General features: G+C 41.5%; 1 protein-coding gene across 2 annotated transcripts; it reads left to right on the top strand.

Annotated features, from left to right (window-relative positions):
* Positions 1-26,714: 26,714 nt before the first annotated feature.
* Positions 26,715-66,317, top strand: FSHB (follicle stimulating hormone subunit beta). 2 transcript variants are annotated; one of them, XM_073604528.1, is made up of 4 exons: positions 26,715-26,830; positions 52,558-52,667; positions 53,568-53,727; positions 60,964-66,317. In XM_073604528.1, the coding sequence occupies exons 3-4, from the start codon at positions 53,569-53,571 to the stop codon at positions 61,186-61,188; spliced, it is 384 nt and encodes a 127-aa protein (XP_073460629.1). In that variant the 5' UTR covers positions 26,715-26,830; positions 52,558-52,667; position 53,568; the 3' UTR covers positions 61,189-66,317. The 2 variants fall into 2 exon arrangements, with proteins under 2 accessions (XP_073460629.1, XP_073460630.1); XM_073604529.1 differs by lacking the exon at positions 52,558-52,667.
* Positions 66,318-72,089: the final 5,772 nt, after the last annotated feature.

Genomic DNA, 72,089 nt, shown 5'->3' with positions numbered 1-72,089 from the left:
GTGAGTTCACAGTTCACACTGTGATCTGAGAACCGTTCTGGGGGTGTCATTAACATTGTGTCAGGGCAACAGGCTATACATATAGTTTTATGGTTTACGAAAAAATAGTCACGAGGAGCCCCACAACTGCCTAGACTACATAGGGAGCAGTTTGGGACTTGGTGTCACCCTTATTCGGAAAGGGGTACCACTTGTATATGGACAATTATTACACAAGCGTACCCCTTATTAATCACCTTTTTTATTGTGGAATTGGCGCATGTGGCATTGTGCGATCTAATCGCCGGGGCTTCCCCCAACGGCTTAATATGGGAGGGGTGGACTTCAACGACCAGTTGATGGCGCTGTACTTAATTGCTCGTAGAGTCAGGCGCTGGTACAAAAAAGTAAAAAAGTGTCTGTATACCTATTTCAATTGGCTCTGCTGAACGCTTACAGTTGTGCTCATAAGTTTACATACCCTGGCAGAATTTATGATTTCTTGGCCATTTTTCAGAGAATATGACTGATAACACAAAAACTTTTCTTTCACTCATGGTTAGTGTTTGACTGAAGTCATTTATTATCAAGCCACTGTGTTTAATCTCTTTAAATCATAATGGCAACAGAAACTACCCAAATGACCCTGATCAAAAGTTTACATACCCCAGTTCTTATTGCCGTGTATTGCCCCCTTTAACATCAGTGACAGCTTGGAGTCTTTTGTGGTATTTGTGAATGAGGCTCTTTATCTTCTCAGATGTTAAAGCTGCCAATTCCTCTTGGCAAAAAGCCTCCAGTTCCTGTAAATTCTTGGGCTGTCTTGCATGAACTACACATTTGAGATCTCCCCAGAGTGGCTCAATGATATTCAGGTCAGGAGACTGAGATGGCCACTCCAGTACCTTCACTTTATTCTGATGTAGCCAATAACAGGTCGACTTGGCCTTGCGTTTTGGATCATTGTCATGTTGTAAAGTACGTCCCATGCACAGCTTCCTGGCTGATGAATGCAAATGTTCCTCCAGTATTTTTTTGATAACATATTGCATTCATCTTGCCATCAATTTTGACCACATTTCCTGTCCTTATGAAGCTCACACATCCCTAAAACATCAGCGATCCACCTCCGTGTGTCACAGTAGGAATGGTGTACCTTTCACCATAGGCCTTGTTGACTCCTCTCTAAATGTAGTGTTTATGGTTGTGGCCAAAAAGCTAAATGTTGGTCTCATCACTCCAAATGACTTTGTGCCAGAAGGTTTGAGGCTTGTCTCTGTGTTGTTTGGCGTATTGTAAGCGGGATACTTGGGGCATTTGCGTAGTAATGGCTTTCTTCTGGCGACTCGATCATGCAGCCCATCTTTCTTCAAGTGCCTCCTTATTGTGCATCTTGAAACAGCCACACCACATGTTTTCAGAAAGTCCTGTATTTCACCTGAAGTTATTTGTGGGTTTTTCTTTGCATCCCGAACAATTGTCCTGGCAGTTGTGGCTAAAATTTTAGTTGGTCTACCTGACCGTGGTTTGGTTTCAACAGAACCCCTCATTTTCCACTTCTTGATTAGAGTTTGAACACTGCTGATTGGTATTATCAATTCCTTGGAAATCTTTTTATATCCCTTTCCTGTTTTATACAGTTGAACTACATTTTCCCGCAGATCCTTTGACAATTCTTTTGCTTTCCCCATGACTCAAAATCCATAAACGTCAGTGCAGCACTGGATGAAAGATGCAAGGGTCTATCAGGAGTCCAGAAACTCATTGACCTTTTATACACACACACACACTAATTACAAGCAAACAGATCACAGGTGAGGATGGTTACCTTTAATAGCCATTCAAGCCCCTTTGTGTCAACTTGTGTGCATGTTATCAGGCCAAAATCACCAGGGTATGTAAACTTTTGATCAGGGTCATTTGGGTATTTTCTGTTGTGATTATGATTTAAAAAGAGTAAACAATTGATTGATAATAAATGGCTTCACCCAAACACTAACCATGAGTGAAAGAAAAGTTTTTGTGTTATCATTCATATTCTCTGAAAAGTGGCCAAGAAATCATAAATTCTGCCAAGGTATGTAAAATTATGAGCACAACTGTATGTGCTATACAAAGCATCAGGACAAACTGGATCCTTCCTTAAATTCCAAAGAGGAGGTTGTGTCTGTAAGTAACGTGGATACAGGCGTGACACCTGCTTTTATTGTCCCTCCTGTCCTGGCCAACCTGGTCTCTGCATCAGTGAGTGTTTCCAACACTACCACACACTAGTAGAGTATTAGTGTAGGGTACAGAACTGCCCAGTCCTAGGGCACGCTTTCACAGGGTCCCCAAAGATGCCATCACATTTTTAGAGACCCGAACCTGGAACTTTTACAGTTATAAAAAAAAAAATATATAAGAAAAGAAAGTCAAAAATAGTTGTCATTTTCTTGTTCTCTCTCTATTGTTTTCTGTTTTACTGTATTTTATGGTTAACTGCAATGTTTTATTGTTACTATGTTTTATCATGTTTGCTTTGCAGGTATGTAATTCTTTTATAGTTTACTGTTTACTGTGTTTTATTGTTAATCATTATTTTCTTTGTAGGTACGCCATTTAGCTGCAGCACTGATTTATTTATCTTGACAGCAAAAGTGTTTGCTCTCACGATACTGTCATGATCACTTAGTGCCCATGTTCCTCATTCTAGCACCCGGGTGTTGACTGTTGCTTTTCCCCTGTCTGTGTTCACCTGGAAGATGATTAATCTGATCAGTCACCTGATTTAAGCAAACTGAACACTCTATCCCTTGCTTGTGATAGAGACAGACTTACCTGCATTTTTCTGATCAAGCCTCCCGTTATTTCTGCCCTGCTTGCTGTTAGATTTCCTTGTATATGACCCAGATCAGATATCAGACTATTCCCTGAACTCAGCCTGCCTTATTACCTGGACCGTTTTAGAACCACGTTGTCTGCTAAACTGCAAGTACCCGTTTGCTTTGCTCAGTTCACATCAACCTTGGCGTGGTGGCCAGACACTATAGCATTGTGTAAGTCCTGGGGGCAACCAAGTAACGGTAGGCCTGCTTGTCTTAAGGGAAAGGGGGCTGCTATAGGTGAAGCACACAGTAGCTAGCTATAGTGTCTGACCACCTGCATTGAGGTAGACGTGAAATTTGTGACAGATGTGTAAATCAGTGACTCCAGCGCTATAGGAAGTGATTTCACCACCACAGTTAAAAAAAAAGAGCATATATGCCGAAGCATGGGGGCAGGGGTGGAGGGGCGATTTGCCCCTATCATTAGAGGCGGCTTGCCCCCATGCTTCAGCATATATTTTTTACTCTTTTGTCACAGATTGCAATAAAAAAAAGTTGTTTTATTGAGTTAATGTTTTATTGTTACCATTGTTTGCTTTTCAGGTACGCCATTCAGCTGCAGCATGGATTTATTTATTTTGACAGCAACATTGTTTGCTCTCGCGATACGTAAATCAGCGCTGTAGGAGGTGATTTCACCACCACAGTTAAAAAAAAAACAGTGCATGTGTGCCCATCATTAGAAGTGGGTGGATGCAGGGAGGTTTTCTAATGGTGGGCATACCCATCGATCAGTCTCTTTTTTCGTTCAGCCCTGCAGGCTGCATGAAAAAAAAAGAACATTACAATATATGCCCAATAAGGACCAGCAACATACTGGTATGTTGCTGGATATTGAGTGGTTATACCAGAATGATGCCTGCAGGTTTATGTATCATCTTGGTATTGTTCTTTTCAGACAGCAGTTGGCTTTCATGTAAAAGCAATCCTAGTGGCTAGTTAGCCGCTAGACTGCTTTTACAGGTAGTGGGAGGGCATGTCCCCACCTCCCGCCATCTTTCATGGTTTTCTCTGGCTCTCCTGTCCCACCGGGGAACCTAAGAATGCAGCCGGTGGTTCCACCAGCTGACCATAGAGCTGATCAGAGACCAGAATGGCTCCAATAATCTCTATGGCCTAAGAAACCGGAAGCTACGAGCATTTCAGGTTTTGCCGGATATAAACAGCGCCATTGGGAAACCAATCTTGGTGTGGTCAGATGCTTTGAGGGCAGAGGAGAGATCTAGAGTCTAAAAGACCCCAATTTTTCAAAAAAGAGTACCTGCCACTACTACATTACATTCCATGTGATAACAATAAAAATGATAACAAAAAAAAAATTAAATTAAAGGAAATTAAAGGAACAGTGTAAAAATAAAATAAAAAAGCATGTCCCCTCGTGCTCGCGTGCAAAGGCGTACGCAAGCATCGGTCTTGTGTCGTATGTAAACAGCAGTTGCACCATGCATGTGAGGTATCACCGCGAATGTCAGCTGGAGGGCAGTAATTTTAGCAGTAGACCTCCTCTGTAAATCTAAAGTGATAACCTGTAAAGGCTTTTAAAAATGTAGGTAGTTTGTCGCTGCTGCACGGTTGTGCGCAATTTTAAAGCATGTCGTGTTTGGTATCTATGTACTCCGCATAAGATCATCTTTTATAATTTACAAAACATTTGGGCATAATAGTGTGTTTTAATCTGTAGGGCCTTTGCTTTAAAAAAAATATATAATTTTTGGGGGTTGAAAGTAATTTTCTAACAAAAAGTGTCAGAAAGGGCTTTGTCTTCAAGTGGATAGAATGGGTGATGTGTGGCATAAGCTTCTAATGTTGTACATAAAATGCCAGGACAGTTCAAAACCTCCCGAAATAACACCATTTTGGAAAGTAGACACCCCAAGTTATTTGCTGAGAGGCATGTTGAGTCCATGAAATATTTTATGTTTTGCCACAAGTTTTGGGAAAATTACAATGTGTTTATTTAATTTTTTTACACAAGATTGTCACTAAATGATATATTGCTCAAACATGCCATGGGAATATGTGAAATTACACCCCAAAATACATACTGCTGCTTCTCCTGAGTACGGGGATACCACATGTGTGGGACTTTTTGGGAGCCTAGCCGTGTACAGGACCCCGAAAACCAATCTCCGCCTTCAGGATTTCTAAGGACGTAAAATGGTGATTTCACTCCTCACCACCAAAAGAAAGCTCTATTTGTGGGAAAAAAAGGACGCAAATTTTGTTTGGGTACAGCATTGCATGACCTCATTGCATGACCTCGCAATTACCAGTTAAAGCAGCGCAGTGCCAAATTGTAAAAAATGTTCTGGTCATTAAGGGGGCAAATCCTTCCGGGGCTGAATTGGTTAAGCAATGCCTGTGTAAACATGAGGTCTATGGACCTCAAATCGCATCAAAGTCAGACCAAAGTACTGCAGGAACTACTTTGAAGTCGCTGAGACTTGAAGTCGCACAGATATGAATGGTACTCACTGGAAAACATGGGGAACGACTTGTCCTGGGACTTGGAGTCCCAAGTCCCAGGACAAGTCGCACAAGTGTGAAGAGAGCCTTATTCTTGTAGGGGGGGAGCCGCCAGCCTCTGCTCACACCATAAGGAGAACTGCCGGGGACACACTGGATTGTCAGAGGGAGTTGGAGGAGTTCTATAGAACTGTCTGTTGGATGGATGAGCCTCTGCCTCCTTGTCGGTCACTTTGTTCACCTCCCCCCTCCCTAACCTGCCCGCTAGGAATGCTCCGCGGTGGTCATGCTCAGGGCCGTCTTTAAGGCAGGGCAAAAGGGGCAGCTGCCCTGGGCCCTGTCATTGTTGTGGGGCCCAAAGCAGCTGCCTCATACTTGCCAACTATCCCTGTTTAAATTCCCTTGTCCCTTGAAGTTTTAGTCCCTTGCTGTGTCCTGATATCTCAGTGTGAAGTGCTAATGCTGCCCAGCTCTGCCCTATTGTTGTGTACAGATGACTCACCTGCAGATCCCATGTTTATATGGAAATAACTGGCATTCATATGTAAATAGAAGCAGCATTCATATGTAAATAGCTGCATCTGGCTGCATAGATATGTAAATAATGGTGGCATTCGTATGTATATCATGCCCCCTGCAGTGAGGAGATGATGTGCTGTAACCTCTAGCAACCAGTGAGAAGTATTACTGCACAGTAATCTCTAGCAACCAATCAACAAACAGAAATCATGTGCTGTAACATCTAGCAACTAATCAGTGAGCCGTAATGTGTGATGTAACCTCTAGTAACCAGTCAGCAAGGGTAATGATAGACTGTAACCTCTAGCAACCAATCGCAATCGCTTCCTGATCTGATTTTAAGTCTAGCTGCTATTTATTGTATGTCTCAGAGCAGGTGGAAAGCAAAACTGTATGGGGGGGGCCCAAGAAAACATTTGCCCAGGGTCCAATCAATATTAAAGACGGCCCTGGTCATGCTAGAAGAATCTTAAATCACTGTGAGGGGACCATGAAGGAGTGTACAGCTGTCAGTGTGTTTGTACATGTCCACTGCCTGTGTCTGCTACACTGAAACATGAGACAACACTGGCTGTGTGGAGAGAGACTGCTCACCCACTCACAAGTCAGCAAGTCACAGTACAGAGAGAGACAGTCCCTGACTTGGAGACTAGTCCCTCTCCATCACCCACTACTGTGTATGGCATCGTCCCTAAATAATAGGGAGAGTCCATAATTTATAAACCAACCCATCTGTCCTTTTATTGCCTTCTGTCCCCTACCAAGTGTAACTATCATAGTTCTAATCCCTGTTGGGTAAGGACAGTCCCTGATGTATAGAGAAAGTCCCTGTTATAGACAGTCCATTAACGAAACGGTCCTTATTATCCACTTACTCTCCGGAAGATTTATCCCCTTCATGACCAGGCCATTTTTTTTTCGATACAGGACTGCGTTATTTTAACTGACAATTGCGCGGTCGTGTGACGCTGTACCCAAATAAAATTGATGTGCTTTTTTTCGCACAAACAGAGCTTTCCTTATGGTGGTAGTTTTTTCCTCTATAAACAAAAAAGACCACCAATTTTGAGAGAAAAAAAAAAATTATTTTCTGCTATAAAACATCCAATAAAAAAATTGAAAAAAATTGAGTTTCTTCATCAATTTAAGCTATGGTTAAAACTATGGGATATTTTCATGGAATTTGTATTTATTTATTTTCTACTTGTAATGGTGGCGATCAGCGACTTATAGCGGGACTGCGATGTTGCAGTGGACAAATTGGACACGCTGCATCTGGTGGCAAGTAACAAGCTCCGGGTTCCCACTGATTCTGCATTATGGTGAGTTGAACTATTTCATTATGTAATAAAATTTAGTAATAGAAATAATGGTGTCAGGATGATTACAGTGCTAACACCAGCCATGTGCCCGACAAATCACCCGCTGCCAAATTCCCCGTCAACTCCTGAGACTACATTCCACCTCACACACCACCACCCATCTGCCAGTCGACTCCACCCCCCCCCCCCCCCTTGTCATTGGCAAAAGTTTGTTTCACGAAACCGGTCCTTAAAGAAGGGGGGTGTCCCTGAATGGCAGTTTGGAAATGTGGTTATCCTTCCTGGAATGTACATTTAAAGTCCCTTACACTTCTATGGTTTCTCCTAACTGAAGCATAGTAAACAGTGTTTACTATGTTTCAGTTTGTGAATGAACAAAAGCCTCTGTACAGATCCTTCTTGTTATAAACTGTCCAGTGCAGCTGAGGCTGTAGAGAAAGGGGCTAAGGAATCTCTGTGCTCTCTCCCTTTGTCTGCTTAAAATATGAGACTGTTTAGACCCCTGATATTTTACCAAAGCCCAGCATTAGTGCTGTTAACCACTTAAGGACCGAGCCTCTTTTTGAGATGTGTTGTTAAAAACATTTTTTTTTTTTTTTTTTTTGCTAGAAAATTACAAACATACATTTTTTTTTTCTAACACCCTAGAGAATAAAATAGCGGTCATTGCACTACTTTCTGTCACACCGTGTTTGCGCAGCCGTCTTACAAGCGCACTTTTTTTGGAAAAAATACACTTTTTGAATTAAAAAATAAGACAACAGTAAAGTTAGCCCAATTTTTTTTTTTATATTGTGAAAGATAATGTTACGCAGAGTAAATTGATACCCAACATGTCATGCTTCAAAATTGCGACCACAGGGGCAGGAGGCGGAGCCTAGCGGAGCAGACATGCATTGTTAGAGCTCCACACCGCTGAGGAGAGAAGAGAAGGACAAAGCGGAGCCTGCAGGCTCAAAAGGTATCCATTTGAACCTTTTTGCCCCAGGGAACAAACTGTGAAAGTTTGGGCAGGAAATATGGTACTGGGAGGAAACCGTGGCAGAAATAAAAATCACCTCACAAAGAGCTCACAGGCACTCACTGCAGCTGAAGCAGCTCCAGTCACCTCACAAGATACAGCATCAGGGCGCTCTCACAGACAGAAAATGTCACAGCAAGACTCCATTTGAGTCAGATACAGAACAAATCCTCTCACAAACTTCTCCACAAGCCTCCTCAGTATCCCCAGTAATATTATTACAATTTGAAAAGATGCTTCATAAGGCTTTAAAACAAACCTCAGACCAAATAACAAAAAGCCTAACCAAAGAAATAAGAGAGCTGGGAAACCGCACCGCAGCCTTAGAAATAAAAATGGATGAAATTGAAATTACAACCCAAGAAAATATAACAGAATTGGAACAATTAAAAAAAGAGAATTTAATACTTCAAACTAAGCTCGAAGATTACGAAAATAGAGCCAGACGTTCAAACTTGCGCATAAGGGGAATACCTGAAACTGTGACAGACCTGCAATCTACTATTACTGCTCTATTACAAGAACTAAAGCCAGATATCCCTATTGAACATTTAGAACTGGACAGAGTACACAGAGCCCTCACAGCCAAAAAGAAAGATGGACCCCCACGTGATATAATCACAAAATTTCATTATTACAGAACGAAAGAACAAATACTAATTGCTGCAAGAGAAAAAAAGGAACTTAATTTTCAAGGACACAATTATCAAATTTTTGCTGACCTATCCCAACTTACTATTACTAAAAGACGATCCATGAAACGCCAACTAATGGAACTGCAACGCCACAACATTATGTATCAATGGGGCTTCCCCTTTTCAGTCAGATTTAACTACCAAGGTGCAATTTACAGAAGCAGATCAGCAGACCCTTTTAAAATTAAATCTGACAGAACCCACAAGCAGCAACACTCCCACACGCAGAAGAATGGCGTCATCTTCACCTTCAGGCAGCACCCAGAAAATTTCAGAACAAAATGGGAATCATCATTCTCACAAAAGAGGCCGTTATGCCACATCATCCATGGACCAAGAAGATTCAATGGACTGACATCCTAATTCCTGATATCTCTTCATTTATTATACTAAGAGATGGTTCTCTATAAATAACCTATATTTATAACTGAATGTAACTGCATTCTGATAGTCACACACTGTGTGGGATCATGTTACATTCCAGTTATATTTCTTATTACTTCTGATTCATATAGCCTTAGAATATATAAGTGAAATAAGGAAATTCTTGTTCAGTTATATATTATCAGGTAATAACAATAGATTTATTACTTTTTAGGACAAATATGTTCAATAATCCAGAAGTAATGGAAGCTTTTTCTTTCTTTTCTTAAAACAAATATATTATTACCTAACTAGTTCCTAGAATTATGTTTTTGTTTATTCTAATCTGAAGCAATACAACCTCAATTTTATGAGTTAACATATCTAAACAGTTACATATGAATAAAATATGTAATTGTTTACTCTAAAAGGGTTAAAATCCCAAAATAATTCAAACTATCTTCATCAATACCAAAGTTATTAACAGTACCTTTCTAACTGAATTATTTAGCCTAGGGCAAGACTAACCATATACAACCACCCTGGAATAAATAATTTCAACAAAAACTATATTCTGCACTCCAATTAAACATCATTTTGATGTCTTTTGACATAGCACTTCTCTCCTGTAAGCGGAAGATCCGTGTACCCCCATTAGCCCTCCTCATTCTCCCAACCATATTATGTGGGAGTGTGACGAAGGCACTTATTCCCCTGAGAGAGATATTTATTCTCTTTCACGGGTAAATTGTGATTACTTGCAAAAAATAATTTATACAATGTATCATCTAATCTCATATGTTTTTTGTTTACTCTTTACTCCAGAATTCACTGGTTTCTTTTCTATCTATTCATCTCTTCAGTCCACACAGGTTGATCTGCGCAGTCAGCTCTGCATAACAAAAAGTAAGTCAAAACTATTTGATCTATTGCCATGGCACCACTGAATATACTTTCCCTGAATGTTCAGGGAATAAATGTCCCTCAAAAAAGGACCAAAGCCTTCCGTACTTTCCATAACAAGAAGGCTCACATAGTATGCCTCCAAGAAACACACTTCACCAAAGATTCTACTCCAAAATATATTTCTCCTTTTTATCAACAAATTTACACGGCTTCTGCCTGTACCAAGCAAAGGGGAACTCTAATTGCATTTCACCGATCCACACCATTCACCTTATCATCAGAAATTAAAGACCCAGAAGGTAGATACCTGATACTCATGGGTTATATAATGGATACAGCAATCACGGTGATTTCCTACTACGCTCCTAACAAACAACCTACACCATTCCTCTCACATATATTACAAGTGATTAATACACACAAAATAGGAACAGTGATAATGTGTGGGGATTCAAACCAGGTCCTCCTCCCATTTCTAGATAAATCACCTTTTACACCATCCAAAATAACCTCTAGATTACCTTTTTCTCAACTTCTTTCCAAATACAATCTGGTAGATTCGTGGAGAGAAAGTAACCCAATGAAAAAGAAATTCACTTATTTCTCGCACCCTCATCAAACCTTCACCAGAATAGATCATATTTTTCTAACAATAGGAATGATACCAGAAATTATTGCATCAGATATAATTCCGATTCCGTGGTCTGACCATAATGCAGTATACACTACTATAGCCTCAGCCATACCAAAAGCGCATGACCCAACGTGGTACTTACCGGACATAATGCTCAAACACCCACTACATCAGATGGCCATTGAACAAGCTTTAAAGGAATACATATCAATTAATAATACAACAGACATCTCCCCAATAACACTGTGGGAAGCTCATAAGCCTGTCTTGCGTGGTACAATACAAAGACAAATGGCACTATTTAAACGGGAACGCAAAAATCTAGCAAAAAAACTAGAACTCAATTTTAATGCAGCCTACATATCATTTCAAGATAATCCATCTCAGAGTACAAAATCTCATCTGGAAAAATCTAGATTGGAATACGATCTATTTCTCACTGAGTCAGTTGATAAATCCCTCAAACGCTCCAAACACAATTTCTACATGAATACAAACAAACCAGGTACATATTTGGCTCGGGCATTAAATTCAACTAACAAATCTTTCAAACCAATACGTTTGAAATTATCAAAAAATGTTTACACTTGTAATCCAGTTAAAATAGTCCATAAATTTCACTCACATCTCGCAACTTTATACAAGACAAACAATGAATTTAATCCTACAGAGGCTGAATCCTTCTTCTCAAAAATAACCTTACCTGAGTTATCTCAGAATCAAAAAAGCAGTTTGGATGAGCCTATAACTATAGATGAAGTTGCTAACGCAATAAAAGACCTAAAACTTAACAAAAGACCAGGCCCAGACGGCTACTCGGCTTTATACTATAAAACATTCTCAGAAATACTCTCTCCCATTCTCACTGAAACTTTTAACAAACTTCTAGATGGACATTCTTTTCGGCAAGAAACACTAATGGCAATTGTTTGTATGATCCCAAAACCCCTTTCTGATGATACTTCCTGTGTGAATTATCGGCCTATCTCTCTGTTAAACCTCGATATTAAATTATTAGCAAAAATAATAGCAAAACGCCTCAATAGCATTATAGGAAAATTAATACATAGAGATCAAGTAGGCTTCATGCCAAATAGACAGGCAGGCGATAATATACGCAGGGCAGTGTTATTGGCACATATTGCTAAAAAACGGAAAATCCCTTTATGTTTTCTATCTCTCGATATTAAGAGGGCATTTGACACAGTATCCTGGCAATATATGCAATATTCATTACAAAAATGGGGTTTTGGACCCCACTTTTTAACATGGATCAAGGCATTATATAATAAACCCAAAGCCTATATAAAATATGCTGGATACAAATCTGAAGCCTTTAATATCGAAAGAGGTACCCGACAGGGTTGCCCATTATCTCCCTTATTATTTGCCCTTATACTCGAACCCATGGCCCAATACATCAGAACAAACCAAACTATAACTGGCATTGAAGTAGGAGGTATTACACACAAATTATGTATATTTGCAGACGATATATTACTTTTTCTATCATCACCACAGGTCTCTGGTCCTAACTTAATACCAGCTCTTGATGGATTTGCAGCCCTATCCGGCCTTATGATTAATCCTAAGAAATGCCTAGTGCTTAATATTTCACTCACAAACATGGAATTGATCCCGGCTAGGGCTGCACTCCCATTCACATGGGCAGAAAAATCAATCCCATATCTTGGAATTCATTTAACAGCATCTCATTCTGACTTATTCTCAACCAATTATCCTCCTGTATTAAGACAGATCACAAATCTCATAAAACAATGGTCGCAACTTCCTTTATCCTGGATAGGGAAGATTAATGCAATCAAAATGACTATTCTACCCAAATTGCTTTATCTATTCAGAGTCCTCCCTATTCCAATTCCTTCCTATTTTTTGAGAATAGTACAAAAAAGAGCAACTTCGTTTATATGGGGCTCTTCTAAACCACGTATACCTATACACACACTACATCTTCCTAAAAATAAAGGAGGCCTGGGATACCCTAATTTTACTAACTACTACAGAGCAGCACATTTGGCCAGTCTGTCCAAATACCATGCAAAACAGGAAATCCCATTATGGGTATTTATAGAGGCTTCAGAAAATGACCCTCTATTAATATCAAATTTATTATGGCTTGATCCTAAAGACCGCTTTAAAATTCATAATCCCATAACTAAACACTTCTTATCTCTCTGGGATAAACTAAAAACCAAATATCAGTTACAATCTCCACACAATCCTCTCCTTTCTTTTATCAGAAATCCGGCCTTTTATCCGGCATGGATCTACCCAAATTCTTTTAAAGCTTGGACAACATCAGGCATTCAGACACTAAATGACTTCATAGCATCTAAATCATTCCTTTCATTCCCATCGCTTAGAGAAAAATATGATCTACCAAACTCTGAGATATTTAGATATCTCCAAATCAAAAATTTCTATACACCATTCCTAAAGGGGGATACACCATTATCCCAATTATCCATTTTTGAATCAATCTGTACAAAAGATCCATTTGCTAAAGGTACAATTTCATCATTTTATAATCAATTATATGGAGTAGCAAATCTTAATAGACCCTCTTACGTTCAGAGGTGGGAGGAGGACCTGGGACGAACTTTAGAAGACACGGACTGGTCTAACATATGGCTCACATCTAAGTCATCTTCACCCAACATCTTAGCACTGGAGACAAATTATAAAGTCCTAACTCGCTGGTACCTTGTACCCGCTAGAGTGGCAAAATATTCACCTAATACCTCAACTCTTTGTTTTCGAGGATGCCCAGAAATAGGCACATATTTACACATATGGTGGACATGCCCAGTAATCCAAACCTTCTGGAAGGAAGTCTTCGTGATTGCATCTAAAATATTTAAAAAAATAATACAACCAGATCCATATTTAACTTTACTTAATCTAAAACCGGAATGGTTAACACTCTCTCAATTCAAACTTATGATCCAACTAATAACGGCTGCAAAACAAACAGTGGCCAAGGCATGGAAATCTCCTACATTGGTACTAGCAGAAACAATTCACAGAATGAATAATACAATGTCCCATGCTAAGATGGTAGCCATCGATCAAAATCAAATTCCAAAATTTGAAAAACTTTGGCATCCTTGGATAAAACAACAGTTCCTGTCAAACTTCAATGACTCTGTCCTGCTGCCATGGTAACGGATTAAATGACTTACAGAGACACCCATTCTAAGGCTTCAAAGAGAACTAAAAAGAATAATAAAATGACGAGCGGGACAACCTTGTGGACCATACCTCTACCTTTCAACCCTTTTTCTTCTTTCTCTTTCCTTTTCTCCACCTTACGATTAAAGCTCATTATCAGAATTTATTTGACCTATATACACTCTACTTGTAAACAATATGTATAGTAGGTATAAATCATTTAAATACCTACAAAAGTAACTAAGGAAATGATATATATCTTTAATTTAGGTTTACGTGAACCCAATGTTTAATATTTGAAATTTCATGATATTTACCTATATAAACCCTACTGTAAAACAATGAGCTTACTTTATAGATCCTTGTAAACTTACTTTATGTATCTTTATAACATTGTATACTCAATAAACTTCTTTTGACAAAATTGCGACCACTCGTGGAATGGCGACAAACTTTTTACCCTTAAAAATCTCCATAGGCGACCTTTAAAAAATTCTACAGGTTGCATGTTTTGAGTTACAGAGGAGGTCTAGGGCTAGAATTATTGCTCTCGCTCTACCGATTGCGGCGATACCTCACATGTGTGGTTTGAACACTGTTCTCATATGTGGGCGATACTCATGTATAAATTTTCTTCTGCACGCGAGCTAGGCGGGACGGGGAGTGTTTAAATTTTTTTTTTTTTTTCTTATTTATTTTACCTTTTATTTTTTATTTTTACACTGTTTTTAAAAAAAAAAAAAAAAAATTGTGTCACTTTTATTCCTATTACAAGGAATGTAAACATCCCTTGTAATAGAAGAAAAGCATGACGGGACCTCTTAAATATGAGATCTGGGGTCAAAAAGACCTCAGATCTCATATTTACACTAAAATCAAATAAAAAAAAATATGTGTCATTTAAACATTTTAAAATGGCCCTTTAATAGCTATGGGCGGAAGTGACATTTTGACACCGCTTCCACCCTGCAATGTTATGGAGACGGGTGGGGGCCATCTTCCCCTCACTCATCTCCATACCCAGCAAGGGTGAAGATCTGATCGCCTCCGCCGCTGCCAATGGCTCCGGTAAGCAGCAGAGGGCACCGGAGCGAAGTGTTGTATTGACTCTTCACCACCTGTTTTAACGACTGCAGACCCACACAAGCATGCTGCAATTCACTTGAATGGGTCACGTTCAACAGAGGGTGAAGCTGGGAAGCAGAGCATTGCGGATGCTGTATGTTTAAAGCCCCTCCCAGTGCTGCCTCTATAGCTAAAGGGGGTAGTGGTAGAGGCACACAGGGGATGCCAGATTGTCCCCTCCCGGCCAACATAATTTAACCATGCTCACTTTTAAAACACATCCACTTTTCACCGTGGCATGCTATACACTCGCCACAGGTCAATCTCCCCCCTAAATGTCCCTCATTCTCAACTTCAAAAGTTGGGAGATATGACTGCATAAAGAGCCATAATGCAGCTATACATTCAGAGCAGCAATTCTACAAGTTTTACCCCGATCTAGAATAAAGATCTGGTATGGATTTGGAGGGGGGGCCTTTTTTTTGTTATGCATTTTGTGCTTTAGATTGGTAATCTCCAAACTGCCACCACCCAGGGGCTCGATGCAGCCCCTTGCCTGCTTTTATCTGGCCCCTGGGGCATTATTCTCCCCACTGTCAACAATGGTGAATAGTTCCTGCCACTGACACCGACAATGGGGAACTAATCCTCTCACTGACACCAACTATTCCTACAATTGATACCAATGATGGGGCACTATTCCTCCCACTGACACCAAAGATAGGGCTCTATTCCTCCCACTGACATCAGTGATGGGGAACTATTCCTCCCACTGGCACAATGTCAAACCAAAAAGCAGCCAGGTAGGTGTCAGGGCTGGCAAGAGAGCGGGAGCAGAGGTTAGTTTTGTTCCACTTTAAATATTAGTTTTTAGGGGAACTAACCTTTTAATAAACAAATTCATTCATCTGTATTATTCAGTGAATTTACACTGGAATGGAGAGCTGCATCAGCGCTTTACTGCTCTGCCAGCTCCCTGTTCCCGATTGTGGTGGGGGGCAGTCTCCCTTTTTTTTGTAGTAGTTTTTTACAAACTTTATTTGAAGTGTACAAATTGTATAATTAATTTGTGACAATGTAACGCTGTGCAGCATGTCTGCATTTTATCACAGCATGCCGCAGCACAGCCATATGCTGTGTTGAAGTGTTAATGGGACACATAGGAAAGACCGTCAGTGGACCGCAGTGTAGTGCTGAATGGACTCCAGTGAGCAGAAGACAGAAGCAGGCTGAGACCGTCAGTGGACCGCAGCGAAGTGCAGGATGGAGACCAGTAAGCATGAGACAGGAGCAGGCTGAGCTCATCAGTGGACTGCAGCAGAGCAGGAGTGCTGAATGGACACCAGTGAGTAGGAGACAGGAGCAGGCTGAGACCATCAGTGGACCGCAGTGAAGTGCCGGATGGACACCAGTGAGCAGGAGACAGAAGCAGCCTGAGATCGTCAGTGGGCTGCAGCAGAGCAGGAGTGCCAGATGGACACCAGTGAGCAGGAGACAGGAGCAGGCTGAGACCATCAGTAGATCGCAGTGGAGCAGAAAGGACACCAGTGGAATATAGGCAGGGGCTCACAGCAGGCGAAGCAGGTCATACACAGGCAGACGGATCAGGTGCAGAAGCATTGTCAGGATGGAGGCCGAGTCAGTAACAGATCGATGGAGCAGCAGCAAGGGGATTAGGCAGAAGCACGTGGTCAAAGGCAAGTCGTGATCAAGGCAGGCAGAGTTCAGGAGAAGTCATGACAAGCTGGGTCAGTAACAGTAGTCAGATGCAGAGTAACGGGATGCAGGTATGCACGGGAACGCTGTAGACAAGACCGCACTGAAGCAGTGCACAGGCTCAGTTTAAATAGCCTGCTTGGCGCCAATGCAAGCATCAGATGCATGGGCATGAGCAACAGATCACGAATATGCAGGTGCGTGAATTTCTATGAGCATTAACAGGAACACGAACTAGCCTGTGCCTGTGCACAGGAAGCTGTCTAGAAGAGCCATTCTGTCTGCTGGAATGTCCCTCCTGACAGTCCCTTAGTAACATCCTTAGCAACATCCTAGGAATTTTCCAGTCCAGCTTCATGAGGTTCATAAAGGGCCTTCACCTATAGCAAGGGCATATTTTAACTTTGGTCATAGCTGCCCAGTTTAATTTGATCTACAGACACCCCTTATCTGCATAGGCAGTTTATTGGTAAACATAACCCTTTAATGTCTATTGTTTGCCTTAGGCAAACCATAGATGGTGTGATTTTCTTTCCCACAACCACGAGCTGCAGGAAAGAAAATCGCTTGACTCCTAAATCAACACAGTCTGTGTTAATGGGGGAATCCCTCCCTTGAAGCTATTGTGTTCTCCTGGCGTAAGGAACCATCCCTGCCGGGAGAACACAGGGATTATTGTTCGTGGCTATACTGTAGCTGTTGGCAATATTCGCATGTAAAGATCTGGCATTCTAGTTGTACCCAAGTCAATCGATGGCTCCTGCCCATAGATGGTTCGAATCTCGGCCAGTCCCTGCTGAACCGGCCGAGATTTGAACCATTTGGGGCCGGCTTAACTTCCTGAAGGCAGCAGTAATCAACTCATCTAAGATTATGTACCATGTCCTCAATGAACTTCAGTACACAGATTTTACGATATTTTAAGGTAATTACAAAAATCTGATTATTTATTTCTAGTTTAAAGTAGAGTTCCGCCCGAAATATGACTTTTAAGATAAAAATACCCCTAGAATACTCATGCCTCGTGCAATGCAACAAAGGTATGCTGTAAACTATGCCCAGTTTTCTATCTGTGCAGCAGTGTTTTCTTATTTTCTGAAGTTTCTGCACAGTGCGGCCATCTCCATTGTGGGCATCTGAAGCAACAGTGTCCTCCTTCTTCCTGGATTCTGTGCATGCTGGCTACCCAGTATGCACCTGCCGATCTCGCGCATGTGCAGTGCGGTGCAGTTTTGGTCAGCATGCCAAGCTGACCAAGATTTTTCATAGATGCTACTGTTAAATGTTACTGGAGCTGTGCAATGCCAAGCTAGCCAAGATCTTCCAATGCAAAACTGGAAATGACGTCTGCGGCCGCGGCCACGGTGTTTCGTCACATATCACTTGTGACCCATCACACTTGGCTATCTGCTGGAGTGCGCCATATGCGTTCCAACACTTTTACGACAAAACAGCACACTAAAACCGTCAGATAGTGTGACGGAAGTGACGTCAAACACATTAAAATGTGTTCCACTTGTATTGTATTGTTGCATTGCGGGAGCGTGCCCAGCCTCAACCAATCATAGAACCTATGCCACAAACGTCAACCAATTATACAACAGCTCTAGTAAACAGCCCATCCCACCCCATGCTGCTGCAAACATTAACTGATGATACAGGTCCTCTAGTAAACAGCCCATCCCATTTCATGCCTATTAAAGAGACCATCCGATCGTCAAATTACACAAAACTTCTCAGTTTGTTGGATGTGCTGTTTCAGTGTGTTGGACTTGCTGCTCAGTTTGTTGTGTGTTTATAACGTGCTATGTAATCACATTATATGTGCAAGCAGGATTAAATAGCACCCCCCCCTCAACCTGAACGTATAAATTAGCATTCATTGTATGTGTTCTGTAGATGATATATATGATTTCGTCATTACTAATGTTGATTTGACATAATTTAATTCAGCTGTAGCTGTGTGCGCTCCCGCCACTTTTACACATGCCCAGTCTGTACCGTGCAAGATTGTTGTTAGGGAAGTATTAGTCTTGAAACACATAGTGCAGTGTTTGTATTGTCTGTAACGTCACTTCCGTGACATTATCTGACGGTTTCACTGCTCCGTATTGTCGCAAACTTTTGAAATGCATATCGGCAAGTTACGCATGCGCAGTGCGAAATTTCTCAGCGGGACGTCACTTCCGTAGCGAAATGGGATGGGTCCCCGAATGTGACGAAACACCGGCCCCCTAGAGGAAAAAGTGAAATTAGATATAGCCATAAATCAGGTAAGTGAACAAAAAAAAAAATAATAAATTGCCAATTCATTTTAAGGATGCACATTAGTGCTGCATGGTGAGGCGTGAAAAATGTGGGTGGAACTCTGCTTTAATACAAAAAAAATGACTAAATACTGCAATAATAACTCCAAATATGCACTTATTGACAATATCATATGCTTTCCCTTTAATTGATGGCATATATCAGTAGGACTAATAAGGAAAACAGCCATCAGGCACAACAAACACTTTAGTTAAATGTCACCATTTTGTATTTGGTTCAATGTAGAAAAACAAGAAATCATGCTTAATTTGTGTTTCGGGTCCTTGGCTACATTCTGTCTTCAGTGTGATTTGCGTGGGCTGCAAATGTCAGTAATTTTGTCAAGGCTGGAGTGTCTAGCCAGGTACTAATCCCAGCTACAGACCAAACTTGATACATTTTAATTCCTGATAAATCCTCAAGGTGAGAGTTGGGTATAAAAGGAACTGATTTACATTTTCTCAGTGTCTAGGATCCACCAACACCGAGATAAAGGTAATACTGCATGTTTGCTTAACTTACCATAGAGTTCAGTCTTTTGTAGTCAGTCTCTTGATTGAATGATAAAGTGTTTATTAAATAGCAGGTTTAGAAATGTACTCACTGACACTCCAAACTGGGAATGCATACTGGTTCCTTTTGTTCACCAATGCCAGAAAGGGCTCAGCTCTACATCTTTGGGTCTGTTGTCTTTAAAGCCCAATTAAATCTTTATATTTTAATAAGGGTATGCCGCTAGACTGCATAAAAAGTACAACATTTTTTTTTTTTTTGGTTTTGTTTGTATAACCGCTTCAGCCACGGAAGATTTTTTTCCCCCTTCCTGACCAGAGCACTTCTTTAGATTCGGCACTGCGTCGCTTTAACTGACAATTGCGTGGTCGTGCGACGTTGCACCCAAACAAAATTGTCATCCTTTTTTTCTCATAAATAGAGCTTTCTTTTGATGGTATTTGATCACCTCTGCGATTTTTATTTATTGTGCTATAAACAAAAAAAGAGCGACAATTTTGAAAAAAAAAAATGCAATATTTTTTACTTCATGCTATAATAAATATCCCCCAAAAATATATAAAAAGCCTATTTTTTTCCTCAGTTTATGTCGATATGTATTTTTTTACATATTTTTGGTAAAAAAAATCGCAATAAGCGTATATTGATTGGTTTGTGCATTATAGCGCAAACCAGTTATAGCGTCTACAAAATAGGGGATAGTTTTATGGCATTTTTATTATTAATTTTTTTTTTTTTATTAGTAATGGCGGCGATCTGTGGTTTTTATCGGGACTGCGACATTATTGGGGACACTTCGGACATTTTTGACACTATTTTGGGACCATTGTCATTTATACAGTGATCAGTGCTATAAAAATGCATTGATTACTGTGTAAATGACACTGGCAGTGAAGGGGTTAACCACTAGGGGACGATGAAGGGGTTAAGTGTGTCCTAGGGAGTGATTCTAACTGTGGGGGGATGGGCTTCAAGTCACATGACAGTGATCACTGCTCTCGATGACAGTGATCTCTGTCATGACACAAGCCAGAACAGGGAAATGCCTTGTTTACATAGGCACTTCCCCATTCTGAGACTCCATGACACGATCGCCGGAAGACCAGCGGACATCAAGTCCGTCGGTCCCACGGACTTGGTCACGCTGTACGTGGGGGGCACGCACGTGCGCCTGCTAGCCCCAGGCTCTTAAAGGGGACGTACAGGTACGGCCATTTGCCCACCGCTGCCATTGTGCTGATGTATATCAGTGTGCGGGAGTCGGCAAGTAGTTAATATATATTAGTTCTTTACTAAAATTGACCTGTGCCAGTAGCATGCTGGAAATCTGATGTAATCTGATGTAATCTGTGTGACAGCCGCAGTCTAAATCTCCAGGGGTCCGACACACCCCCTGCAGAGTGGTCCAATCAATACCACTGCTTGGATAGAGGGATTGTTGTTGATCAATCAATGTGCAGAAGGCGTGTCAGGCGGCTGCACTTTGGGGCGGATTTACTAAAACTGGTGCACACAGAATCTGGTGCAGCTGTGCTTACTGTGTTTCCCCAAAAATAAAACCTACTGTGATTTTCCAGGAGGGCTGCAAAATAAGCCCTAGTTTAATGTGGTTGTAAAATCCTATAATCCACTCAATTACAGTATTATATCATGTACAATGTGTGTGTTTCTGTAATATTATTGTGCCAAATACCTTTGTTACAACGGCGCTCAGCTGACCTCCCGCTGCTGTCCTCCTCTTCTCCCAGCTGTCAGCGGGGGGATCTTGGCCCCTCCCTCTGCAGTGGTCGGAGCAGGGAAGAGAGCTCCGGCGGGTCATGTAAGCGTTGAGCGGCGCTGTAATGAAGGTATTTGGCACAATTATACTACAGAAAAACACACATTGTACATTATATAATACTGTAATAGAGTGGATTATAGGATTTTTCAACCACTTTAGCTCATAATACTAATGACTCCTGAGCTGACAGGCAGGGAGGGAGAATGAGAGAGAAGATAGGGGGCACAGCAACTGGCAAATACACTTTACATGATAAGACCTACCCCGAAAATAAGCCCTACTGTTTCGTTTTTTTGCCAAAATTAATATAAGACTTATTTTTTGGGAAACACGGTAGTAACCAATTAGATTTTTCTGGGCCTAATCATATCAAACTAGGATTTCATAGGCTGACATGATGAGCCTCCAGGAAAGAAAAATTATGGTAGGTATGGGCAACAATTTTCCTTATTCCTGGGGCTAATCATGTCACCCTATGAAATCATAAGCTTAGTTGAACAAGCTGAAGTTAAAAGCTGATTGATTACTATGCACAGCTGCACCAGATTCCTATCACACCAGTGATCCGATCAGGTCCGCCTGTCGGTTTTTCAGGCGGACCTGATGGACCACCTATTGTTCTCTATGGTGCAGCAGATGTCACCAGACGTGTCTACTAACACCTGCCGGGCATCCAATCCGATAAAATCCGCTGAAAAACAATGTATGGCAATACGTTTGCCATTCTTTCACGGGTTGGATGACAATCGGATGGAAACAGACATGCAGTCTGTTTCCATCCGACCTCCCCATAGAAGAGAATGGGCTGTGTCATTCGCCTGCTCAGCGGGGATCAACGGAGAGATCACCCGCTAAGCAGGTGGATTCCGCTTGAACGGATTCGCTCCATGTGAAAGGGGCCTTAGGCAAGCCATAGATTACTCCATTTTCTTTCCTCTGCCATAGGTTGCAGGAAGGAAAACCGCTTCATTCCCACCATGGAGCTATCGTGTTCTCCTGGCGGGCGGGGGGCACGGGGAGCCTTCCCTGCCGGGAGAACACAGTGATTACTGCTAGTGGTTTTAGCCGCTGGAAATAATTACATGCTAAAAATCTGACATTCTGGTTGTACCCAAGTCAATTGATGGATCAACTTGGGTACAATCAGCCTGCCCATAGATGGATCAAATCTCGGCCAGTCCTTGCTGAACCAGCCGAGATTCGATCCATCTATGACTGGTTTTAGTGAATTTCCCCCTTTAAAGTGGGCAAGCAGCAGTCCGAAACTCCAGTGTGCTACTGACAAGGGACAATTTCAAATACTGGTTGAGAAAACTCATGTGTTTATTTATACAGACTGACTGCAAACTCTTATTAAAATATATAGTTTGAAGTAGACTTTTAGGCCGGGTTCACACTTATGCGAATTGGATGAGGGTTTCTCCGCATCCAATTTGCATGAAAGGAGAGTGTCATGCGAATTGGAAGGGTCCTGTGCATCTTTGGCTTTATTTCAGGTCCTAATTCAGGCAAAAATTCTGACCTGATTCGCACCTGAAATGGTGAACAGGGACGCACTGGACCCCTGTTGAGAGCCGCTCTGCGAATAGTGTGAGCCCAGCCTAAAGTTTTTTTTTTACAAAGGTAGGGAAAAGGTTGGAATTGGTTTATTTATTTCTGTATCCCCATTGGGGAGATTCAGTCTTATGCCCCGTACACACGGTCGGACATTGATCGGACATTCTGACAACAAAATCCATGGATTTTTTCCGACGGATGTTGGCTCAAACTTGTCTTGCATACACACGGTCACACAAAGTTGTCGGAAAATCCGATCATTCTGAACGCGGTGACGTAAAACACGTACATCAGGACTATAAACGGGGTAGTAGCCAATAGCTTTCATCTCTTTATTTATTCTGAGCATGCGTGGCACTTTGTGCGTCGGATTTGTGTACACACGATCGGAAATTCCGACAACGGATTTTGTTGTCGGAAAATTTTATAGCCTGCTCTCAAACTTTGTGTGTCGGAAAATCAGATGGAAAATGTGTGATGGAGCCTACACACGGTCGGAATTTCCGACAACAAGGTCCTATCACACATTTTCTGTCGGAAAATCCGAACGTGTGTACAGGGCATAACTCTCTTTCCAATGACAGGGTGTCACAAGGACAGGGAGTGATGGAATATCTCCTTGGTTGGAAATAGATAGCGCTATATCCCAAAGTCTAGTGAAAACATAGCAACCAATAATGAACTTTGTGATAATCGCTAATCCAAAGCAAAATATATATATTCACATAATAAACAGGCATGAAATATTAGTCCATGTATAGAAGTGCTTGCAGTTCATCAAATATGTAAGTAGCGTACCAAAAAAAGGAGAAATAAAAAAGAGTGTCTTCCGGAAAAAAGACCACTGTAAACATCCACCACGTGTTTTTATTTTTCTGGGAGACACTCTTTGTTTCAACTATATTTGGACATTTTCTTTCAGTTTTTTTGGAGCACTACTTACATATTTGATGAACTGCAAGCAATTCTATACATGGACTATTATTTCATGTCTGTTTATTATGCAAATATATATATTTTTTTGCTTTGGACCAGTGATTATCACAAAGTTCAATATTGGTTGATATGTTTTCACTAGATTTCGGAATGTAGCGCTGCCTATTTATATTTTTGTTTTATCATTGATGTCTGTTATACCTAATCATTTGGATAGCTGTTTACTCCCCCTTTTGTTTCTTTTTTTTTTCCTATTTTGTGGTGAGTTCAGTTTTTATTTCCTCTTTTTTTAAAAAAAATTAACTGGCTGGAGATGGGCTTTAACGACATGCTGAACAGTACACGACGATATACGTCAGCACAATGACACGGCTGGGCAAATGGCCGTACAGATACGTCACCCTTTAAATCGCGCCATTGTGTACGCCGCTCCTTGACCGTGGGGTCCAGCGGACTCAATGTCCACCGGGGGCCCCCGATCGTTTCACGGAGCGGCAGAACAGGGAGATGCCTATGTAAACAAGGCATTTCCCTGTTCTGCCTAGCAACATGAAAGAGATCTACTGCTTCCTGTCATCGGGAGCAGCGATCGCTGTCATGTTCTAGTGAGGCAATCCCCCCACAGTTAGAATCACTCCCTAGGACACACTTAACCGCTTGATCGCCCCCCCTAGTGTTTAACCTCTTCCCTGTCAGTGTCATTTACACAGTAATCAGTGCATTTTTATAGCACTGATCGCTGTATAAATGACAATGGTCCCAAAATAGTGTCAAATGTGTCTGATGTGTCCGCCATAAAGTCGCAGTCACGATAAAAACTGCAGATCTTCGCCATTACTAATAAAAAAAAATTAATAATAAAAATGCCATAAATATATCCCCTATTTTGTAGACGTTTTAACTTTTGTGCAAACCAATCAATATACGCTTATTGTGATTTTTTTACCAAAAATACGTAGAAGAATACATATTGGCCTAAACTGAAACAGAAATTGTTTTTTTATGTATTTTTTGGGGATATTTATTATAGCAAAAAGTAAAAAATATTACTTTTTTTTCAAAATTGTCGCTCTTTTTTTGTTTATAGCGCAAAAAATAAAAACCGCAGAGGTGACCAAATACCACCAAAAGAAAGCACTATTTGTGGGAAAAAAAGGACGTCGATTTTGTTTGGGTGCAATGTCGCATGACCGCGCAATTGTCAGTTAAAGCGTCGCAGTGCTGTATCGCAAAAAGTGCTCTGGTCAGGAAGGGGGTAAATCCTTCCGGGGCTGAAGTGGTTAAGGACAACAATTAATGTGGATATATGACAGCAGACAGGCGGTATAACTACCATATGGTAGATATGTAGAGTAATTATAGCAAAACACTCATGGAGATATTCCTTGTGCTGGCATGATCTTGCTGGGCACAAGAGCAATTGAGTAATTCTTTAGAGATCAGTCAACATGGGAGTGTCTGAGCAGGCCAGCAATGGCCTATAAGAATTGTCCTTTGGTCCAGTCGTTTTTGATCAGACCAGGTGGTGATCCTCTCCTGTCTGTAAGGTGGACCGTACATGCTTATAACATCATTTTGCCAGGAACAATAGAGAGCACAAAAAAGAATTGTGCCTGTCCTTGAGCAAAGTGTTACCTGCTGTAGTTCTCTACATGCAGCTTGGCTGTGTTTTGTAACAGCACAGTCAACACCTTTCTTCTAAATCATGAAAAAAAGTGATAAAAGGTGGCGCCAACAACATGCAAAATATAGTAAATAATTGGTGCGCTATTTTCAAAACCAACAAAGTAATATATAATTGTCGTACTGCAAACTTAAATGTAAAAATATAGTGCCAATGTGTATGCCAAAAAACTTCACATGCTAAAAATGAGTAAAAACGATACCTTCATATGTGTTGTAAAATACCAAAGAAAAGATGTCAAAGAAAAGATGCGTATATATATATATCTATATATATATAGATATATATATATATATCTATATATATATATATATATCTATATATATATATAGATATATATATATGTGAATCTCATGAATAAACTGGCTGGTAAAAAAATATATGCAAAATGCACTGCTGATGAATATTAAATAGATCTTGGTACACAGATTGCTATTATAAGAAAAAGATTGCTATTATAAGAAAAGGACTAGATAAAACTGCATATACATATAACGATCAGTTCTAGCAATCAGCGGTAAAGATAGGGAAAGAAACCTCCGCCTTTCAAAGTCCTCTTTCACTTTAGTAATATCCTTCTCTCACTCCCCACGATTATGTAGCTGCTACTGTTGTCATACGTGATTGATCTCAAATGAAAGAAAAGAGAAGAGAAACAAACTCATCGTGCAACACTGTGGCAAACAGACTGTTTGGATATATATCAACAGGTTCACTCACATGTATCCAGCTATTACTGAGCGTGTATAATCAGTCAGGCTTCGTAAGCGTATGTTATAGACCATACAATTTCCTACATGTGTGTTTAAATAAGTATTTTATTTGTTTTATATTCATTTGAATATTTTTAATATTCATTTTTAATTTTATTTTATTTTATTTTTATTTTGATTTATTTTTTGATTCTTTACATTAAAAATCTCTTTTTTAATTTAGTTATTATATATGTAATAATGTAAATGGTAATTTATAATCATATGTCACTTGTTTGGATTTGTATTTATATTATTAAATTATATCAGTAAGCTACACCGTGCTCAGCAACCTGAAGAATAACATGATGTCACAATAAATTCCATATCACTATGGCAACTTGGATGCTCTGCTGGGCTATTTAAAATCTTCCACGACTGTCACAAGGCCAGATTCCCTTAAGAAAGTCACGTGACCTTTGACACAACGCGTCGGGAGGAGGAGCCAGTGACGTCACTCCGATGCTCAGGATAGCACAGAGGTGAAGTGAGGAGAAGCACACCTGAGCTTACAAAGCTTGACTGATTATACACGCTTAGTAATAGCTGGATACATGTGAGTGAACCTGTTGGTATATATCCAGTCTGTTTGCCACAGTGTTGCGCGATGAGTTTGTTTCTCTTTTCTTTTGTTTGAGATCAATCACATATGACAACAGTAGCAGCTACATAATCGTGGGGCGTGAGAGAAGGATATTACTAAAGTGAAAGAGGACTTTGAAAGGCGGAGGTTTCTTTCCCTATCTTTACCGCTGATTGCTAGAACTGATCGTTATATGTATATGCAGTTTTATCTAGTCCTTTTCTTATAATAGCAATCTTTTTCTTATAATAGCAATCTGTGTACCAAGATCTATTTAATATTCATCAGCAGTGCATTTCGCATATATTTTTTTACCAGCCAGTTTATTCACGAGATTTACACACATATATATATATACATCTTTTCTTTGACATCTTTTCTTTGGTATTTTACAACACATATGAAGGTATTGTTTTTACTTATTTTTAGCATGTGGAGTTTTTTGGCATACACATTGGCACTATATTTTTACATTTAAATTTGCAGTACGACAATTATATATTACTTTGTTGGTTTCGAAAATAGCGCACCAATTATTTACTATATATTTTATAACTGGGAGCACTTTTATTGGTTGTAGCTGTTTGTTAAAAGGATCATTTAATCCTTTTGGAAAGGATAGTTTTGTTAAAAAGATAGTTCACATAGGTTTTAACTGTATCAGCGCTCAAGTAATTCACAATTTTATGCCAACAACATGCAGTTGCCCCTTTAAGTGATGTGACCACTCTCATAAACGTGAAATAATCAAAATCAGAAGGCGCTATTATTCATGTACTCATAACACAGTTAGGTCCATATATATTTGGACACATGCACAATTTTAGTTTTTTCAGGTATTTACCAAAACATATTCAAGCTCTAGTTGAAAGTGCATAATTTGAGAGTATGTACATCCAAATCTGAGGAAGGGTTTAGGAATTACAGCTCTTAACAATACCCACCCCCCCTTTCTCAAGGGACCAAAAGTAACTGGACAATTGAATCAAAAGCTGTTTCATGGCCAGGTGTGGGCTACTCCTTCGTTATTTCTTCATCATTTAAGCAGGTAAAAGGTCTGGAGTTGCTTCTAAAGCCTCGTATATGGTACGATTGTTGGCCAACTGAGCATCTGATTTCTGTCGTAAGGGCGTGTGCCAGGATCTTGTCTTGCATACTAACAGTACACAATTGTCGGTCAACAACATGAACGTAGTGACGTACTACAAGGAATTTCAGCTCTTGTGCGCCACCCTTTGGGCCCCTTCTGCTAATTTCATGTTTGGTGAGCATTGATTTTGAGCATGCATGTTTGTACTTTGGACTTTTGTGTGACAGATTTGTGTACTGAAATTAAAAAATGAATCCGCGCAATGAAAATTAGGTACAAGTGTAATGTAGAACTGCTGCCTCTACAAGTGCAATCTCCACCAAAGTGGAAAGTGCTGGAATAGAGAGAGGATTAGATGTAGGTGCGGCGCTGTTCTGGTGACTGATTAATGATAAACTGCTATTGATTAGCAGTGTGTTCAGATCTGAGTGGTGTTACAATCTTTTGCTATAAAAAGTGATATCAATATATACAAGGACTAAATTGCTAATATTTCATTTGTGATTTGTCCTCTTGTGGATAACAAGCCTTTAACCACTTCAGCCCCGGAAGGATTTACCCCCTTCCTGACCAGAGCACTTTTTCCAATTTGGCACTGCGTCGCTTTAACTGCTAATTGCGCGGTCATGCAATGCTGTACCCAAACGAAATTTGCGTCCTTTTCTTCCCACAAATAGAGCTTTCTTTTGATGGTATTTGATCACCTCTGCCGTTTTTATTTTTTGCGCTATACACGGAAAAAGACCGAAAATTTTGAAAAAAAATGATATTTTCTACTTTTTGTTCTAAAAAAAATCCAATAAACTCAATTTTAGTCATACATTTAGGCCAAAATGTATTTGGCCACATGTCTTTGGTAAAAAAAATGTCAATAAGTGTATATTTATTGGTTTGCGCAAAAGTTATAGCGCCTACAAACTAGGGTACATTTTCTGGAATTTACACAGCCTTTAATTTATGACTGCCTATGTCGTTTCTTGAGGTGCTAAAATGGCAGGGCAGTACAAAACCCCCCCAAATGACCCCATTTTGGAAAGTAGACACCCCAAGGAAATTGCTGAGAGGCATGTTGAGCCCATTGAATATTCATTTTTTTTGTCCCAAGTGATTGAATAATTAAAAAAAAAAAAAAAAAATTACAAAAAGTTGTCACTAAATGATATATTGCTCACACAGGCCATGGGCATATGTGGAATTGCACCCCAAAATACATTTAGCTGCTTCTCCTGAGTATGGGGATACCACATGTGTGGGACTTTTTGGGACCCTAGCCGCATACGGGGCCCCGAAAACCAATCACTGCCTTCAGGATTTCTAAGGGCGTACATTTTTGATTTTACTCCTCACTACCTATCACAGTTTTGAAGGCCATAAAATGCCCAGATGGCACACCCCCCCCCCCCAAATGACCCCATTTTGGAAAGTAGACACCCCAAGCTATTTGCTGAGAGGCATGTTGAGTCCATGGAATATTTTATATTTTGACACAAGTTGCGGGAAAGTGACAATTTATTTATTTATTTATTTTTTGCACAAAGTTGTCACTAAATGATATATTGCTCACACAGGTCATGGGCATATGTGGAATTGCACCCCAAAATAAATTCTGCTGCTTCTCTTAGGATTTCTAAGGGTGTACATTTTTGATTTCACTCTTCACTGCCTATCACAGTTTCGGAGGCCATGGAATGCCCAGGTGGCACAAACCCCCCCCAAATGACCCCATTTTGGAAAGTAGACACCCCAAGCTATTTGCTGAGAGGCATGGTGAGTATTTTGCAGCTCTCATTTGTTTTTGAAAATGAAGAAAGACAAAAAAAAAAATTTTTTTTTTCTTTTTTTAATTTTCAAAACTTTGTGACAAAAAGTGAGGTCTGCAAAATACTCACTATACCGCTCAGCAAATAGCTTGGGGTGTCTACTTTCCAAAATGGGGTCATTTGGGGGGGTTTTGTGCCACCTGGGCATTCCATGGCCTCCGAGACTGTGATAGGCAGTGAAGAGTGAAATCAAAAATTTACGCCCTTAGAAAGCCTGAAGGCGGTGCTTGGTTTTCGGGGTCCCATATGCGGCTAGGCTCCCAAAAAGTCTCACACATGTGGTATCCCCGTACTCAGGAGAAGCAACAGAATGTATTTTGGGGTGTAATTTCACATATTCCCATGGCATGTTTGAGCAATATATCATTTAGTGACAACTTTGTGCAAAAAAAAAAAAAAAAATTTGTCTCTTTCCCGCAACTTGTGTCACAATATAAAATATTCCATGGACTCGACATGCCTCTCAGCAAATAGCTTGGGGTGTCTACTTTCCAAAATGGGGTCATTTGGGGGGGGGTTTGAACTGTCCTGGCATTTTATGCACAACATTTAGAAGCTTATGTCACACATCACCCACTCTTCTAACCACTTGAAGACAAAGCCCTTTCTGACACTTTTTGATTACATGAAAAAATTATTTTTTTTTGCAAGAAAATTACTTTGAACCCCCACACATTATATATTTTTTTAAAGCAAATGCCCTACAGATTAAAATGGTGGGTGTTTCATTTTTTTTTTCACACAGTATTTGTGCAGCGATTTTTCAAACGCATTTTTGGGGGAAAAAACACACTTTTTTACATTTTAATGCACTAAAACACACTATATTGCCCAAATGTTTGATGAAATAAAAAAGATGATCTTAGGCCGAGTACATGGATACCAAACATGACATGCTTTACAATTGCGCACAAACGTGCAGTGGCAACAAAATAAATACATTTTTAAAAGCCTTTAAAAGCCTTTACAGGTTACCACTTTAGATTTACAGAGGAGGTCTACTGCTAAAATTACTGCCCGCGATCTGACCGTCGCGGTGATACCTCACATGCATGGTGCAATTGCTGTTTACATTTGACGCCAGACCGACGCTTGCGTTCGCCTTAGCGCGAGAGCAGGGGGGACAGGGGTGCTTTTTTTTTTTTTTTTTTTCTTTATTATTTTTTTGCTTTTTTATCTTACTTTAAAACTGTTCCTTTCATTTTTTTTTTTTTTTAATCATTTTTATTGTTATCTCAGGGAATGTAAATATCCCCTATGATAGCAATAGGTAGTGACAGGTACTCTTTTTTGAAAAAATTGGGAGTCTATTAGACCCTAGATTTCTCCTCTGCCCTCAAAGCATCTGACCACACCAAGATCGGTGTGATAAAATGCTTCCCCAATTTCCCAATGGCGCTATTTACATCCGGCGAAATCTAAGTCATAAAATGCTCGTAGCTTCCGGTTTCTTAGGCCATAGAGATGTTTGGAGCCACTCTGGTCTCTGATCAGCTCTATGGTCAGCTGGCTGAATCACCGGCTGCATTCTCAGGTTCCCTGTTGAGACAGGAGAGCCAGAGAAAAACACGGAAGACGGTGGGGGGGGGGGGGCATTCTCTCCCACTGCTTGTAAAAGCAGTCTAGAGGCTAATTAGCCACTAGGATTGCTTTTACATGAAAGCCGACCGCTGGCTGAAAAGAATGATACCAAGATGATACCTAAACCTGCAAGCATCATTCTGGTATAACCACTCAAAGTCGTGAATGGTGTACCTGAAGACAAAAAAATGGTTAACAATAAAGCACAGTAAACGGTAAAGTATAAAAAATTGCATACCTGAAAAGCAAACATGATAAAACATAATAACAATAAAACATTGCAGAATAGAATACAGTAAAAAAGAGCAGAACAATAGAGAGAATAGAGAGAGAGAGAATAGAGAGAGAACAATAAAACGACAACTATTATTTTTTATTTTATATTTTTGTTTGTGTTTTTTTTTACACTTTTTTTGTAACTGTAACTTTTATAACTGTAACCGGTTCCAGGTTCGGGTCTCTCAAAATGCGATGGCATCTTGGGAGACCCTGTGAAAGTGTGTCCTAGTCTGTGCAATGCTGTACCCTACGCTAATACTGAACTAGTGAATGGTAGCGTTCAAAACATTCACCAATGCAAAGACCAGGATTGACAGGACAGGAGGGACAATAATAGCGGGTGTCACGCCTATATCCGCGTTTGCTGCAGACACAACATCTTTTTTGGGGGGTTCGTTGGGTAGGGGTACTCGGGAGGACATAAAAATGCCTCTCATGCAGCCGACTGCATTTGGTTGGGGATGTGAATGGGGGAAGTATGGGCGCTGCAGAAGTGGTGGGTTCCCAATTAGTAGGATTGGCGAATGCAGCAGGAAGGGCATTATGGGCACGACGGGCCTGTGTTTGTCTTTTTGGTGGCAGCGGGACACTATTTGTGCTTGCCACCTCACCAGCTTGAACTGCCTGTGTGAGCTTGCCAGTTCACCAAAATGCTACCAAAAAAACTGTTAGCGATTGCAGGGATCAGGCCTGACTCTGCGAACGCTGCAGTTATGCGTCTAGTGTTTTGTAAGTGACAGTGATCGATCGATACTGCACTTGGGTGGGCTGGGCTGGGCCTGGCGGAGGGGCAAAACGCAGGTGCTAGCAGGTATCTGGGCTGATCCCACTAACACTGCGTTTTTGGGAACCCTAAACTGCTGGGGACGCCAGTATAGATCTGATCGGATCAGATATTGATCAGTTCAGATACTATACCACTAAGGGAGGTGTACGGTGCGTGCGTGGGTGTTAGCGCGACCGGCGCTAACCTGACGCTGCCTGGGGCTGGTGCTTGCCAGTTCACCAAAACGCTACCAAAAAAACTGTTAGCGATCGCAGGGATCAGGCCTGACTCTGCGAACGCTGCAGTTATGCGTTTAGTGTTTTGTAAGTGACAGTGATCGATCGATACTGCACTTGGGTGGGCTGGGCTGGGCCGGGCGGAGGGGCAAAACGCTGGTGCTAGCAGGTATCTGGGCTGATCCCGCTAACACTGCGTTTTTGGGAACCCTAAACTGCTGGGGACGCTAGTATAGATCTGAACGGATCAGATATTGATCCGATCAGATACTATACCACTAAGGGAGGATACGGTGCGTGCGTGGGTGTTAGCGCGACCGGCGCAAACCTGACGCTGCCTGGGGCTGGTGCTTGCCAGTTCACCAAAACGCTACCAAAAAAACTGTTAGCGATCGCAGGGATCAGGCCTGACTCTGCGAACGCTGCAGTTATGCGTTTATTGTTTTGTAAGTGACAGTGATCGATCGATACTGCACTTGGGTGGGCTGGGCTGGGCCGGGCGGAGGGGCAAAACGCAGGTGCTAGCAGGTATCTGGGCTGATCCCGCTAACACTGCGTTTTTGGGAACCCTTAACTGCTGGGGACGCTAGTATAGATCTGAACGGATCAGATATTGATCCGTACAGATACTATACCACTAAGGGAGGCGTATGCTGCGTGCGTGGGTGTTAGCGGTACTGACGCTAATCTGACGCTGCCTGGGGCGACGCATATCACCGCCGGGCAATCAGGGGGCTAAACCTTTATTCGGTAATAAACGGCGGGTGCCCTGACACTATAAAAAATAAACGAACTAACCAGCGTCACCCGTAACGGTTATACAGTGATCAGTGGTGAAAGGGTTAACTAGGGGGCAATCAAGGGGTTAAAACATTTATTAGATAGTATATGGGGGTCCATGTCGCTATAAAACGCTGACGGCGAACCTAAATATTTACGTCCCTAACTAGCGTCACCAGCGACACTAATACAGCGATCAGAAAAATGATCGCTCAGCGACACTGGTGACGGGGGGTGATCAAGGGGTTAAAACTTTATTAGGGGGGGGTTAGGGGGGTACCATAGACCTAAAGGGGGCCTAACACTCACTGCCCTAACACTGTAACTGTCACAAACTGACACCAATACAGTAATCAGAAAAAAAAAAAAAAAAAAACCTGCTTGGTGTCAGTTTGTGACAGGGGGGGGGTGATTGGGGGGGGATCGGGGGGGGGATCGGGGTGTTTTGTGTGCCTGGCATGTTCTACTGTGTGTGTGTGTGTTGGTGCACACACATACCTGTCTTCTCTCCTCGGGCCGGAATGGAAATTACCGAGCCGAGGAGAGATGACATCATTTCCTCTGCCTCTGTGTACAATACAAAGGCAGGGAAATGATCCCATTGGCTGGGAGCGATCGCGAGGGGGGGGCCACGAATGGATGGCCTCCCCCTCACCACCGATCGCCGGGGGAGATTTGCCGACCGCCGCAGGCACCGGGGGGGGGTCCGATCGGACCCCCCACCCGCGGGCAGGCAAGGACGTACCTGTAAGTCCTTTTGCCTGCCCGTGCCGCTCTGTCGACGTACATCGTCGTGTGGCGGTCGGCAAGTGGTTAAATAATACTGATATTTCAAAAACATGTAAATCATATAAAAAAAAATTCCCAATGTACCATGCCATACATAAATGGGCCTGATGAGTAAGTGTAGTGATAAAGAAAGTGCTTGGTGAAAGATGAGGCGGGGGGGGGGGTTGCTTTTTACAAAGTAATAAAGTGACTTGTGCTCAAAATGATGAACCAGTGCTTGCTGGAAAAACAGTATTGCTTTAAAAGTCCTATTATATGCACAATTGGTTTTGTGCTAAAAAGTTATTCCTTTAGTAAAACAATATTGTTGAAATAGATCTTCTTCCAGTGCTGGCTTAGTGATAGTGTCGCTTATTCGTGCTCCTAATGTGCATACACTCACCGAATAGCCTCACCCCTACAGGGGTATTGCGCAGTCACAGTATTTGCCACTGTGTAGCAACTCCTGGCAGCTCCGGTTGGTGCTTTTAATGTCGTTCGGCATATGGAAAAGAAGGGATGCCCATAGCGTAAAACCGTTTAAAAGACTCTATTTTAGATATAAGCAAAGGTGGTACTCACATTATTAGAGTTTGGTGTAAGCATGAGAGGTCAGAATTAAAAACCGTCAGAGTATCCTGTATGCGTTTGGTTGGAGGTGACGCAAGACGTCTACAAGCCACGCCCTACGCGTTTCGCCATTGGACATCTACGGGAGCGTGCTTCTTGCTACACCTCCAGTTCTTAAATAGTGTGCGGTGTTTACATTGCACTTGCACACTTTTGTTTTGGTGGTGGCCCTTTTGGCTGTGATTATCAGACCGAAGCCTGTGAAATTCAGCACGTCCGTTCCCCCATGATGAGGTTTAGACTTTGTGTTCGGATTAGTGACACCGCAAATTTGTTACTTGGTCATCCATTAATTTAATTATGCATGTTCGCACAAGGCAAATATAAATAAATCACTGCATACCTGCATTCAGGATTTGTTGTTTTCGACAGGATATACACAACATATAGAATAAAATAAAAATAAAAAATACATAAAAATAAATATAAATACAATTGCATATTGTGTAATACAAGGTCCTGCATACATTCATGATGTTAAGGTAAGATGTTGTGAATGTGCAATATGAAATTAAAATATTAAAATATAGGAAAGATATAAAGTATATGTGTTTCCTAAATGGAATAGATGGTATCTGGATTTTATCCTGGGAACTAAATTGCTTCTGGTGGAAGATTAATGGTAAGGTTGAGGGATTCTGAACCCAAGAATGTTCTATTTTGAATAAACTATTTTGAAAAAATGGGAAGGAAGTATTAGATAACCATTAAAATAGGAGTGAAAGATATATGTGTATTGGGGAAAAAAAGGAAAATAAATATGTAATTATTGGAAGACTTTCCACATTCATTGGATGTGACATGATTTACTAGTGGGATCTATTTTCATATTAGAAGTAGTCCAAAAATCCATGTTGAATATACAGATCCCGCATGAACCAAAAGTCATGCTGGATCTGTACCCTCAATTGTGATACGGGCAGTTGAATAGTTTCCACTTTCCAAGACTGCTTTTGTAATACATGAGAGATGTTACCTTGAAGGGAAAAAGTATATGTTTAAACCAAATTTTAATAAGTAACATGTATGGGTCGAATGCGATGTATTGCTAAACCCTTCAGAACCATTCCTTTGCATATGCGTGATAAGGGATGGTTCTGATGATATATAATATTTCCACGTTACTGTTGGCTTAGTCAGTGGAATTTGTTGTTAGTGATTCTAGAAGTTAATGGGGAAAGGACGCTTTAGGCTGTGTGACTCTTATGAAATGTTGTTCTGAAAAAAGTGAGAAAGAATGGATCACAATGGATTGTGGTATATGTATCAAGATTAAAAGCAAGAAGTGGATTCCAATAAGATGTGTTGTGATCTATTGTGTGGGTCGAATATAATATATCCATAAAGCCCTCAAGGATGTTATGTGCGATATATTTTGCATAAAGCATTGTTTTAGTGGTGTATGGTAGTTTCCTACCATACAATCAATACTAAAAATTAGTGAGGAAACAATTTAAGTCTACGTTGATGTTCATTCCTGTTGGTTGGAGAGTGTCTAACTGGAAGATCCACTTAGTTTCATTTTGTGAGACCTTAATTCTTTTGTTGTCACCTCTCCAGTGTCCCTTTATTTTATCGATGGCATAGAAGACCATATAGGTTGGATCTTTTTTATGGTAGTCTCTAAAATGTCTCAAGACACTGTGTTTGTTGAATGCATTTTTTATATTGGTGGTGTGTTCTCTGATTCTAATGTGTAACTGTCTGGTTGTTCTTCCCACGTATTGTTAGTGGCATGGACATTCTAGTATATAGGTGACATGGGTATTATTGCAGGTTATTAGTTCCTTGATGTTATATTCGTTTCCATTGGATGTTGACCTGAATTTTGATATCTTTCTGTTAGTTTTCTTACTGACCCTACACGGTAGGCCCTTCCCACACTTATAAAATCCTTTAAGATTTTTAACTATTTTAATCTGTTTTGGTGGGTCAAGTGCATTATGCACTAGCTTATTTCTAAGTGATGCCCACCTAACCAATTGTCCCTTGGATCCTGTTCCCTCACAACTACTACGGTCACCCTCTTCTTCTATCCAATGCTCCCTCACCCACATCTTCAATCTCTCCCTCTCTAGTGGCATCTTCCCCTCCCCTCTAAAACATGCGCAGATCACTCCCATTCTTAAAAAGCCCTCACTGGACCCTACCGACCTGAACAACTTAAGACCCATCTCATTGCTCCCATTCACCTCTAAACTTCTAGAATGCTTAGTCTACAACTGTCTTAGCTCCTACCTCAATGAAAATAACCTTCTTGACCCCTTACAGTCTGGCTTTCGCTCGCAGCAATCCACGGAAACTGCCTTACTAAAACTCACTAATGATTTACTAACTGCTAAAACCAACAGCCAGTACTCCATACTCCTACTACTTGACCTCTCTGCGGCCTTTGATACTGTTGACCACCCGCTCCTTCTCAATAAACTACATTCCCTTGGCCTCCGAGATTCTGCTCTATCCTGGTTGTCTGCCTATTTATCACAGCGCTCCTTCAGTGTCACCTACAACTCTGTCTCCTCCTCTCCATTGCCCCTTTCTGTGGGGGTCCCCCAAGGCTCGGCTCTTGGACCCCTTCTCTTCTCTATCTACACCTCCTCCCTTGGTCACTTAAAACTGCTCAGGGCTTCCAATACCACTTATATGCTGATGACACCCAAATCTATCTGTCTACTCCTCACCTCACTCCTTCAGTCTCCTCTCGCATTACTAACTTACTAACTGACATATCAGCATGGATGTCGCACCACTTCCTTAAACTAAATCTCTCTAAAACTGAGCTATTAATATCCCCCCCCCGGCCTGTGCCCCCCTCCATGACTTTTCCATCAAAATCAACAATGCAACCATCAGTCCCTCCCCTCACGCCAGGGTACTAGGTGTAATCCTAGACTCTGACTTGTCATTTCAGCCTCAAATCCAATCGTTGTCAAAAGTTTGTAGAATTCACCTCTGTAACATTTCTAAAATTCGCCCCTTTTTAACAAATGAAACCACCAAGCTTCTCATTCACTCCCTTGTTATCTCTCGCCTTGACTATTGCAACTCCCTTCTCATTGGCCTGTCCCTCCATAGGCTATCCCCTCTTCAGTCTATCATGAATGCTGCTGCCAGACTTATCCACCTTACCAACCGCTCAGTGTCTGCCAACCCTCTACTCCAATCCCTACACTGGCTCCCAATCACCCAGCGAATTAAATTCAAAATTCTAACCACAACATACAAAGCCATTCACAACTCTGCCCCGAGCTACATCACTAATCTTGTCTCCAAATATCACCCAAATCGACCTCTCCGCTCTTCTCAAGACCTCCTGCTTTCAAGCTCTCTCATCTCCTCCTCCCATGCTCCTCTCCAGGATTTCTCCAGAGCCTCTCCCATCTTCTGGAACTCACTACCTCCATCTATCCGGCTATCCCCTACTCTTGCTACCTTGCTCCCTGAAAACTCATCTCTTCAGGAAAGCCTATCACGTCTCCAACTAATCTCCTACCACTTCCACCAGCTCATTCCCCACAGTTACAACCTTTTGTACCACCTGCCCCACCCTATTAGATTGTAAGCTATTCTGAGCAGGGCCCTCTTAATCCTCTTGTATTTTATTGTATTATAACTGTATTGTCTCCCTTTTATATTGTAAAGCGCTGCGTAAACTGTTGGCGCTATATAAATCCTGAATAATAATAATAATAAGTGATGGGGCCTTCCTGTAAATAAAAATTGGTCTTTTTGGTAGTACAGGATTTAAAACGTTATCTGATTGTAAAATAGGCCAGTGTTTTTTTATTATGGATTCCATATTTTTATATTGCCTATTATATCCTGTTAAAAACGCCATATCAAGGTTTTTATTCTTTTTTCTTCTGTGTTGGTCCAACTTTCCTTCTATTAACGTTTGCCTGTCCATTCTTCTCATGTTATCCTTTAATGTTGTTAATTCTTTTTTATTATATCCTTTCTCCACAAACCTGTTAATTATAATATTTGCTTGTTCCTCATATTCATTTGGGTTGCTACAATTTCTATATATTCTCATTAGTTGTCCTTTTGGGATATTCCCAATCCATTGTGGATGATGGCAACTGCTGGTTGGGATATATCCGTTTCTGTCTGTATTTTTGAAAAATGTTCTGGTATTTAGATATCCATTATTTTTATAAAGTTGTAGGTCAAGGTAATCTATGCTTTGTTTACTTCAGTTTCCAGAAAACGTAATCCCATAGATATTATAATTTATTTCATCGAAATAAGATTGTAGCTCCTCTTCTGTGCCGCCCCAGACTATAACAATATCGTCTATATAATGAGGATACATCTTCCAGTTTTTTTCTGTTTGTGCTGTAGATCTGTTCTTCCTCCCACCTGTTGAGGAACAGGTTAGCTACACTGGGGGCATACTTTGCCCCCATGGCTACTCCCTTTGTTTGGGTGTAGAAGTCACCTTTGTGCCAAAAATAGTTGTGACTCATGGCCAATTCTAGCCCATCTGTGATGTACTTTATTTGTTCCCCTTTTAGGTTGGTTTGTTGGTGTAAAGCCCATTCTACACTGCTCAGACCATCTTTTTGTATGATGTTTGTGTATAAAGAATTTACGTCTATAGTTACAAGGATGTCATCTTCATGTATTTTAAAGTTTCTTAATTCCGCAATCAGTTGTCTGCTGTCCTTTAAGTAGGATTTTCCCTCCGTCACCAGTGGTTGTAGGTATCCATCCAAATATGCTCCTAATCTGGAGAACAGTGAATCTATGCCACTTATTATAGGCCTACCAGGGGGATTTGATTGATTTTTATGAATTTTGGGGACATAGTAAATAACTGGAGTTTTTGCTGCTTCTGGGACTAGGTACCTTGCTTCCTTTTTGGTTAAGATCCCTCTTTTTTCTCCCCTTTCGATGCATGATTTCAGTTTTTTCTCATAGTCCCTTTTTGGATTGCCCTTTAGTTTCTTGTATGTATTTGGTGTTTTCAGTAATTTCTCCATTTCTGTTTCATAATCTGTTTTATTTAATATAACTTGGCCTCCCCACTTGTCGGCCGGCCGAATGACAATTTCCTTTTTTTTCTCGATTTCCTTGATAGTGTTCCAAATGTTGTTTTTTTTTTTTTTTTGTTTTATTTAGTTTCATTTTTCTTAAGTCTTGTTCCACCATCTTTTTGAAAACTGTAAGGCTTTCATTTTGTTGCATTTTAGGGTTGAATGTGGAGTTATTTATTAAATTTGAGTGTTTAAAGGAGGAGATTTGTTTATCTGTTTGATTCCTATCTTTATCTTTCGTTATAAAGAATTTTTTAATGTTTAATTTTCTTACAAATTTTTGGAGTTCTATGTATACTTCAAAGGGATCTAGATTTTTGTCCGGGGCGTATTTGAGACCCAAGTCAAGCATCCTCATTTCCTCTTCATTGAAGACTGCTTCAATTAGATTAAAAATGCCCCCCGTCTAATATTCTCTTCTTCTTTTTCTTGATCCCTCCTCTCTTCCCTTTTTTTCGTTTCCTCTTGCCCATCTCTGTGGTCTGTATATTTGATCTGTTCTCTCTTCCCATTGTGTTTCTTCCTGTGTTCTGTTCTTTGATCTGATATCCATATCTCCGGTTGCCCTTGGGTTCCATCCTTGTCGGGGATCTCCGTAGTTTTGGTTTCTGGTGGGGAACCTGAAGGGCTTTTACCCCCTTTGTGGTCTGTAGGGGCCATTGTCTCCCCTGGGTGGTAGTGGCCTCTTTCTGAATGCTGGGGGTCTTCCTCTGTATTCTCTGGGAAAAAAATCCCGCCAATACTGTGGTTCTTCATAGGGGTGTTGATATTCATGTCTTAATGGAGAATATCTATTCCTATATCTGGGTGTTCTAGGGGTAGTCGGGACATTATTAGGTTCTTGTGTTCTGTTTTCATATCTTTCATGCTGTCTATAGTTTCTATGGTCGGGGCTTGCTGCTTCCCTTCTGATCCTAGGTGTTGGTGTTTGTTCAGATATGTCTCTAGGTGTTCTAATTTGGACCGGTTTCCTGCCACATAGTTGTTTCTCTTTCCATTGAATTTTCCCTTGACTCATCTGTCATTTGTCATTGAGATATTGAGGTTTTCTTCTATGTAATTCTCATCAGTTTGCCATTTGTAGACCTCCTGGTTCTTGTAGTCCAGCACATCTCTTTTAATTTTTTTCTGTTTTTTCTGCTGTATTTCCTTATCATATTTCTTTAATGCTTCTTGTAAGTTGTTTTCTTTGTCTTTATATTCTCTTGTTTCTAGGAATGGTATTAACTGGTCTCTTATCTGTAGAATTTCTGATTCTACGTTCTTTTGTTTTCCTTTATTCTTTATTATCTTTATTCTTTATTTTTTGTAGTAATGCGGTCTCACTTTCATTAAAGAATTTATACCATTCCTCCATTAACCCTTTATCATTGACAGCATCATTTGGTGAGATGTCCCACCTAAGTCTCCTTGGTGTGATTTTTTCTGAAATATACATTTCTATTGTTGCTACATCCCACCATACCCTTATTTGTTTTTCTATGCTGTGTTTTAGTTGTTTAAAAAGACCATCCATATCTTGTCTATTTACAACTTGTTCTTGTTTAAAAACTTCTGTTAGATTAATATTCCTATTATTTAAGTACCTAAAAATATCCATTGCTGCAGATTTCTATTTAGCTTGATATAGCCAAACAGTATAAAGAAATGAAAAAATGAATCCGCGCAATGAAAATTAGGTAGAAGTGTAATGTAGAACTGCTGCCTCTACAAGTGCAATCTCCACCAAAGTGGAAAGTGCTGGAATAGAGAGAGGATTAGATGTAGGTGCGGCGCTGTTCTGGTGACTGATTAATGATAAACTGCTATTGATTAGCAGTGTGTTCAGATCTGAGTGGTGTTACAACCTTTTGCTATAAAAAGTGATATCAATATATACAAGGGCTAAATTGCTAATATTTCATTTGTGATTTGTCCTCTTGTGGATAACAAACCTTTAAATAATACTGATATTTCAAAAACAGGTAAATCATATAAAAAAATGTTCCCAATGTACCATGCTATACATAAATGGACCTGATGATTAAGTGCAGTGATAAAGAAAGTGCTTGGTGAAAGATGAGGGGAAGGGGGAAAGGGTTTGATTTTTACAAAGTAAGTGACTTGTGCTCAAAATGATGAACCAGTGCTTGCTGGAAAAACAATATTGCTTTAAAAGTCCTATTATATGCACAATTGGTTTGTGCTAAAAATAGAGTTATTCCTCTAGTAAAACAATATTGTTGAAATAGATCTTCTTCTTCCAGTGCTGGCTTAGTGATAGTGCTGCTTATTCGTGCTCCTAATGTGCATACACTCACCGAATAGCCTCACCCCTACAGGGGTATTGCGCAGTCACAGTATTTGCCACTGTGTAGCAACTCCTGGCAGTTCCGGTTGGTGCTTTTAATGTCGTTCGGCATATGGAAAAGAAGGGATGCCCATAGCGTAAAACCATTTAAAAGACTTTATTTTAGATATAAGCAAAGGTGGTACTCACATTATTAGAGTTTGGTATAAGCATGAGAGGTCAGAATTAAAAACCGTCAGAGTATCCTGCGTGCGTTTGGTTGGAGGTGACGCAAGACGTTCACAAGCCACGCCCTGCGTGTTTTGTCATTGGACGTCTATGGGAGCGTGCTTCTTGCTACACCTCTAGTTCTTAAATAGTGTGCGGTGTTTATATTGCACTTGCACACTTTTGTTTTGGTGGTGGCCATTTTAAAAGGTGCAATTGCTCCAGAGCTCAGTAAATGAGGTAAAGCTTCACATTGCAAAGAATAACCAATCACGTGCAAGGAAAATAAAAAAACAGCATTTTTGCTTGCACATGATTGGATGGTGGAAATCAGCAGAGCTTCTGCTCATTTGCTAAGCTCTGGAGCAACTGCTCTTGCAGAATGCAACTGCACTTTGCAAAGTGCACAATCAATTTGCCTTTAGTAAATCAACCCCCAAATTTAACACACCTGCTTCCCATTCACAACTGAGACCTTGTAACACTAACAAATCACATGACACCGGGGAGGGAAAATGGCTAATTGGGCCCAATTTGGACATTTTCACTTAGGGGTGTACTCACATTTGTTGCCAGCAGTTTAGACTTTAATGGCTGTGTGTTGAGTTATTTTGAGGGGACAGCAAATTTACACTGTTATACAAGCTGTACACTCACTACTTTACATTGTAGCAAAGTGTCATTTCTTCAGTGTTGTCACATTCAAAGATATAATAAAATATTTACAAAAATGTGAGGGGAGTACTCACTTTTGTGAGATACTGTACATAGAATATAAAGGGAGACATTTTTCTTGAGTTTTTCTTGCACTAAAGGTAAACGATAAATTCATATTCATTTGAATTGATGATATTAATAAAAGGTAGAATATAATACAATTATCTATAAAAATATAAATATTTGTTTAAAACTGTAATTTTCGGTTTCGGTTTTCAGCCAAGTGCATCCTGCATTTTCAGTTTCTACACCAAAATTTCCATTCAGTGCACCTCTAGTTGTCATCTATGTGAAAATATTGCAAGATGTATTTGCACAAGCAGTCCCTACCAGTGTCAGCCCCTCCATAGGGAGTGTACGGGCACCCCCCCTTCTAAATCCATGCGCCCGGCTCCTAATGTGCAGGGCGCCGGACGCATAGATTTCAGTGTGGGGCTTTTTTTTTTTTTTAAGCACATGATTATAGGGGGGTGGTGGTGTGAGTGGATCGAGAGCCGCGGGAGGGGTGGTGGCAGTAGTGCGAGTGGATTGAGAGCCGCGGCCCAAAATTATTATATTATACCACCAGCCGCCACTGGTCCCTACTATGGGGAAAAAATGTAATAAATTTATATATACACAGTGTATGTACATAGTATGTATGTATGTAAATACATAGACTAACATGTTCAATCTGCGACTGGACAAAGTTTCTCTTCATTACATCATAATTTTCTACTCGGATTTGACAACAGTGGCCAAATTAGTCCGGGAAAGGTGTCATGCGATGTGGGAGGAGCTGCATGATGTTGTCATGCCACAACCCACAGAAGAGCTTTGGCAAAAGGTGGCTGAAGAATTTTGGCTAAAAACCCAATTTCCAAACTGTTTAGGTGCCCTGGATTGCAAGCACATTTGTGTGAGAATGCCTGCAAACTCAGGATCCAGAATTGTACTTCTGGGTCTAGTTGACACCAACCTGCATTTATATTTCTATTGTAGTTGGGGCCTATGGGAGTGCTGTTGATGCTAGAATATTTCGCAATCCTGCAATGGGACGAAGACTACATGAAGGACGCTTGTGGATCCCCCCAAGGAGGCCACTACCTGGAACCACAGGACCAAGCCTTCCTTTCGTTCCCACTCCAGTTGCTTGACGTTCTGAAAAAATATGACAAGATGCCCTAAGAAAGTGCATTTACACCATTTCATCAGTACACAAAGCATTTTAAACTAGGAATATGCCTGAGCTCATCTCTACCAGGAGGGAACCATGGGTGCTCCACTGGCAACAAACACTATGCCACTGCATTCACACTTTGCAAATACAAAAATAAAAACTTCCCTTGTGCAATGGCAGCATTCTGTTCTGTACAGGTCTGAATGTACACAAAAACGTTTGCAATTTCTTTTATTTACTTATAGAAATTATTTTATTTACTTACGGTCTGGACTTAGGGTTGCCACCTTTTCTTCAAGTCAAACCCAAACACTTTAGCGGCGCATGGCAATTTTTTTTTATAGTATAAACTATACATATATTTTGCTATTAAATACAATTTCTAATCATATGAAGTTAAGAACAAGAGACCCCCTTTACATCAGAGTCCACAGTTCCCCTTTTACATCTGAACTCGCAGAGTTCCCTTTCACTGTAAGAGGGGACTCTGCAGACTCTGATGTAAGGGAGAACTCTGGGAACCCTGGTTTACAGGGGAACACTGAGAACTCTGATGTATGGAGAAGACTCTGATGTAAGGGGAAACACTGTGGCCTCTAGTGTAAAGGGAAAATCTGATGTAAGGGGTGCTCTGAGAACCCTGATTTGCCTTAGTGTACTTACTCAGAGGCAGGAGAGAGAAGGGGGAGATTTCAGTCACAGACAGGGATGGATGGCAAGCTCATTCACCCCTTGGCAGTCAGCACCTCTCATCCAAATGTATCTGAGGCTGCTGGACTTCAAATTTCTGGCTCCAACTTACTTTGCTATTCTGAGGCACAGTGCAGGTATTGGAGTGTGAGTAGACACAGAGGGGTAGGGGTGGGGGGGAAGAGGCACAGATCGCGCCCTCTCTCCTCTCCTGTCTGTGTGTGTGTTTGGGGGTGGGGGGTTGTTAGTGCTGGCTTTGGGCAGTGTTAAAGAGTGTAACAGACACTCTCAGCTTAGACAACTGCAGCAAGCAACCCTGCTGGGAAGCCATAGTCCAGTCTAAATATTGTGTCCAGGTTTCAGGCAGTCTGAAACCCGGACGTATGATTCCAAACCTGTCCGGGTGAATCCTGGACAGGTGGCAACCCTATCTGGACTCCACAGCCTGTTTCAAAAGGGCAAGCTCGCTTGCATAAGGATGCCATTTGCGGGGACCATAACGTGCTACAATACTGCTGCGAACTGCTTGCTCATCATTAATATCCCACTTATAGCGGCCTCGTACTGATTTCCACCAAATGGCCAAATCGTCCACTAAAAAAAGTAAAAATAAATAAATAAAAACTGGAATCCAAAAAATGTACATAAGGGGATAGTCAGAATTTTCCTAAACACTTGAACTGTGCCTAGACACTGAAAACACTGCACAGCACAGCACATAGCAGCTACATGAATGTAGCTGCTATGGAAGAAACACAAAATAACTGTCACTGTCACAGTGAGGAATCAACCCAGAACTACATGGGAAAATCTTGTCTCAAGGCAGCTGGGACCATAGTCACCAAGAAAACAACTGGTAACACACTATGCCGTGAAGGACTAAAATTCTGCAGTGCCTGCAATGAACATCTGAATGATTCAAAGGAGAACTGGGTGAAAGTGTTGTGGTCATATGAGACCAAAATCAAGCTCTTTGGCATCAACGCAACTCGCTGTGTTTGGTGGAGAAGGAATGCTGCCTATGACCCCAAAAACACCATCCTCACCATCAAATATGGAGGTGGAAACATTATACTTCAGGGGTGTTTTTCTGCTAAGGGGACAGGGCAACTTCACTGCATCAAAGGGACGATGGACGGGGCCATGTACCATCAAATCTTGGTTAAGAACCTTCTTCCCTCAGCCAGGACATTGAAAATGGGTTGTGGATGGGTATTCCAGCATGACAAAAACCCAAAACACAGGGCCAAGGCAACACAGGAGTGTCTCAAGAAGAAGCACATTAAAGCGGGGTTCCACTTAAATTTTTAACTTAATCTTACCCCCTTCAGTTAATTGCATAGATGTTCAAATGCTGCACGAAAAATTTTTTATCGCTGTAATTACCTTTATATTGTACTTTATTGTGGAACTTCCTGTCTCTCCTCCCATGGGAGTAGGCGTGTTTATTGCCTTTCCCCGGCGCCGCACTGTCTCCTGGGAGCTTAGTGTCAGGCTTCCCAAGATTCAGTGCGGAAACAATGATCATGCTTGCGAACAAGCTGTGAATGAACAGCATTCACCGCATCCAGGAAATCAATGCTTGTGGGCTTCACATGCCCACAAGCAAGATGGAAACAGCCAGCATCACATTTTTTAAGTTATTCTTCAGTACGAAATCAGAGAGAGGCAGAAATATTACACCCAAACTGTGAGTATTATTTTGGGATTAGCAAAGTGTCTCAATGACCTAAAAAAAAAAAAAAAAAAGATTGGTCGCTGGACTCCCGCTTTAAGGTCTTGGAGTGGCCTAGCCAGTCTGCAGACCTTAATCTCATAAAAAAATGTTTGGAGGTAGCTGAAGGTTCGGGTTACCAAACGTCAGCCTCAAAACCTTAACAGGATCTGCAAAGAGGAGTGAGACAAAATCCCTCCTAAGATGTGTACAAACCTGGTGGCCAACTACAAGAAACGTCTGAACTCTGTAATTGCCAAAAAGGGTTTTGGCACCAAGTACCAAGTCATGTTTTGCAAAGGGGTCAAATACTTATTTCACACATTAAAATGCAAATCAATTTATAACTTTTTAAAAATGTGTTTTTCTGGATATTTTTGTTGTTATTCAATCTCTCACTATTAAAATAAACCTACCATTAAAATTATAGACTGATCATTTTTTTTGTCAGTGGGCAAACGTATAAAATCAGCAGGGGATCAAATACTTTTTTCCCTCACTGTATGAGGTACGACTGCAGGACATCTTTGGCATGGGCCATGGTGTAAGGCTGAAGCTGCAGTGCATGTGCTCTGGGGAAATGGTGGCTGGACAGGAAGTTAAACTTTGAATCTTGATCTTGGAGGCCAAACCCTCTGAATATGCAAAATATTATTTGTTGTGTAGAACAAGTATTAAGTATTCGCACCTGCGCACATTCGTGCATATTTGCATGCATGAGGCGTAAATTACTGACCAAAAATGCAGATTTTTTTTTTTTTAACTGAAGAATACATAGCGCTTGTTTACACGCCTGTGTGTGCAGGCACATTACAATTAATTATATTTTAGCTCAGTAAAAAAATAAGCTGTACTGAGCTTTTTCAAGCTGCAGTGTGCAAGAGGCCTTATTCAAAAGGTTGCAAAGCTTCCCAAAGATTTCTTCTAGAGACAATCTAAAGTTTCAAGAACTCAACGATGTTCAATTAGAGCTTCAACTTGCTAAGGCTGACATCAACTTACCTGGTCTCAGTTACCTTGACACCCCTCGTGGCAACAACCCTATTGTTCTCAAGCTACCATATGGCATTCAAGAAAAATGGGCAGCGCTTGGATCAAAGTATAAGGAAAAACATCAAGTTGCCTTTCCTCCTTTTTCCTACTTCTGCGAGTTCATCAAAAGAATTGCAGACACTAAGAATGTTCACCCCCTCCAAGGTCCAGTGTCAGTGAATAGGACTAATGTTCTACCTGCGCCTGCTATAGTTCTTGAAATGATTGATCAAAACAAGAAAATTGAGGACCCAAATCGCCAATGTTCGATACATAACAAACCACATCCACGTAAGGAACGTAAGGAACCTTTTAAAGAAATTTGGGGTTTGCTAACAATGCTGTGCCTCCACAGAACACTTTCCAAAGGACTGTAAAGGTATTATCAAATGTATAGAGTGTGACAGTGATAACCACGTACAAGCTCTTCATCAATTTCTGCAGAAGTCTACTACGCTCACAAACAATCTTCCTGAGGCAAAGAAAGGCAGGGAGCGCACAGATCAAACATCACCTTCCACCTCAGTGTTCTCTACATGTACAGCAGTCTGTGGAGAAGGACTCTGTGACAAATCCTGTGCAAAGATATGCTTGGTCGTGTATACCCCAAAGGTCAACCTGAAAAGGCCATAAGAATGTATATTATTCTGAATGATCAGAGTAACAGATCTCTTGCAAGAACACCATTTTTTGATCTATTGATCATAAAAGGAGAGGTTCTTTTGCCGCCACTACAGAAGTCTTAGGTAGGAGAGCCAGTGGGTCTTGTAGTTGCTCCTCTGAATGACAATGTGGAAATAACCTTGCCCACTATCACTGAGTGCAACCAGATTCCAAGCAACAAAGAGGAGATCCCTACTCCTGAAGCTGCCTTTCACCATTCTCACTTGAAGGACATAGCTGACCAAATACCAGCCCTAAAAAAAAGTGCTGATATCCTGCTGTTACTCGGCTGAGACCACTTCTTGCCCAGCCTATAGCAGAATGACGGCCAGGCGGTGGTTCCGTTATCCTGACTGGACGTCATTTGAGGATAACAAGTCAGCATGCGCCCATGGGGGAGCGCAGCGCAGCGATCAGTGGTGCGGTGTGTCAGTATGACACACCGCAACTCCGATCTAGGTAAAGAGCCTCTGACGGAGGCTTTTTACCACTCGATCAGCTGTGTCCAATCACAGCTAATCGCTGTGTAAACAGGAAAAGCCATGTATCAGCTTTTCCTCTATCCCATCTGAAAGATTGGCTGCTCTCCTGACAGGGGGTCTACGCTGAATGATTATCAGAGCAGCCCCCCAGGAGGATGCCCACCCAGGACCACCAGGGATGCCCACCATGGATGACCACCAGGTATGCCATCCATGACCACCAGGGATGCCAATCAGTGCCCATCAGTAATGCCTGCCAGTGCCTCCTTATCAGTGATGCCCATCAGTACCATCTATCAGTTTCACCCATCAGATCCACCTATTTGTGCCCATCAGTGCCACCCATAAGTATCCATCAGTGCAGTCTTTCAGTGTCGCATATGAGTGCCCATTAATGCCGCCTATCAATGCCCATCAGTGCTGCATATCAGTGCCTCCTATCAGTGCCCTTCAGTGCTGCATATTAGTGCCCATCAGTACCATCTCATTGGTGCCAACTCATCAGTGCCCGTCAGTGCAGCCTCATCAGTGCCCATCAGTAACTTGTTTACAAAATTTTATAACAGAAACAAAGAAAAACTTTTTTTTTCAAAATTTTCGGTCTTTTTTTTATCTGTTTAGCAAATAGTAAAAACCCCAGTGATGATCAAATACCAAAAGAAAGATCTATGTGTGGGAACAAAATGAAATGAAAATTTTGTTTGGGTACTCTACTCTGTTGCATGACCGCGCAATTATCATGAAAAAAGCAATAGAGCTGTAAGCTGAAAATTGGCTTGGGCAGGAAGGGGGGAAGTGCCTTGTATTGAAGTTAAGGGTGCACAAAGTTCGTCATCAATTCAATGGGTCCACACGATGCACCAAATGCTCCGTGTCTGGATCTAGGCTGGGTCCTCATAGGCAATGTCTGTCGAGACAAAGGCAGAAGGTCCTACTCAGTCTCTTACTTTAAAACACAAGTCCTGTTAAACGGACGGACTACTTGTTCTGCATAATGACCACATCAATATAATGTGAAAGAAAGACTGTTTAAAAAAAGGTGTACAGTGGCACATCATACAAGAAGATAAGAAAGCTTTTAAATTCTGGGATGATCACCTCAACAGCACAGTGTTCGAGGTAACCACAAAAGACAATGAGTTGGTAGCTACCATGGATGACAAAGAATTCTTGAAAACCATGAGTAAAGAGTTCTACCAAGATGATTCCAACAGTTGGCTAGCACCTCTACCATTTCGTACCCCAAGAAAGAGACTGCAAAACAAGAGGGGACATGCAGAATCAAGGTTTGTTTATTTTAAAGCGCCGTTTGAACCGGAAGCCTGAGATGAAAAAGCACTTTGTGGACTTTATGCAGAAGATGTTTGAGAAAGATCCTGCTAAGCCTGCACCTCCTCTTAAGGAAGGAGAAGAATGTTGGTACATACCATGCTTTGGTGTCTACCATCCTCGCAAGCCTGATCAGATTATGGTGGTCTTTGAATCAAGTGCTCGTCATGAAGGTGTCTCCCTCAATGACAATCTCACTGGGCCTAATCTGAACAACAATCTTACAGGAGTTTTACTTCGCTTCAGACAAGAGCCAATTGCTTTTATGGCTGACATTCAGCAAATGTTCCATTGTTTCATTGTTCATGAAGACTGCAGAAACTTCCTCAGGTTCCGATGGTGCCACAATAATGTTGTCAATGATGAAGTCATATACTACCGGATGAAGGTACATGTTTTCAGTAACAGTCCTTCTCCTACAGTAGCAATTTATGGACTGAGGAAAACAACTCAAGAGGGTTAGAAATAATTTGGATCTGATGCACAACAGTTCATCGAAAGGAATTTCTATGTAGACGATGGACTTAAATCTCTGCCTACAGAAGAAGCTATTGACCTCACTATAACCCCGAACATGCTTGCCACTGCAAACCTGAGACTTTACAAAATCATCTCCAACAGTGACAAGGTTATGAGAGCCTTTCCTTCTGATGACTATGCTATCAGTGTATAGAAATTCCAACTAGGATCTGACCTTTCAATTACACAACTCAGTCTTGAATTGCTTTGGAATGTTAAGCAAGACACATTCACATTTCAAGCATCAGTCTGTGACAAGCCCTTCACAAAGCAAGGAGTTTGTCTACCGTGAACAGCATTTGTGATCCGTTGGGTTTCTTAACACCTCTCACCATTCAGGTAAGATACTGCTGAGACAACTTAGTAATAGTGAACTTCTTGAATAACAAGTGTAAATGGAAATTCAACCTACCACATTCCTCTCACATGGGAGGCTCATGGGAACGCATAATTGGAGTTGCAAGAAAAATCCTGGACTCTATGCTACTGGACTAGAAAACTTCCCAGCTTACACTTGAAATCTTAGTCACTCTTCTTGAAGAGGTGTCTGCTATAATCAATGCAAGGGCACTGGTCCCTGTGTCCTCAGATCCAGAGTCTCCAGTACTGCTCACTCCAGCCACTCTTCTTACCCAAAAAATTGGGATAGCCACTATTCCCACAGAGGAACTTGATTATCCTAACCTTTACAAGCATCAATGGAAATGGGTTCAAAATCTTGCTAATGTGTTTTGGAACTGCTGGAAGATGGAGTACCTTTCTAACTCAAAGTCGCAGTAAATGGCAAACAAGCAAACCCAACCTACAAGTGGGAGACTTAGTTCTCTTGAAAGAGACAGATTCCCATCACAATCATTGGTCTATGGGTCTTATTACAAAGACTATGCCAAGTAACGACAGAAAAGTACAGAAAGTAGAAGTTAAAGTAATGAAAGAAGGTTCTGCACACCTTTACTTCAGGCCTATAAAGGAACTAGTACTTCTTTTGCCCAAAGAGGAAGACAAGTCTCACAAGTCACCAACTTGATTCAAAGGGAGGTAAGAAGGATTGGTGCATGTTGCTGCCTTCTCTTTTGAAGATGGATTTTTCCATGTCACAACTTGAACCTTCGAGACCAACATCTGCAAGTATTATGTTAATGTTTGCATTGTTTTCCCTTGTTCTTCCCTTCCCTCTTGTTTTTGCAAATGTTCCTGGAAAAGAATCTTCATTTGCTTATATTTGGACTTGGACTAAAGTTTGTTAATAATAGAAATCATAGATTTTGACGGGGAGAGTCATGTTTCACATGCTTGTGATATACCTTTAAAGTGGTTGTAAACTCTTACAGACCACTTTTCACTACAGGTAAGCCTATAATAAGGCTTACCTGTAGGTACTGGAAATATCTCCTAAACCTGCACGGTTTAGGAGATATTTACCATATACACCTGCGCTGATGTCATCGGCGCATGCGCACTTTGATCGTGCCATTTCTATAGGGCCCATGCCGTGACCGTCGGCTCCTGCATGCATGTGCGGGAGTGACGTCATGCGCCTCCGGCCAGTCACAGAGCCAGAGTCTGCGATTCCGAAGATGGATGCTTCCACCAGCGGGGATTTTCCAGACATCGCGGGTTTCGTTTGCAGGTAAGTGCAACATAATGGGCTAGTGTGTGATGCATACTTGCCCATTATGCTTTTACTTTGCAGGGGAATAAAGAGGAAGTAAAACCCATCAGGGTTTACTTCCTCTTTAAATGTTATTTGTATTCTGTTCCTGGTTCCTCCCCTTCCTGTAGCTCAGTTTTATTCTGTATAGTTAGCTCCACCCTTTGTTCATTTTCCCAGTAATGCATATCAGCCTCATATCTCATGGATTGGATCACATTACGATCTTTTGACCTATACGATATTCATTTTTGTTAGATCCTCAAAGTTTATGGATTAAGCTTCACAAGATCTGCAAAGTGTCGTCTGGATTGAGTCACTGTCTGTTTATCCAGCTAAGATTGGGTTATCAATATCTCATCACAAATGTAAGTTACCGAGATCACACTTATATTGCTTAGATTGGAGAGGCAGAACAGGTGGGGACAGTGCCGGATTAATAAGGGGGCAAAAAGGGCAACTGCCCTGGACCCCTGACAGAAGATATTTCCAAAACAATATAAAATATTATATAAATAATAAATAATATTAAAGTAATTTAAATTATATATTAATAAACAATCCTTTTGTTTTATTAAATGTATCTTGGGAAGTCAAATTTTGCCTACCAACCTCTGTAAAAGGTTTTACTCGGGGCTTGTATATTGTATCGATTTTAAAAACGATTATTGGCAGCTCAAGTGAACTACACATATAGCGCTTACGTTCTTAAGGGAGGTGGCCTATGATTGCGTGTGTGTGCACGTGTGACCTAAGATATTGTGTCATGCATTTTGAAAATGTGTGACTGTCATTGAGCATGTAAGCCAACTCTGTCTATGAGGGCCCCTCGAACCTGAAGTGCCCTGAGTCGCCCACAGTCTAAATATGGCCCTGGGTGGGGGAGGGGTGAGCCAAGGCTAGGGAGGCAAATAGGTCCAGAAGAATGCTGACTGAAGGAGACAGCAGAGTATCAGAGGGGTTAGCTAATCTGTGTGCCACTGCTCCTTTCACTGCCAGTCACAGGGTACGGGTGAGAAGAAGGCCTGTAATTAAAGGGGAAAATACAGCAGAGAAGGATCAGATCCCCACCATTACCAGGTAGGGCTGTACTGTGTGGCAGAGCTGTGTAATCTTCAGGTCTGGGAGACCAAAAATGCAAATCCTTTGACAGGTACAGCTATGTATTTAAGTGCCTGGAGTTCAGCTTTAGGTATTAAAAGTTTTTAAAAATCTTTTAATAAACCTTCAAAAGTATGTGAGAATAAAATGTGTTATTTCTCAATCAGAATGGAGAAGATATTTCTGTACGGGCTGGTTCTGTGTTGGAATGTTATGCTGAGTGCAACCTGTGAGCTTTCTAATATTACGATTGTGCTGGAAAAGGAGGAATGTGGAGCCTGCGTCTCTGTGAATGCAACTTGGTGCTCAGGATACTGCTACACCAAGGTGAGTGTGATAAGGAGTTTATATAAAGATTATGTATACAAAACCTGCATGCTAAGGCCAACACAGGACAGCGGTATAATGAAGACAACCCGTCAGAGGACACCCAGCCTACTAAAAGATAGCAGTGAATGTTGGGCCTTGTAGTTACCCAGCAATAGGAGAGAAAGAGCTTGCCTATACTTATGTAAAATGTATGATACCATGTTGCTGTAGGAATAGAAGTCATACTTGTGGTTATATAACCTTGCTCAATAGTTAAAGTGGAACTACACTCACAATATACTCAGCTTCCACCTTCTAGCAATGCAGCATTTACAGTGAGGGAAAAAAGTATTTGACCCCCTGCTGATTTTGTACGTTTGCCCACTGACAAAAAAATTATCAGTCTAAAATTTTATGGTCGGTTTATTTTAACAGTGAGAGATAGAAAAACAACAAAAATATCCAGAAAAATACATTTCAAAAAGTTATAAATTGATTTGTATTTTAATGAGTGAAATAAGTATTTGATCCCTTCCCAAAACATGACTTAGTACTTGTTGGCCAAACCCTTGTTGTCAATCACAGAGGTCAGACGTTTTTTGTAGTTGGCCACCAGGTTTGCACACATCTCAGGAGGGATTTTGTCCCACTCCTCTTTGCAGATCCTCTCCAAGTCATTAAGGTTTTGAGGCTAGCGTTTGATAACCCGAACCTTCAGCTCCCTCTGAATATTTTATAGATTAAGGTCTGGAGACTGGCTAGGCCACTCCAAGACCTTAATGTGCTTCTTCTTGAACCACTCCTTTGTTGCCTTGGCCGTGTGTTTTGGGTCATTTTAATGCTGGAACACCCATCCACAACCCATTTTCAATGCCCCGGGTGAGGGAAGGAGGCGCTCAACCAAGATTTGACGGTACATGGCCCCTACCATCGTCCCTTTAATGCAGTGAAGTTGTCCTGTCCAGAAAAACACCTCCAAAGCATAATGTTTCCACCTCCATGTTTGACGGTGGGGATGGTGTTCTTGGGGTCATCAACAGCATTCCTCCTCCTCCAAACACGGCGAGTTGAGTTGATGCCAAAGAGCTTGATTTTGTTCTCATCTGACCACAACACTTTCACCCAGTTCTCCTCTGAATAATTCAGATGTTCATTAGCAAACTTTCTGCCTGTACATGTGCTTTCTTGAGCAGGGGGACCTTGTGGGCACTGCAGAATTTCAGTCCATCACAGCACAGTGTTACCAGTTGTTTTCTTGGTGACTATGGTCCCAGCTGCCTTGAGATCATTGACAAGATTCTCCCGTGTAGTTCTGGGCTGATTCCTCACCTTTCTTGTGATCATTGAAACTCCACAAGGTGAGATCTTGCATGAAGCCCGACCAAGGGAGATTGACAGTTATTTTGTGTTTTTTCCATTTGCGAATAATCGCACCAACTGTTGTCACCCTCTCACCAAGCTGCTTGGCGATGGCGATTCCATCCTTGTGTAGGTCTACAACCTTGTCCCTGACATCCTTTGACAGCTCTTTGGTCTTGGTCATGGTGGAGAGATTGGAATCTGATTTATTGATTGCTTCTGTGGACAGGTGTCTTTTATACAAGTAGCAAGCTGAGATTAGGAGCACTCCCTTTAGGAGAGTGCTCCTAATCTCAGCTTGTTACCTGTATAGAAGACTCCTGGGAGCCAGAAATCTTGCTGATTGATAGGGGATCAAATACTTACTTCACTCATAAAATGCAAATCAATGTATAACTTTTTGAAATGTGTTTTTCTGTATATTTTTGTTGTTTATCTGTCTCTCACTATTAAAATAAACCTACCATTAAAATTATAGCCTGATCATTTCTTTGTCAGTGGGCAAATGTACGAAATCAGCAGGGGGTCAAATACTTTTTTCCCTCACTGTACATTCCTCGGCAGCCACTGTCATTTTCTCCCCAGTAGCCAGGTTTTCAGCCCCTTGATTGGCTGCTAGGGGATGACATCATTCCGCGGATGTGCAGGGGAGTCAGGTATTGCGCCACAGCTCGAGTGTGTCGGGAATACATGCTGAGCTGCTCATGTGCATTCAATTGAAAACTTCCAACAGGCAGGTACAGTAAGTGTGTGCTTTTGCAGACGTTAAATAGCATGTCTCTTTTGCAATAACAAGCTACCTCACAGTTTTCTACAGCTTAAGTTTAGTTCTGCTTTAAAGTGGTTGTAAACCCTTTTAAAAAGTAAAAAAAAAACCTGCAAGACAAAGGCATAATGCATAGCAAACTAGCTCACTATGAATTACTTACCTGAGATAGAAGCCCCCGCAGCGGTCCTCATTCACTGCTCCGGCAGCCGACATCTCTCCGGGATGTTACTTCTGGGTATCGCGGCTCCGGCGCTGTGATTGGCCGGAGCCGCGATGATGTCACTCCCGCGCATGGCACAGTACAACTGAAGCAACAGCATGTACGTGCCATTGCTTCAGTGCGCATGTGCCGATGACGTCAACACATGCAAATACAGGGATATCTACTGAACCGTAGGTTTAGGAGATATCCAGTGTAGCTACATGTAAGCCGAATTATAGGCTTGCCTGTAGTATAAAGTGGTTGTAAAGGGTTTACAACCACTTTAAGTGGTGACACCATCAAATACATTCAATTATTTTTCATTTTATCTATGTAAAGAAATAATAAGCCTACTAAGGGCTCGCAAAGCAGTTAAAGAAAACCTGTTATAAGAGAATCATGGATTCTGACTAGTCTGACCTCTCCTGAAAATGCTAACTGCGTGGCTGCTGTGATGTTCCCCTTTTGCTTCAGTACATTTAGTTGCTGACCTGCTGCAAGTATGCAAATAAGAACTTCTTATTTTCCCTCCTGGCTAAAACTGGCCATACTTTGCTCTATCTTTTGAAGATTCCTGCTAGATCAACTGAAATTCAAACAGTGTATTGCCCTGCCAGAACAGCTCCATTCAACAAAATTTGATTGTTAAGTCGACTTTAGTCTTTTTGGAAAATTATCAGCCAAACAGCACCTGCATCCAATCAGATGTAGGCGCTGTTTGGATGCTTCAACAGCTGGGGCTACAGGCAGACAGATTACAATAGCTCGGCAATGGTATTTGTCTTTCTGCTCTGTTCGCATGGATGGAGGAATGTGTTAAGCTGGCCATAAATGGATCTTTTTTTTTTTTTTCAATCAGTCAGCAGGCTGATGAGAAGAAAACAAACAGATTACCCCATCCACTCAAACGAAGTGGATAGAGAAATCCTTCCTCTGTGCTATCATATTCTGACAGTGGGGGACAATTCTGAGAGTGGAAACTCCTCCGCTGTCAGAATACACTGATCAGCACTGCAGCCGATCAAATGTTCCAACATTCCCATTCGGGAGAAGCCAATCATTAAAGTGACTACTTCAAGCGGGAAAGATCATAAAATGGATTGAAATTCAGCCAGTCCTCGCTAAACCAGACGATATTTAATCCATCTATGGCCAGTTTTACATTTCTTCTGTTCAGCCCCCGGGCCGAATGACATGAATCTATACTGTAACTATAATGTCTGTGGACAGCTTACTTTTTGGCTTTTCTGACCTGCATTTGAGTGTTGTCAATTCCATCACCTGTGGCTCAGAAAGAATTGAAGCCAGTGGGTCAGCATAACAGCCAGAAAATTTGCAGTTTCAAAAGAAGGTCAGTAATAGGAGTCCCATATTCCTCATATGACAGATTTGCTTTAATAGAATGGAAAAGATATGTGAAAGTGACCCTATCAGATTACAGAAAAGCCAAACCAAAGTTCCCTGCAATAGAAGAGCTTTTATACTCAGCTCTCTGGTAGCCTCTTAAACAGAAACTTCACTCCCCTCTTTTAAGTTTTTTTTATTCCCTTTATTTGATTCTTATTTGGTTGTTCTAAAAAAAAAAAAAACATACTCACATTCTCAGCTAATAAAGCATTGTCTTGTAAAACCTGATGCTCTGCGCTGCCATCTTCTGCCATCTTCATCTATATGGACATCATCAGGGGGCCGGGTGTTCCTTTTCTGGGTTCTTGCACCTGCCCCCATGATGGCACATGAACAGTGTGCTGGACATTGGCCTGAAGCCTCCTGTGATGGATGACTATGCAGGAGGTTTGGAGAAGGGAGAGGGACCGTCATTCCTGCCTTGGGGAGAAACCAGGAAGTGCAGGACAGGAACTTGGTGAAATAATATTAATGAAAAAGAAAAACAATGTTTTAATCTGATTGTTTAACAGTAGGAGGAAAAATATGTAAAGTACCTAAAAACAGTGAAGGTCTGCTTTAATGACCTTCTATGTAACAATGTTTGTGCCTGGTGATTAACCATTCAGGCCTGAGCACTACATCCTTTGAGGAAGGTCTCATGTTCCCCCATAAATAGCATCTGCAGGGTATTTCTCACCACTTTTGCAGACAAGCTGAGCTGCAGAGGAGCATTGCAAAGGTTAGTATTTGGTGAGGGGGGGGGTCCATATCAGTTATCACCTACCAAGAAAGTTTTGAAAGGACCTCTTAAAAAGGTTTATTATGTACATGTTGCTTATCTCTTTCACGGTCATTTATAAAAAACAATGAAGATACTACATAAGCCTTTCTCAACCTTTTTAATATGGAGAAAGTCTTGTAATAACATTTCAGGGAACCCCAACTAATAATTCTATTCTATAGTTCACAGTATATTAAAGGTCAATGGGAAGAATGTTCCTTATATTTGTTGTCATTGGGAAGAAATCCCTCCTTAAGCTGGCCATAGAAAGTGATTTTCTTTCCTGCAGCCATAGCCAGTATTGATGGGGAAATCCCTCCAGTGAAGCCATTGTGTTTTCCTGGTGAGGGGAAGCTGTCCCACCCTGGGAGAACACAGTGGCTATAACAGCCATCAACAATAATCGCACGTAAAACCTGGCAAGCTGGTTGTACTCAAATTGATTGATCAACTTGGGTACGTTCAGTCTGCCCCTACATGGTTTGAATCTCTGAACCAGCTGGGATTCGAACCATCTATGGTCAGCTTTACAGATAGCTGAAAAGATCGTTTGTGTCAGTGGTTACTCATCTAAGAGGCAGAAGTTGCTCATTGCACAAGGAACCACTAGTAACCTCTTGAGGAACTATACGATTCCGCAGAACCCTGTTTGAGAAAGATTGTACTACATGTTTCTTTCAAAAATGGTTTGTTATTACTACATTAGTTGTATATTGCCCTCTTAGAATAGAGCTGGATTGTTTTAGGTCCTGACCTCCACCCAGTCAAACATGCCTAAACACCTCTAGTAGGGTCTGTAGACATCAAAATAAAAAAATCCAAGCCATAATGATCTAAATTTAAGGAAGTAGAAGTTCCCTCATTTTGCTTCCAACAGTTAATTTTTAGATATCTGATAACTCTAAAATGATGAATCAAGACAGATTAGGTTGGTTTTGGTTGGTGAGCATTTTAGACAAAGCATCTATTTGCTAAAATCATCCAGAATATTGTAATTTTTTTTAATATGTAAAAATCTAACACACATGGAGAAAAGGCATGATCAAACAACTGTCATATGTTAAAGTGTCTGCTCTATAGTCGCATAATTAGGAGACTTTTACTACGGGGAGGATTGACTGCCCAACCTATGCATACTACTCTTGTGTTGTCACTACAAGACACAGCAGTGTTGTAGGGGTTGAAGGAAGGAACAATGACAGAGCGAGGGACACAGGTATCCAACATTGCTCAAAGTCTTGAATGCGGAAAAGTCTTTAAAATGGAACTTGACTCCCTCAATCAACATGAACTAGTTTTAATCCCTATGCTGCTAGCATTAGTAAATCGATAGGAAAGTATATCATATTTACTTGTTTTAAACTTTTTTTTAACATTTCTTCAGTTACTTCCTGGTTTCCAGCCTAGGCAAATGATGTCATGCATCCCAGGAGTCTTCAGTAGGGGAGGAGGTTTTCTCAGCTAAGCACACCCTCCTGACTGCATGCCTGAACTAAGGGAAGATGGATTCCAGGAAGTAAATACTTAATTAATCTGCCCTTAGTCAAGATGGCCACTGTCAGAAATGCTAGTGGGTGTTTTCAAAGTCACTTCTCATAAAAATAAAGCATGGAGACCTGAATGGATGGGGGAGTTTGCTTTGACTATTAATTCATTAAATAGCATTTTTGGTTTTTGGTGCTGAGATGCAATGTAGTTCCACTTTAATACATGAATTCTTAGAGGGCTCATGTAGGCAAAATAATCAAAAGCCCTCAGCAAATTGCTAAGGGTTAATAGTGCAACCAAAGATGAGTGTTTGACTCATTCATGTCTGATTTAACCCTGTTTTTGCAGCTGTTTCTAAATATCAGTCACTGTGTTCATAAACTGCTAGCTTTGTTTCAGGCAACAATAAATTGTGACACAGCCATGTGGGAGGAAAGCTGAGGTAGGAATCTGTGGTTTATGAAGAGAAGTGAGTCAGAAAGAGCTGCAGGTAATTTCTGTAGAATCATATTACATGCAGCTTGTTCATTCTGTGGACAGCTCTCCAGTTGGAAAACTGTAGTATATTCTGTGTACAAACCTGTAGGCAGTTGCATTCTACCTTCTCCACTGCAGGGGGCACTCACCTGCAGTGGCCTTGCAGCTGGAGAGGAAGTCAAGAGGAACATAGTTCCCCTATGGTTTCCTGGGTCACTGGCGAAGCTATCAGGTTGGATGCTGCCATGTGACTCTGGCAGCCATCTTGGATCAGGCAGAGCCCATTTAAGGCCCTGGCTCCCAGGTTCGGCATGGTTTTTTGCAAGTGGGTAGAGTAGGGAAAGATACACTGTCTGTTAGGGATAGTATTAGTGGTAGGGAAAGGTTCCAGATGAGGAGGAAAAATGTAAGGTCGCAACTCTTCTGGGCACCATCCCGCTTGAACACTAGATGGCCAAGCTATATTCTGAGCTCTTAACAGACACTGTCAGTCCGGCTGAAACCTGCTCTCTTCACGTTGAGGAAACCATGAGTGTACCCGCTTGGGCAGCCTTCCCACTGGATTTGTTGTGACTGTTGCTGCATTACTTCAAAAGAGTTTTTCCATTGTACCTGACTGTCTGAATTTTTATGCGCTGTATCATGCTGCACCCCATCTACAAACCTAAAAACTGTCCATTTTTACATTCATTATTTTCTTAGAGATTAACCAAATATGAGTTGATCTATACACATGTGCATATATTTTACACCTTTATTTGTTCTAAATATTTTCCTTTTACATTTCAGGATGCAAATTTAATGTACCCACAGAAATCAGAAAAGCAAGGTGTCTGCACGTACACTGAGGTCATTTATGAAACCGTGAAAATTCCAGGATGTGCTGAGAATGTAAATCCTTTCTACACTTATCCGGTGGCTGTTGACTGTCACTGTGGACGATGCGATTCAGAAACCACTGATTGTACAGTGAGGGCTTTAGGGCCCACTTACTGTTCTCTGAGTCAAGACTAAGTAATGGAGATGGCACTCTTATACTTTCCAACCTGACTTACACATGCTTGTCTCTTTCCATTTGCAATGCCAAGGCTTCTAACTAGGGTGGGACAACCAAAGCCCTTCAGCTGTTGAGGAACTACAAACTCTAGTGTATCTTGTATTTTTTTCAATGAATAAATGAAATTCACTGATTGAACAAGGTAGAGATCGTTCCCGCCCCTTGTCATTCGCCCCTTCTCTCCAACTTGTCTAATCAGAGAAAGCCTTGTATTCATTAAAAAAAAAAATCAATATTTTCTATGAATGACAGAGGTGCCAAGAGAGCAACCCCCTTTGTTCAAATTACAGAACGCAAGTTGGCCGAACAACACCTGGAAGAGATCAGCGCTGACTGTATGTAGCACAGGCTACGGCAGTGAATTTATCTCCAGCAGCCTCCCAGATACAAGATATAAAGATATAGATGGAACCCAGCTGTGGGTTAGGCAAACCAATGAAAGTTTTAAAAAAAGATAATTTCTTGAGTTCAATTTTAACATTTTCCATTCTTTATTTCAAAGGTTGTGGGCATATTTCATCAACAGCTGAAAGTCTGCAGGTTTTTTTCCTACTTAGCAATACAATTATGTATCAAATGTAAAGCAATTACCGTTATTTCTTTTTCTATAAGGGTGAACCAATTCATTTATAAGGCAGCAGCATGGTCTTACTCCGCTGCTTTAAAGTGACACTAAACAATATCCTTATTCTCCAAAAATAATCTATACATATCCATTAACTAAAGGGGAACTTCACTGAAAGTAGTAGTAAATCCACCTTTTCAACTTGTACCTACAGGTAAGCCTATAATAAAGCTTGCCTGTAGGTACTGTGAATATCTCCTAAACTTGCACTGTTTAGGGGAAAGTTACACTACATGCACCGGTGACATCACCGGTGCATGCTCTGAGGGTCCAGGATACCGTGCTAGATCTTCAGAGCCCATGCTGCATGTGCATGGGAGTGACGTCATTGCGCCCCCATCTACTCATGTAGCCGGAGGCCATAAATTCGTAAGGAAGACCGGGTGAAGATGAAAGCCCTGTCAACGATGACAGCGTGCCACTTTAGGGCTTCGTTTTAAGGTAAGTCTTGCATAGTGTGCTAGTATGCAATGCATACTAGCACATTATGATATTGCCTTGCAGGAGAAGTTGTTTTTTTTTCCTCTTAAGCTGTGGTTTACTACCGCTATAATATTGGAAGTTGTCCTCCTATGCATGTGTTGGGCAGATTTTTTTTTTCAGTGAGTGGCTACATTGTTTTGGCGATCGGAGCAGAAGTTTCTTCCTCCTTATACTGTCCCCCATGAGCTGCCAAACCTCTCCTTCCTGCTCATTTTTGTTTGTTTGGAACAAGCAGTGCTTGTTAGTTGTGGTTTTGTGACCTGCTCTATGCACACTGCAAATCCCATTGTCTGTAGTCCATAGTCCATCTTAACAGTAAGCAAGAGAGGGTGGCTACATTCCTACATACAGTGGATATGGATGTAAGTTGTGGTCCCCCCAAAATCCATACCAGACCGTTATCCGAGTATGCAGCCTGGCAGGTCAGGAAGGGGAGGAGCGAGCGCCCCCCCCCCCCTCCTGAACCATACCAGGCCGCATTCCCTCAACATTGGAGATGGGTGCACCTTGCCCCCGTGTTGATAGGGACAAGGGCCTTCTACCGACAATCCTGGCCGGTGATTGTCAGAATCTGCAAGCGGGGGGGCTTATCAAAATCTTTAAAAAGGGGGCCCCCAGATCCCAGCCCCCCCCCATGTGAATGGGTATCGGGTACATCATACCCCTACCTATTCACCCCAAAAAGCAGTGAAATGTAAAAAAAAAAAAAAAAAAAACAAGAGCCAGTTTTTGACCAGTCCTTTATTAAAAAAATAGCTCCGAGCTGTCTTCTCCCCGAACCGTCTTCCCCCGTTGCCGTCTTCTCTCGGTGCTGTCTTCTTCCTTGCCGCCCGTTGCCCACTTTAAAAAAAAAAGCGGCTCTTCTTCTGTGGCTGTCTTCTTCCGTTGTGTTGTCGCCCGCTGTCTGACATATCTTATCTTGGCCATCCGATGATGTCACCCGGAGAGCGGGCAACTGATGGCGAGAAAGAAGAAGGCGGCTCGGGGAGAAGACAGCTATTTTTTTAATAAAGGACTTGTCAAAAACCGGCTCTTGTTTTTTTACATTTCACGGCTTCCAGATTCCGATAAGCCCCCCTGCCCACAGACTCCGACAACCACCGGCCAGGGTTGTCGGGAAGAGGCCCTTATCCCCCCCAAAGCACCTACCCCTGATGTTAAGGGCATGCGGCCTGGTATGGTTCGGGGGGGGGGGCGTTTGCCTGTCCCCTCCCTTTCCTGACCTGCTGGGCTGCATGCTCAGATAGGGGCCTGGTATAGATTTGGGGGGGGTCCCACGACATTTTTTTTATTATTGTTTTGGCGTTTTTTTCGTGATATTTTTTTTTCTTTTTTGCCGTCAATTTTTTTTCTTTTACATTCATCTGTCAGCAGGGAATCCCTGCTGACAGCTGATAACTCATCGGTTGTTAAGGACGCAGTAGCTGGCTGCCCGACCCCCTCAACCAGCTATATACAGTGTGATTAAAGAGGGGAAAAAAAAGGTTTAAAAACGAATTGAATCGGATGTAAGCGGATGACATCCGCTAACATCCGTTTTTCATCCGCTCTTTTTTAAACAGAAGAAAAATAGGGTTTTCTTCCATCTCATCAAATGGAACTTAATGGAGGAGGATGTCAGCGGATGATCATCCGCTAATGTTTGCTAGCCCATAGACATACATGTATGTCCATTTTCATCCACCAACCCATGTGAAAAGACCCTTAAGAACACATATGTGAATAGGATTTTTTTTTCTTCTTTAAACCAGAGTTTAGTGTCACTTTAATGCAGACAGAACTCCATGAGCTACCACATCTTGCTCCCACTGCAGCTTACATTTATTGGTGGGTTCCTTAAATGCACCCTATGCTATAACCATGTAACTATTTGTATAATGAATCCGCTTTCTGTTTTAAATAAGCTCCTAAGTGTTTTCCAATCGCATGTAACCTAAATAGAACAATGTAATAAACCTTTTCCTCTCTGTTTTATTTATCACTTAAAAAAATTGCTTGTTAGATCTACTGTGTGTATATATATATATAATATGTATATGTATATATGGTCATGTCAGTAGTTACAAGTTCACTCCATACTGTTGTTTAATAGAAGGTTTATTGGAACTGTAACGGCCCTAAAGCATGGGAGGGGGGTCGGTGCCCAGACGTGGCTCTATAGGAGGTAAGGTAACACCTCTTAACTTCCTTTCTAGTTAACAAGTGTCAGACAGAACAGGATGTGAGAGGAAGCGCTCCTGATAGGGATATGGGCAGCAGTAAAAAACAGATTTACTAGAAGAGCCTGGAAACTCTGGAAGTTTTGTTTTAGAACTTCTGTCAGGATTTTGCTACTCAGGGTAAGTGTAAAAGATGAGATCGCCACACGTTTGTAATAACTCAAACATAGATGATAAAAAAATCCTAAAAATATCCATGCTAGGTCAGAAGCAAATACAAATAGCAAGCAGCTACTTCATCAACCGTGACACCAGCTGTTAGTAAAATCAAAAAATATAAAAGCAGCACATAAAAGCAGCAAATATAAAGATCATAAATGTGCAATGTGCAAAAAAAATATATAATATGCAATATGCAAACAATCTAGTATTAGATCATTATTGTAAATCACACATGAATAATCCCATATAAGGTGCAAATTATCCCAGCAATAGTTTAACTAGAAAACATACAGGTGAGTAAGATTAAACACATAACCGCATACATAATAATGATACAAATCACAATTGTGCAAAACTTATGTATCAATGAAAACGAAAGTCCTATATCATATTGTACCAATAAAAGTGTCCATAAAGTGGAAAAAAAAAAATGTTGATAGATGAGCTGTGCCACTGTACAACAACAGTTAACGTATGCCTCTTACCGAATGGTGTGAACCATAAATTATAATGATCATAGAAGTGTGTGATAACCCAGCATCCAGGTAGGTGGTGTCCACTCAATAACAGCTCCAATCAGGTCAAATATAGAGAAAAAAGCCAAGCATAGTGAAGCCTGTTTTACATTCCATTCTCTTTACTTAAAATGTATAAGAAGTACCTTCAACATTCTTGTATAAAAGCAGAAGTAATATATCCCAGTAGACTGTCAGCTCATGTGGAAGGAAAGCCACGAGTATTGGATTACCAGACGTGATGTCGTCTGTGCAGGCCAAGTCAATGCGTTTCGTCATCAATGATGTCCTGCCCCAAGAGGACATCATTGATGACGAGACGCATCACGATTGGCCTGGAAGGACGACATCGCGTATGCTAAGCCGTTACTCGCGGCTTTCCTTCCGCATGAGCTGACAGTCTGCTGGGATATATTACTTATACCAGGGGCGGATCTACAGGGGTCGCAGGAGTCGCCATCTGGTGGCAATAGGAGAAGACACTGCACAATGAATGCAAAGAATCAATGATTACAATGACAGTGTGGGCACGAGTCTAACAGCCACTATCAAACTGGCCACCGCACTGTCCTCATATTCTTTGATTTTTGTGCATTTACTGTCCAGTATCTTCTCCTATCACCACCAGCACCTAAGCCTTGGAGAAGAGGGAGTTGTCAGTCTCCAAAACATGTTGACTTTGATCTACTATGGATTTTTCACCAAGATGAATACATATATAATGGACGTATTACAAATGTGCGGCATTCTCAACGTTTACATTTACTTTGGACTGCCCTGGGGATCCATAGGGGTACCCTGTACGATAGAGAGCGGCCTCCTAAAACTGGACATCACATCTGAACATACTTACCTTTGGATCCAGCCCTCCATCAACACTCATTTAGGATTTTACTGATGTGGTTGATTTTTTTTGTAACTGTACTGGCCTACCAATAAGTGATTGTTCCAACATCTATTATGATATATAATTTAGGAAATCCTCTGTGTCTCTGTATGTGATCTGTAAATTAGAAATGTAATTTGGCAAAAGCTCTGAAATTTTATGAAAAGTTTTCTAAAGGTGCAATAAAGAGGTATATACTGTGTTTTGCCTTGACGTCTTTTTAAATTGATTTGAGTGTTTGGGATTATTTTGTTTTTCTGTTTTTCAGCTATGCTCTTTCTTCAATTATTCCTTTTTTCAGTTTTTATTTAAAAATAAATATTATGCTTTCAACATCTCCATTGACGGCAATCTGAGGTTTCTGACATTGTCACTGTGGCAGGTGTCCCCATTAGGGATGAGTTTCAGGTTTGGGTCTACCATGGATATGAAGCAGACCTATCATGTTCAAGGTTTGTGGCCCCAATAAATTAATGAAGGATTTTGCTCCTTACCTGTGCTCTTTGTCCCTTGTAAGTTTGGGCCAACCTTGCTCATTGAATTTCCGATGCTGGCCAATTTCACACTGCTGTATCAACTGCAGTCTCTTTATTCCTAAAGTGATATTAAAGGTTCAGTGTTTTATAAAAAACAAAAAAAACAAACATGTCATACTTACCTGCTCTGTGTAATAGTTTTGCACAGAGCAGCGCCAATTCTCTACTTCCTGGGTCCCCCGCGAACCCCCCCCGACCAGTGCCCCCAATGGTAAGCCGCTTCTATTGTGCTTATGGTGTGATATTCATAGGACATGTGACTCAAAAATGTAACACGGGTGCGTTAATGATGCGTTCTTGCTGCATTTATAATGCATTTGAACTGGGAGGTGTTTTTTTTTTTTTTTACTGCCCAAAAATGCAGCAAGCAGGATTTTTAACACCACAATGGAAGCCCAACAGACCAGTGTGCAGACATACAGTATCTCACAAAAGTGAGTACACCCCTCACATGTTTGTAAATATTTTATTATATCTTTTCATGTGACAACACTGAAGTATTGGCACTTTGCTACAATGTAAAGTAGTGAGTGTATAGCTTGTATAACAGTGTAAATTTGCCGTCCCCTCAAAATAACTCAACACACATCTATTAATGTCTAAACCACTGGCAACAAAAGTGAGTACACCACTAAGTGAAAATGTCCAAATTGGGCCCAAAGTGTCAATATTTTGTGTGGCCACCATTGTTTTCCAGCACTACCTTATCCCTCTTGGGCATGGAGTTCACCAGAACTTCACAAGTTGCCACTAGAGTCCTCCTCAACTCCTCCAGGACGACATCACAGAGCTGGTGGATGTTAGAGACCTTGCGCTCCTCCACCTTCCGTTTGAGGATGTCCCACAGATGCTCAATAGGGTTTAGATCAGGAGACATGTTTGGCCAGTCCATCACCTTTACCCTCAGCCTCTTTAGCAAGGCAGTGGTCGTCTTGGAAGTGTGTTTGGAGTCGTTATCATGTTGGAATACTGCCCTGCTGCCCAGTCTCTGAAGGGAAGGGATCCTGCTCTGCTTCAGTATGTCACAGTACATGTTGGCATTCATGGTTCCCTCAATGAACTGTAGCTCCCCAGTGCCACAGGGGAGAAGGCAGAGAGCACACAGCACAGGCAGGTGCAGCCAACAAGAATCATCATTGGGTTCTATGATACCCCCACTGAGTTCCCGCACTGGCTGGCTGCATCCCAGGCAGGGCTTTTTTTCTACACGCACCCCCCCCCCTTTCTTCCTGAACATTCCACATTAAATAGTGGGTTTGGCTAAATTGCAGTGGGAGGGTCTTAAAGTGTGCAGAGGTCAGGAGTGTGCTACAAAACGAGTGCAGAATTCAGGATTTTGTTACATACAGAGTGCAGGGATCAGGGCACAGTATATACAGAGTTCAGGGATCAGGGCACAGTATATACAGAGTGCAGGGATCAGGACGCAGTATATACAGGGTGCAGGGTTCAGGACGCAGTATATACAGGGTGCAGGAATCAAGGCATGGTATATACAGGGTGCAGGGATCAAGGCATGGCATGGTCCCTACCATTTCTCACAAACATCTAAAGATAAATAAACACATAGACCTTACAAAAGTAATTTAATTGAATTAAAACACAAATACATAAAAATGTAAGTGTAGCTAAAGGCAAAACTTTTTGCTTAGTTTTGGATAGAGTGGAGAGGGATTAGAACACCTGTCAGTTTTTACTGCTGCCTGTTCCCCCGTTTACCATCTCTATTTATCCTGTCTACCATTATTATCGAAAGTGATAGTAAAAGAAAATCCCATAGTTTGGGTTGTCAACGGAACTATAAAAGAAGGGGAATCTTTTCAATGGAGACACTAGTTCTGGTGACCCTAGTGACACCCCTGGGACTCCCTTGCTTTTCGAGAGATTTCCTCTCACTTCCTGTTTAGGATATGGGACAGGAAGTGAAAGAAAATCTCCCCACTGGGACACAGATGGCAAAAAAAAACTTAAATGGGTTATAACCTTTCCTAATTCTATCCAAAATGAAAACATTTTTTGCCTTTAGTTACACTTTATTATAGGTACTTATATAGCCCCATCAATTGATGCACCAATTTACATACATAGCGGACATTCAGTCCCTGCCCTCAAGGAGCTTACAATCTAAGGTCCCTAACTCACATTCATACATATACATACTAGGGCCAATTTTGACAGGATCCAATTAACCTACCAGAATGTCTTTGGAGTGTGGGAGATAACCGGACAACCCAGAAGAAACCCACGCAGGCACAGGGAGAACATACAAACTCTAGGCAGGTAGTGCCATGGTTGGGATTCGGACCAACAACCCTAGTGCTGCTTGGCAGAAGTGCTAACCACTTACCAGTGTGCTGCCCTTTAATACAAAGGAGAAAGGCGGCAGAAAAAAGACCGAGTAGTCCATCGAGTCTGCCCGTTTTTGTTTTGTTTTGTTTTTTTGTCTGAGTATACAGTGAGGAAAATAATTATTTGATCCCCTGCTGAATTTGTAAGTTTGCCCACTTAAAAAGAAATGAAGGGTCTTTCATTTTTACCATAAGTGTATTTTAAATGATAAAGACAGAATATCAACCAAAATTCCAGAAAAAAACACAATACAAATGTTGTAAATTGAGTTGCAGTTCAGTGAGTAAAATAAGTATCTGATCCCCAAGCAAAACACGACTTAGTACTTGGTGGAGAAACCCTTGTTGCAGTGACAGAACTACCAGTGTCGCAGCAGCCGCACTTGCACCCAGGCTCTGGCTTTCTGTCACTGTGGGGGGGGGCCCCAAGACTCGGCATTTCCCCCGGTACCTCCGGCTGACAGCTAACTATACAGTGGAGTCTATACAGTGGAGAGGCCTGACGGCTCTGTCCCCTAGCTCCGCCCCCGACTGCTGCTTCTTACCTCCAGGCTTCTCCTATAAGGTAAGCCCAACACCTGAGCATTTTTTAGTGTCCTACTGTAACAATGCCCCCTCTTATCACACCACCCTCCCACCTGTCACACTGCCCCCCCACCTGTCACACTGCCCTCCCACCTGTCATACTGTCCCCACTTCACACTGCCCCTCCATCATTCTGCCCGCTCATCATACTGCCCCCTCCTGTCACACTACCATCCGTCATACTGCTCCCCTCTTGTTACACTGTCCCCTCCTTTCACAGTGCTCCCTCATCACACTGCCCCCCTCCTGTCTTCTTCCCAGGTACCCTTCTCCTGTCACACTGCCCCCCTCTTGTCACAATATCCCCATGTCATACTGCCCCCCTCTTATTACACTGCTACGTCATACTGTCCCCTCCAGTAACACTGCCCCCCATCATACTGCCCCTTCTTGTCACACTGCCCCCCTCCTTTCACAGTGCCCCCTCTTATAGCACTCCCCCCTCCTGTCATACCTCCCAGATACCCTTCCCCTGTCACACTGCCCCCCCACCTGTAACACTGCCCCTCCGGTCACAATACCCCCTGTCATACTGCCCCCTCCTGTCATACTTCCCCCTTCACACTGCCCCTTGGCACACTACCCCCCTCCTGTCACAATACCCTCACCCATCATACTGCTTCCCCATCACATTACCACCCCTGTCATACTGCCCCCCTCCTGTCACACCGCCCTCCGTCATACTACCCCCTTCTTGTTACACTTCCCCCCTCCTTTCACAGTGCCCTCCCTCAGGCCCCTTTCTTTTCTGAATGGACACAGTGGGAGATCGATACCGCACTCATTGTGTCCATTCATAACCGAAGCATAGTAACTGTGTTTACTATGCTTCAGTTTGTGAATGAATGGGAAGCTCTGTAAAGAGCTATTCCTGTATATTTATTCTGTGCTGATGAGGATGCATAGAGATTGAGGACCCCGGATTCAGAGGAAAGGGCCCCTGCCAGGGTTGGGGGGGGGGGCCCTCATGGTTTCTTGCACCAGGGCCATAAAATTTCTAGTTACGCCTCTGCCTTGTTGGCAAGCACAGAGGTAAGACGTTTCTTGTAGATGGTTACCTGGTTTGCACACATCTCAGGAGGGATTTTGGTCCACTTCTCTTTACAGATCTTTTCTAAATCCTTAAGGTTTCTTGGCTGTCATTTGGATATTCAGCGCACTCCCTAAATTTTCTATAGGATTATGGTCTGGAGACTCCATGACCTTAATGTGCTTTTCCTTGAGCCATTCCTTTATTGCCTTGGGTATGTTTTGGGTCATTGTCATGCTGGAAGACCCACCCACGACCCATCTTCAGGGTTCTGGCTGAAGAAAGAAGGTTCCATCCAAGATTTTACAATACATGGCCCTGTCCATTGTCCTCTCAATGCGGCAAAGTTGGCCTGTACGTTTAGCAGAGAAACAGCCCCAAAGCATAATGTTTCCACCTCCGTGTTAGACTGTAGGGATGGTGTTCTTAGGGTTATAGTCATCATTTTTCTTCCTCCAAACACGGCAAGTTTTGTTTTCATCTGACCACAGCACTTTCTTCCAATCCTTTTCTAAATCATTTAGATGCTTATTGGCAAGCTTCGGACGGGCCTGTACATGTGCCTTCTTGGGGACCTTGCGGACGCTACAGGATTTCAATCCGTGGCAGCGTATTGTGTTACCAATGGTTTGTTTGGTGACTGTGGTCCCAACTGCCTTGAGATCATTCACAAGCTCTTCTCGTGTAGCTCTGGGCTGATGCTTCACGTTTCTCATGATAATTTTTTCCATTTGCGAATAATCGCTCCAACAGTTGTCTCCTTCTCACTAAGCTTCTTGCTGATGGTCTTGTATCCCATTCCAGCCTTGTGCAGGTCTACAATCCTGTCCGCGACATCCTTTGACAGCTCTTTGGTTTTGCCCATGATGGTGGGTTTGAATGGAAGAAAGAGATTCTGTGGACAGGTATCTTTTTTACACATAACAAGTTAGCACCTTCTTAAATTGACAGGACTTATCTGTGTACCACATGAGCACATACTCAGTCCGTGGGAGCCAGAATTATTGTTTGTTGGTAGGGAATCAAATACTTATTTTACTCACTGAACTGCATCTCAATTTATAAGATTTATACATTTGTATTATGTGTTTTTTTCTGGATTTTTGGCTAATGTTCTGTCTCTATCATTTAAAATACACTTATAATAACAATTATAGACCCTTCATTTCTTTATAAGTGGGCAAACTTACAAAATCTACAGGGGATCAAATTTTCACAACTGTAGATCTATGTTTGTCCTAAGCATGTTTAAAGCCATTGACCGTGTTACTACAACTGCCCTTTCAGTAAAATAATACTTTCTAAAATGAGTTTTGAACTTTCCTCCAGTTAGTTTGAGGTCATGTCCCCATGTTCTTGATTTTGGTTTCATATTAAATAAACTGCCCTCCTGAACTTTATTCTCCCCCTAGATGTACTTAAAGGTTTCAATAATGTCTCCCCTTTCCCTTTGTTCCTCCAGACTGCAC

This window comes from Aquarana catesbeiana, linkage group LG11 (genome assembly GCF_042186555.1).
Source record: "Aquarana catesbeiana isolate 2022-GZ linkage group LG11, ASM4218655v1, whole genome shotgun sequence".
Classification (NCBI taxonomy): Eukaryota; Metazoa; Chordata; class Amphibia; order Anura; family Ranidae; genus Aquarana; species Aquarana catesbeiana.
The sequence above is the reverse complement of the archived record's forward strand: the minus strand, read 5'-3'. Positions and strand labels throughout refer to the sequence as shown.

Bases quoted from the DNA above. Each gene is read 5' to 3' on its own strand.
- FSHB (XM_073604529.1), top strand. From the start codon at position 53,569: ATGGAGAAGATATTTCTGTACGGGCTGGTTCTGTGTTGGAATGTTATG. The intron at 53,728-60,963 runs GTGAGTGTGATA...TTTACATTTCAG, and splicing joins CAGGATACTGCTACACCAAG to GATGCAAATTTAATGTACCC.